General features: G+C 35.2%; 2 protein-coding genes and 4 long non-coding RNA genes across 6 annotated transcripts; 5 read left to right on the plus strand and 1 right to left on the minus strand.

Annotated features, from left to right (window-relative positions):
* Positions 1-470: 470 nt before the first annotated feature.
* On the minus strand, positions 471-1,230 carry LOC124448510. The gene is made up of 3 exons (XR_006949084.1): positions 1,220-1,230; positions 1,025-1,120; positions 471-573 (listed from the first exon to the last, which is right to left on the minus strand). It is a non-coding gene; the product is annotated as an uncharacterized LOC124448510 (long non-coding RNA).
* Positions 1,231-13,069: 11,839 nt separating this feature from the next.
* LOC124448546 lies at positions 13,070-13,757 on the plus strand. The gene is made up of 4 exons (XR_006949130.1): positions 13,070-13,211; positions 13,311-13,343; positions 13,410-13,475; positions 13,703-13,757. It is a non-coding gene; the product is annotated as an uncharacterized LOC124448546 (long non-coding RNA).
* A 9,065-nt stretch (positions 13,758-22,822) lies between these two features.
* Positions 22,823-31,644, plus strand: LOC124448980. The gene is made up of 3 exons (XM_046999924.1): positions 22,823-22,931; positions 30,422-30,938; positions 31,484-31,644. Exons 2-3 carry the CDS (start codon positions 30,422-30,424, stop codon positions 31,642-31,644), a joined length of 678 nt encoding a protein of 225 aa, XP_046855880.1. The 5' UTR covers positions 22,823-22,931.
* A 6,384-nt stretch (positions 31,645-38,028) lies between these two features.
* LOC124448494 (2-5A-dependent ribonuclease-like) lies at positions 38,029-39,214 on the plus strand. Its single transcript, XM_046999512.1, has 2 exons — positions 38,029-38,524; positions 38,651-39,214. Exons 1-2 carry the CDS (start codon positions 38,034-38,036, stop codon positions 38,727-38,729), a joined length of 570 nt encoding a protein of 189 aa, XP_046855468.1. The 5' UTR covers positions 38,029-38,033; the 3' UTR covers positions 38,730-39,214.
* Positions 39,215-50,787: 11,573 nt separating this feature from the next.
* On the plus strand, positions 50,788-51,490 carry LOC124448530. The gene is made up of 2 exons (XR_006949113.1): positions 50,788-51,176; positions 51,410-51,490. It is a non-coding gene; the product is annotated as an uncharacterized LOC124448530 (long non-coding RNA).
* A 4,897-nt stretch (positions 51,491-56,387) lies between these two features.
* On the plus strand, positions 56,388-56,920 carry LOC124448511. Its single transcript, XR_006949085.1, has 2 exons — positions 56,388-56,431; positions 56,626-56,920. It is a non-coding gene; the product is annotated as an uncharacterized LOC124448511 (long non-coding RNA).
* The last annotated feature ends 322 nt before the right edge of the window (positions 56,921-57,242 follow it).

Here is a 57,242-nt window from a genome sequence, read left to right on the forward strand (position 1 = left end):
ACTACGTATGGGTGGTTAACTTTCCAAAACTTACCAACTTTCTTCTGGACTTTTCTTCATCAAGACTAGAGGATAGGCTCTCAAGTTCTTCAACCGAATCTAAGGGATTAGGTACAACATCTTCCAAAAATTCGTTCTTCTCTACACCTTTCGTAACGCTTAACAGAGCACGCAATATTGACAACGTTTCTTCTTGCTTATCAATTAATATTTCCAGTTTAGTGAGAACTGATCTTTGGAAGCATACAAGATAGATAAGAAAATAAGAGAATAACTTATGTATAATCTACGTAATATCTTAAAAATATAAAACCTTACAACATGCTAACAAGAAAATTCAAATAAAACTCGCATAAAATTACGCATCTGCAAAGCAATCACGTGTTGCAGTTAGTTGTGAAGAAAAAAAACATTTCAAACGACACGAAATGAACGTAAATGAAAACGTAACAACAAGACATACAATAATGAATTGTAAGAAAAGCTTGCCTAAGACACCACTGTTTTGTTGAGAATGTCTTTCTCTTGTTGTGCCAGTTGTAAGAATTCCTTGTGAAGAGACGTTGCTTGTATCTACAGAGAAGACGCGTACTGGGTTTAACATATATCTTTATTGCACGCACGAGCGTCATTTAAATTAAGGCACTACAAGTTTCAAAAGTCAAAAACAGAAAGGTGACTAAAATAAAAACCTCGAGAAAGTTTCAATTAGTAGTTTGATCGCAAAAACTTGGAATTAGATTTGAACGAATGTATTTTGATTAAATCATGGTGAATACAACTGCAATTTTAACTATAACTAACATTTTTTCAACTAATTACAACATTTTAAAGGACCAACACCTACAGCACCTGTAGAACATACATAGGCCCTATAATGCAACGATGGACGTAGAAAAACAGTAAATGTACAATACGAATGTTAAAGTTATTTAAAAAGAATCAATCAAAATTATTTCAACATTTTAGTCGACATATTATATGAAAGTTGCTGATTAGTCAGTTCTGATGACAGAAAACTTACCACTACGCTGAGATGGTGTCCTACTAGTAGATGGGGAAGTTATTGCATGATCCTTTGTGTTTAGGATTTCTGGTGCTAGTTCACCGTCATATAAATCTAGATCAACGTTATATTAGTATGAAAAGAGAAATTTTATACATGCATGTTTCTGTAAAAAATTGTCCTCTTGTACAAGGAATATAATTGCGCTTATACCTTTTCCTGCAAGGGAGATCACCTCAGTGTACACCGGCAAATCTAAAAAGCAAAATCACTCATTAGATTTAAATGCAACGTAGCAATGTGTGAAAAACGGCACTCCTTTGAATAAAATAATGGCCTGTTGCATTGCAACTACAGTACTTACTTCTAGAGTTTGTTGATAAGATTTCATTGACGGCTGAAAGAAATTTTGCCTGTAAACAAAAGAAATTGTATGAATTCTGTAGCTTTCCATCTGTCAACCTCCATTAAACTCCTAGGTTTTCGCACAAATGTAGAGGGGATAAATGGTTTAAGTTTCACCAAATTTTTAAAAACAGCCTCTATATGGGCAAGAGACATTTTAGCAGCGCGATTTCCCTTCATCCAAACCATTATCAATTTACGCATAACACCCAGACACAGTTGATACATGCAGTCAATTGGAAATTGTTTTACCATATCAACAGGCAAGTGACAGAAAGGGCTAACAAAGCGATGATGTTCTTTTTGTACCTGCTTTCTAAAGGAAATATTAGTGTGCAATTCTATATTATTATTTTGAGAGTAAGTCACTCGACCAAGTCAGATACCTTTTTGTGTACACTTGTCACAACCAAAATAACCAGTACAAAGTTTTGTACCTTTAACAAGTGCTCTTGCAGGAGCTCATCACAAAAAATGCCCCTTACTGTAACAGTCAGAACCTTCTCCCCATCTTGGACTCCCCTCTCTAGAACACCCTTCAAATCTTCTATAAACTCATCCTAAAACTCCAAGTCTTTTGGCTTGGAGTCACCACATGTTAGGACAATAGGAAACACTAAAACAGGTTTGATATTCAAAACGGCACACAACACTGGCCATACATTTTTGCAGAACTTTTAAACAAAAGAAGCCCATCAACATTTAAAGAGATTTTAAGATGATTAATGTTCTAATGCATCTTAAAGCTCTATTAGCAGCAATCCAGTATTTTTTGTATTGCACCTGGTCACGTTTTATTATGAGATGAACTAAAGTAAATAATAAAATATAACTGTCACTCTATTTATTTTTGATTGATTTAAACATATCCTAATGTTACAACCCATTCCCCCTAAGTGCTGGTGATCACAACATTTAGCAAAATGTTTTAATAAAAAAATGATAATTCTCATTCACAAGTTATGGTAATTTATATGTCTCCTCAACCATTTGTAACTTATTCTCTTCTTTACATGCATGTATCATACCTAACTTATACATAACCCTAAAATTTTAAGTATAACATTATAGTTTACTTGCTAACAACAGCAAATGGAAAATGTTCTAAGCAACTAAATAAAAATGATTTAACTGACATTGCAAGCTTACTAAAGAAATAGGCGAAGTTAATAAACCAATCTAAGAGATAAAAAAGTGGGTTGTAAACTACATATTGTCTTGAATGCAATAATTGGACAAACGATACTTACTAGTATTATAAAGCAACCATGCATTGTTATGAATAAAAATTCAATTACCTCTTCGTAAAATTATATCACTGTTTAAAAACTGCTGTAATTTGCAATACAAACTACAACTATTTTAAGGTTTAAGGCTACGTGATTCTTAATCAAAAACATTTTGTAAATCACATAATCACATAACCATTGAGTTCTATAATAACTGGAGGGGAAACGTCAACCAAATTACTATAAATTATCAGCGCGCGGCCGCGTGGTCAAAAACATGGCGGATTTTGGTTGTCAAAGTCAGCGGAAAGACGTGGGCTCATAAAATGAAATTTTTTTCGCCCACCCGGATTTGACAACCACAATTGCGATTATATAAAATATCAATGCCAAGCACAAAAACTTTAGAAATTTTATCTTTAAAACATGCTGCAAACTTGTTTGGTATACGGATGCTGAAGTAATGTCAGAAAAGGAAACAATTCATGACACCGGTAAGCAACGTAAGATTGTTTACTATTTAAAGTGTTCAGTGTTATGTTTTAAGTCAATACTTGAAGTGTGATGGTATATATTTTGTAAATGTTTTTACTCCTAAGTTATAATTTAAGTTATGTTTATTCAGTCTTATTTGTTCTTTACTTAATCGCTTGCTAGACGAGGCAAAGCAACCAATTCTTATCGAGATATTCGTATCTTAAAACGCCTTGTTTCAACTGAGTTTACCTCCTAGAAATGGAGGATTTTTTCATGATATTTTTCTGAAAATATGAAGCAAATATTAAGAACAGAGCTGTATTGAAATCAAATGCAGTGCAGGATTAATTAATTAACTCTTTGGTACATGTCGTACAATAAAAAATACCTGTCTTAAACAGCTAGCCTGAACAATTTGACAGATTATGGACAATCATGATGATGGTGTGTAAAAGTTTGCTTTATGCTAACAGTTTTAAATGCCATCTGGTGTTTCTGTAAATGAATTGCTTGTTATACAGTGTAGTAAACTGGTTAGTACATCAAAATCAAGATAAAAACTACTTTGTTCAATAATGGGCCAAATTTTGCTCCTACCTTGAAATTTTTGCTCAAGAAAAGCTTATAATGACATGCGTGAAACATTAAATATAGTATTGCATCATCTGACAAAATCCATACGTTTTTCAATTCCAGGTGATTAAAAATTCACATAAAATGTGTTGGTTGCAATGAAGTTGAATGAGGAAGAAGCAAAAATTGATGGCAAAGAACTTTTTATGTCTTATGAAGAATTACGATATTATTTAAAAGAATAAGAATAGCAATCCAGTAAAAGAAGCCACATCTGTCTTCAACATGAGACTTTTCCAATTATGTATAGTTTCTTTGTACGAAATACCATTTTAGAAAACTTGATTTTTTAGTCATTCACTGATATTTTTACCAAAAGACAAAAAGAAAAATTCAAAGGCATAATGTAAAATTCAAAAGTTTATCAAGTTGTTTGAACCTAGAAAAAATAAGTATAGGTACTAGTAATTTGTAAGGACACAAGAGAAAAGTAGTGCAAAAAGGTTAGCATTTTTGAGAATTAATGTTCTTCTTGACATACATTACACAAGGGCCATAATATTATAAATAATTACTGTACAATAACAATTATACAACATGCTAAATATCTTCACCTACATTATAATTATTTAAACAAGTTTGCCTTCATGCAGCAATAAGAAAAGTGTTATGTCAGAGAAACCAATGCACTTTAATTTAAGAAATCGTATTTTCAATGGGAAATTAATGTAGTTCTGTTCAGTAATAGATCCATGGTTGTCAATGACAATCCAGTTTCTAATATCTTGGCTTAAAACAGAACCAGCAACATGATTATAGAATTTCTGAATTTCGTTCTTTTGCTCTTCTAGTTCAAGATATTTTCTTCATAAGGTCTCAGTAGATTTATCAGAATATCATAATACCTTATAAGACACCCAGAATCAATCCTGCCAAAAAAAACTCAAACAAGTTACATACCTACTTATAATATATTTCCAGTGGACTTAAGTCGTAGGGGTAAGCTAACTTTTTCTAACTCCTTTTTGGACGTTTTAACTAAGATTTACCCATCTATTCAAGAAAGACAGTTGCACCAAGCTGTTAACAAACAGTCAAAAACACAAGCAATGCGCATGGGATTATGCATTAAGCTTAACAACACATTGACAGTGTAAAGAATGCCGTTTGATATTTATTTCTAATATAGCTAAAGCATTACTTGGCAAAATATACGTTATTTTACAGTAGATTTACCTCATTTAAATGTGTGTGTCTATTTCACAAAAACCTGAAGCATTTTCAATATTTTATGCTTACGGTATCGTGGTTGTTTTCGCTGGTTGTCATTAATATGAGCAGGAATAAAGATCCGGATTCAGGAGGGAGCGAATGTTAAAAATTTTTCTCAAAGTGGAAGTTTTGACAACCCATTGAACTAAATATAACTGGAAGGCTACCTTCTGATATATCGGTAACACACGAAATGAAGCCAAAATTTTGCGTGATCTGACCTCCAGACACGCGTTTCTGGTAGTCAAATCACGCGAGTTCGGCCTCGCGATGCGTGATTGGAAGGAGTGAGTAAAGAGTCTGAACGAATAAACTACATGTTTTGGCCAAGCTTTAGAAAGGAAAATTACTGAATTTATTTAGTTTTGCTGCGTTTTCTTTTGATATTAATACAGGAAATTTAAGTTTCTTGCCGACCAAATAATTTTTTTACCCAGAAGGCTTACCGATGGCAAAGGATTGTGCTCGGATATTGGCGAAAACTTTCAAATGTAAAAATCCCAATGGGTAAGTGTTTATTCATTGTATTCATAAAGTGTTTACACATTAAATTTATTCATTGTTAAACAAGATTAGCTTATTGAGTCGGTGCCTGTCGCTTGTTTTGCCTTTATTTACGATCTCCCTCGTATATTTTTTTACCGTAGTTGAAAAGACGCAGTGTGAAATATTTGTCTGCGATATGCTTTGTCAGTTGAGTGCTGTGATCGTCTTCGATAACAGCCTCGTTAACACCATCTTCGTGATCTCTGAATAGAGGAAAGGTCGATTCCAGATTAAAATGTTGGCAAACTGCAATAATCATACTGTTCTTCAACTTTGCCCTGTTACTAATATGCTGATTGTCGTTGCCTGTCACCGTTGCTTTGAAAACGTGTTCGCAGAACTCTATACAACGATACACCGCTGTGGATGGAATCTGTAAACCACCGTTGTTCACGAAGTTGACGAAAGCTGACGCTTTTCCAGCTTCATGATATTTTGTGGCAGTATAATCATGGTCATCTACGGATAACGATTTTGGTAAAGGACAAAGGCATCGTTTGCATTCTGGGCAAGATAAATTGTTGACTAACTTCGAAACTATGTATCCTGCAATATAAAATATAACGTTCGAAATAAATTCGCTGTTGCCTTCTTGGAGATGTTGCACCATTGCATTAATTTTATTGTCAGTGTCTTGGGCAGCAGTTTCTTGTGACTGATTATGTAATGTGGGTGAATGTTTTCTTGTACGAAAAAGTGGTATCAGGTTGTTGCAGCCAGTAAAGTCCAAACAGTTTGCATTTTTTGATGCAGTAATGGCATTTCTCATCAACATTTTCGAAGGGCATACTTCATTTGGAGACTGTTGGGGTTGTTGTTCCATCCACCTCTTGAGCGAATGCAGGAAAACAGGAGTTCAATATGGTCCTGTGAATATTTGTAGGTTAAGAGATACTTGAATGGATTGATGGATGAAGAGAGCATCTGTGTTGCCATTGAAATAGTGGATTTGATGCAGGTAACAAACCCAATTACAAATGTTTTGCGCTGAGATGTACAAATTGGTTGAGAGGAAGCTGTGTTGGTTTTTTAATGATAGTAAATATTCTGCTGATGATGATAACACTTCTTGCCATGTTTCCTGACTTGAAAGCCGAAGAGGTGCCTTAAAACCCTTACCCAGTGGATTCCGGGAATTAAGGATGTCAAAAAAGTCGGTCGATAATGCGAATAAATGTCACTGTCCCATTACTGCCAGAGAAATTTGGTTGTTTAGCGGATTTGTCTAAAAACTCAATAGCATTTGCCACAGAGGAGCTCAATGTTTGTGCAGCAAGTCGCACATTCATTTTGTGTTTGTGAAAGTTAAGGTGATTACTCGTAAGTTTGTTTGTTAGGTTTAATCCTTCTTCCATTTGTAGGTTTTGAAGTTGTTCTATGTAACTCCACTTTATAATGTTTTCCTTGCCATCCTTAAAAGAACCAAGTTGGGCCAGTGCATTGCGTGCAAGCTTTAACATATGGCAAGGGTCAAGAATTACAAACACATCTTCGCCAGTAGTTGGATGGGTAAATGAAGACCGCATTTCATCATATGTACCGTTAAAGTTGCAACCAAGACTTTCAAATGTATGAAGATTTACAGCAGTACCATCAGCTGTTACAGACCATACCTTTAAACCTGCCTTTGATGCCTTTTCAAGACATTGTATTACCAATGATGCTTGGTCTTTACCATTGATTTTGTCAACCAAAAAGTACCCAACGGGGCATTTCCAATGACTTCTGGTGCCAACTAATAAAAATACTAGTGCCTCAGAAGCCAATTTCTCTGTTTTATGATTAGGGAGTGTATCTCCAAGATTAACAAACCCTGAATACTGGTCATCTTCTGGATTCCATATTGTTTGTTTTCGTATTGACATTGCATCAATAACCAAACAGCAGTCTCTGGAATTTGGGGAAGCAGCAACTTCATTTGATAGTGATTGGAATGCATCTTTAATGAAACCAGGGTCACATTTCATGGACGCAGACCATTTTTTCATCAAAGATGGATTGGGTAGTGGAACAATGGATCGAACATATTTATAAGCTTTTGGAGAATAAAAATATAAAGTAAGTGCAAATTCTTTGATTTCATCAGAGTATCTTCTGCCTGAACGAGGACATTTTAAATTATCTCTAATATTGTATAAAAATCCCAACTGAGTATCATTGAAAGTGGACAAAAGACTTTCTGCCTCTTTTGAATTGATCACCAACTTATCTTTTAAAATCTTGACAACTTCACCCATGGTTTCAACCTTTTGTTTTGTGCGTCTCAGTTGTTGTTGCAAGTTTCGAATTTTTTGTTGAAGCTTATTTTTAAACAAATCTCTTTTTTCTTCTGTAGATGTTTTGGAGATTTTTTTGGGTGGAGAAGTTTCATCAACGGAATCAGAGGTAGCTGCAAAAGGTCTTTTATTTGAAAGCTCGAGTCTATTCAGCAGTGCGTTTGAGTGGGTTGTAGAAGTTGAAACATTTTGAACATGCAAGCTATTGGACATGGATGGTATGGCATACTTTTTTAGTCGGCATTTGCCATTTTGTGAGGGGGGGACAATGTAGTCAGTTAGTTGAAAATGGTCACTGCATATACGATGTGCACTTTTTGCTGTCCATGGTACTTCAAGATGGTTTACTTGTTGAACAAAATGCTCCCATAATTTTATGGCTGCCTTGTTTTTCATGGGAAATCTGTAATACATATAAATATTCATGATCTAGTATTTTAAATATTATACTTCCAGTAATTTCACTACAAATCCTTGTCCAGTTAAATAAAGTTGTAAGCCCTGTACTAACAATATGATACCAGTTATATCTACTTTACACTTTTACTGTGAAAAAGTATTATTTTATTGCAATTGTGACCAGCGAAACAAATAAATACTGTATATGACTAAACTGTCAAAATATAGAATTTATATATGTTAGTATTTAACTGAATTTTATTAAAATTTCATTTTTGTAGTTGAAGCATGTTTAATCTTTCCAAATTGCAGTTTTGTTTGATGTCATTTTTTCAACTTATGTATTGGAATTTTACCTGTGAAAAGCAACAGTTTCTGCACCTATGTGGTGAGAAATAGCCCTGTTCCTGCACCCAATTATCACACATGTAAGTGGCATGTTTACTGAACAATCCTGAATACTTATCTTTGTCCTAAAGACGACAATTATGCAGTGAAAAATAACTTTTGTTTGCAAAATCAAGGAAATATACGCTCTAACGTTAAAAAAAGGACTGGGGTGAGAAGAAGCTATACTTGTTTTTCTTCGTAAATATTACTTTAAAACATAATTTTGCTAACGTTCTGTTATGTTAATGTCATTATTGGTTTAACGTTTTTTAAGAAATTTTTAAAACAATACCATGCAAATTTGCAAGATGTCAAAATCGCATTTGTCGAGGCTTGTTAAGTTTGTTTTTTCAAAAGGCACGATTGCTTGATTGATCTATTACCGTAATCAAACTTACTATAAATGACCTGGAAAATTTACATTTTTTGCAATTTACTTCCAGTTTTTTTTCATAGTTTTTGCAAAATCCGCTGTCAAAATGACTAAAACACTGACATATTTTGTTTTGGTCGTGTTTATCACAAGCGTGGAAAGACTGGGAACGATACTGTCGACTTAGGCTTCAAATTTCCGGGCGAAGGTAGCCTTCCAGTTATATTTAGTTCAATGCATTGAGCTCTATAAGACCTGGAGGGTCAAAGGGGCCTGGGCCTCGTGGTCAAAAACATGGCGGATTTTGGTGGTCAAAGTCAGCGGAGAGACGCGGGCTCATGAAATGAAAACTTTTTCGCCCCTCCGGATTTGACCACCACAATTGCGTGTTTATAGACATAACAATAAATATCAAAACATTTGTTGCGAAGTCTTATTTGAATACTTGTATTGCAAAAAATGCCGCAATCTTGTGTTGTACATGGATGCAAAAATAGTGCAAGAAAAACAAACTTTTCATGGCACCGGTATGCAATATAATATTGTTCATTATTTCTCAAAACAAAGCACTTCGTTTTTGTAATTTTGTCGTTTGATGGCGTGATACCATTTCGTTTGTAGTTTTTAATTTTTAAAGCATAATCTTTAATTTAAATTGTATTTATCTCAAACTTTCTGCTCATTATAGCTTTCCAGATGTAGCAAAACACCCACATCTTTTGGAGATGTGGGTGTTAGCATTAAGCAAAACTCTCGAACTATGAATGAGTTTGCCCCAAAGAAATGGAGTCGGATTTGTTCAGAACATTTTTCTGACCATATGAAGGAAACAGTCGGGAATAGAGTTGTGTTAAAACTGAATGCGGTGCCAACTATATTCAAAAATGCTGTGGTATGTATCATACAATAGAAGTATCTAAATTTAAAATGTGTCCTTAAAGCTTTGTTTTTGCACAATTTGACAGAATATAGACTACAGTGATGAAGGGCTAAAGGTTTACTAGATGCTGCTAGTTATATAGAAACACAACTCAATATTCCTGTGAATGAAGTATGTATTGGAAAATCTATTGTAAGTGAGGGGTTGAATTTGAAAAAAGCCTTGTGCCCATGCCAGATTTAGTCATGGATGATAATCAAATAAATTTGACCCAGGATGACTGTACTATTGAAGAACATGATAATCAGGTGATCAATTTCAACTGTTTATTGCATGATCATACATACAGTTGTCAATCTCCTTATAGACTGAAGCGTCAGTTAGAGGAGGTCATTGAGAAAGCTGAGTCACTTAAGAAAAAACTTAAGAACAGCAGGATGCAAAATGGTAGACTGAGAATGAAAGTCAATGATATGTCTTCTGTTGTTTCTAGTTTAACAGAGGAAGGTTTTGTTAATGTTGATCAGGCTGAAATTCTTAACAATACCCTTTCAGGAGTGTCAAGGGATATATTTAATAGGTTAACACATGAAGATAAAACATGTGTTTCCTACCCTCCTGAGCTAAGATCATTTGCTCTTACATTGAAATTTTATTCCAGAAAAGCTTATGACTATGTACGTGAAAAGTTTAATTTAGCATTGCCTCATCCAAGAACAATCCGCACTTGGTATAATCCAATTGATGGTGATCCAGGATTCACTCGAGATGCATTTGTTGCACTGAAATTTAAGGCTGAAGAAGCTAAAAAGAAAGGAGAATACCTTCTATGTGCCTTAATGTTGGATGAAATGGCAATTCGCAAACATGTTGAGTTTGATGGAGACAAAGTCTTTGGCTTTGTTGACATGGGAACTGGCATAAATGATGATGACTCACTGCCTGAAGCAACAGAAGCCTTAGTATATATGGCTGTTGCTCTTGATTCGTCGTGGAAAGTTCCTGTTGGTTACTTTCTAACTGATGGCATTTCTGGACAGATGAAAGCAGACCTGTCTAGAGAATGTATTGCCAGACTACATGATGTTGGTGTTAGAGTCACCAGCTTAACTGCTGATGGTCCATCTTCTCATCAAACAATGATGAAGATTCTTGGAGCAAAACTCTCTCCAGATAATTTTCAAGCATACTTTTTGCATCCATGTGATTCACGTTTAAAAATTTATACTTTTTTAGATGTATGTCACATGATCAAATTGGTGAGAGGTGCATTGACCCAATTGGGAGAATTGAAGGATGCAAACAATAACCTGATAAGGTGGGATTATTTGATTAAACTAGTTGAGCTGCAGGAGTCAGAGGGTTTGCGCTTAGCAAACAAGCTTCGCTCCTGTCATATTCATTGGCATTCACAAAAAATGAAAGTCAATCTAGCTGTGCAAGCACTCAGTTCTAGTGTAGCTGATGCATTAGAATATTGTGAAGGTATGTTAAAACTTCAACAGTTTAAAGGATGCGGTGCAACTGTGCACTTTATTCGTATATTTGATCGCTTGTTTGATGTTCTTAACTCTAGAAATCCCATAGCTAAGAACTACAAGGCACCAATTAGAATGTGCAATTATACGTACATAAAGGATTTTTTAAATCAAGCTGTAGATTACATAAGAGAATTGAAGACTGCTGATGGCAAGTCAATTCTCTTGCATAAGAAAAAAACTGGATTTCTCGGATTCCTCATGTGCATTGATGCCGTTAAGGAATTAGCAGAGGAACTCGTTGTTTCGGAGAAACCAGTTCTCAGGTATTTGTTGACGTACAAAATGAGTCAAGATCACTTAGAGCTTTTCTTTTCAGCTGTACGAGCGGCGGGTGGATGGAATAACAATCCAACACCACGTCAGTTTAAAGCTGCATACAAGCAACTATTGATGAGACATAACATCAAAGGAGGACATGGAAACTGTATTGCTCAAGATAGCACTGAAATCTTGACAAAAGTAAATGATCGTTGCGAGACAAATGAAATATCGGCAGATATTTCTGATGTGACAACGGCAAGACGATATGATATGAAGTTGCGACAACCAATTGAAGAAGAGCATGACTATTGTGACGTGCCCAACTTCATTGCTTTGTCTGAGTATAAGGAAGCAGCTATTTCTTACATTGCTGGCTATGTTGTTAAAATGGTTGCAAGAAAGATCACTTGCCAAGATTGTATTGCTGCTTTGCATACATCGACAAACAGGGCTCCAGAGCTCTTTGTGTCTTGGAAGACTCATGGTGGCCTAAAAATACCAACAGATGATCTTCTAAAAGTGTGTCATGAGACCGAGAAATGCGTTATGCGAATGATTAATTCTTGCAACGGAAGTTTGCCACATTGTTCGCATATCACAGGTGCAATCTCCAACACTGTTTTAACTGAATGTGTGGAGAGAAACGTTTTTAGTTCATTGAACCAGCATGTACATGATTCTGTTGTTACAGAAGATCATATCTTAAAGTTGATTAAATGTTGTAGTGACGCTTTCGTGAAGATACGAATGCATCATCTGTGTAAGACAGAGAACCATAAAATTCAAGGAAATAAAATCAGAAAAAAACTGAACAAACTAGTATTGTTCAAACATCAGTAGAATTTAAAACAATTACTCGTGTGAACGTATTAGTTATGTTCACGTGAATGTTACATGGGTGTTACTGGGCACATTTGTGCTTTCTAGGTCCCATGGCTTTACTTACGTACGTGTTACATGGGTGTTACTGGGCACATTTGTGCTTTCTAGGTCCCATGGCTTTACGCACGTACGTGTTATATGGGTGTTACTGGGCACATTTGTGCTTTCTAGGTCCCATATGTCTGTTACAAGACATAATAATTCCATATGTCTTTCGGACACGAAGCGTCTTAGCAAATAGAATGCAAAAGTAACTGCGATAATGCATCTTTAAAGTTATTTATCGTTACCAAGTAAGTTAATCCATGTTCTCTAATATTCAAAAGGTTATTTTGCTAAAAATTAATTTGAGTTTTATTTTTTATGCTGGCATGTGTTTCTGCATTCTCGAGATATACACGCGTGCAGACCACGCACTTTAAATTACTCTTGGTCTAGGAGGCGGGAAAATTTAAATAGTCGTTTTTTGAAATTTGACAAGTCTTTGTTTTGGTAAGTCGATTTTTTTACTATTGCCTTTTTTATCCTTGTCATTCTCGCTTTTACAATGCTTTTCTGTAATTCACATATTTAGTCGAAATATATCGGTGCTGTATTATATTTAACACAAAAAGCGCGTTTTTTCGGGCAACTTATTTTTATGTTCAACATCGGTGTTGCTTGTTTTTTAGTCTCGCAAACACAGTTAAAATAAAAGAGAAGTAAGCATTCATGCTACTGTTTTGTTAATAAATCATATGTTCAAATACTAATGTTAAACATAAACTTATACAAAGAAATTACTTAATCTCTTTGTATAGTGGCAGAAGGAAAGAAAAACGAACGTGTAATGGGTATGTTTTGTGAGTTATATTTTTCAGTTTAACTATTTGTTGTTCTTACACTTAATATACTTGCAGAAGTTGATGATGCTACAGACAAACAAAAGAGACCACAAAAAGAAAAAGTCATGTGGTCATCCTATGGTATCTCTACCAATTCTCATACCACTAAAAAAACTTCCAGTAGTGCCAGTACAATCACATTGAAATTGGAAATGAAATATAAATAAACAACAAAGAAATAAGAATGACAACCCTATTCTGTACTGCAAACTGTAAAATACTTATTATATTTTTGAAATGTTAGGTTTTACAGTGAAAACATTCAAATACATTTGAAGTCTGCAATAGATAATATTTTCCAATTGCAGCATATGAAGAAGAGAGCACTACAAGTGGTGGGGACTGGTGGTGGTCCATCCAAAAGTATGACTTTAATCGTTTTCTACAGAATATTTTTAATCCTACTTCATTTATATTATTGTAATACTTTATTATTTTACAGATAGAAGAAACAAATTTAATGGTATGATGTAATATATTGCAATTCATTAAAGACTTTGTTGTAATAACTTATATTTTAATAGACAATACTTTTCAATTGCAGCACATGAAGAGGAAGGCACTACAAGTGTGGTGGGGACTGGTGGTGGTCCATCCCAAAGTATGACTTTAATCTTTTTCTACTGAATATTTTAACCCTAATTGATTTACTGAATATTTACTGAATATATACTGAATATTTTTAACCCTACATCTTCAGAGTCATTTGACTCTGAAGATGACTACCACTAAGGTTGTCGAAACATCAGTCAACAACAACAAAAACAGTCCTTCTCAGGACTATACCAACCTGGACGATCTACATTTACAAACATGTAATGATACTCCCGGGTTCAAACCATTTACTTTATATTGCAATTCATTAAAGACTTTGTTGTAATAACTTATATTTTAATAGACAATATTTTCCAATTGCAGCACATGAAGAGAAAAGCACTACAAGTGTGGTGGGGACTGGTGGTGGTCCATCCCAAAGTATGACATTAATATTTTTCTACTGAATATGTTTAAAATGTTTTTAAATATAAAAATTTTTTATGACCCTACTTGATTAATAATATTTTAACATTGTATTATCTTTGTTACATTACAGATAGAAGAAACAAATTTCATGGTATGGTACATAATATCATTATTTGTTAAAAACTTTGTTGTAAGAATTACAATTTTTTCAATTTCCATAGGCAGATGTCAGAAGTGTGGTCTTTTGGTCACCACATAACTGAGCAGAGCAAGTAGGTTCACATTTTGTAGTATAGACTTTGTTAATATAACAATCTGAAACATTAATATTTTTAGAATGATGTGTCGATATTGCAGGGCATTCAACAAACATGCCCTATTTTAGCCAGAAAATTTTATTTCAAAAAGTGTCAAATGTTTGATAATAGGTAATTGCCCAAATTTTAAATTATGACCAATCAATTTAATCATGAAGGCAGTTAAAGAAAATATTTACCAACATTTGTAGTTAAGGTGAGTATTGCTGTTTTTAAAAATCGTTAAATATTGACATCTTAGATTTTTGCAGGTTTTAATCACCAGCTATATAACCGACAAGATTACATCTCAAAATTTAAAACAACTTTACTGATTTCTATCAAAAATATTCAAAGTTTCTTACCTTGAATTTTATTCGTAATATCAATCTACATGTGCCGTGATACTTCTACGCCATGTTTTCGTAAAAACACATAAATCAGGAGGGAGTGAATATTGAAAAACATTTTCAAAGTGGAAGTTTTGACCACCAAAATCCGCCATTACCGCCATGTTTTTGACCACGCGGCCGCGCGCTAATAATTTATACTAATTTTGTTGACGTTTCCCCTCCAGTTATTATAGAACTCAATGGTTCAATGTGACAACCAAAATCCGCCATTACCGCCAAGTTTTTGACCACGGGGTCCAGGCCCCTTTGCCCCTCCAGTTATTATAGAGCTCAATGCACATAACCCCATGTTAAAAAATATTAATCATCACCGCTTATCATTCAGTCAGTTAATATAATTCCAGATATGCTAAAACGTGATATTTACGTAAGATTTCAGACATAAAACAGAATTTTGAGAATAAAATTCATACGATAATACATCGGGAATTCAAAGATCACAAAAAATTGTAATCATTAAATTTAATAAGTAATTTTTGAATTAAAAACATCAGTCGCGTGAATGATTTGAAATACCCTAGATCCGCCCCTGCATGTTATGACAATAAAACCATACGTACTGATGAATACCATATCCAAATGCTATAGCAAGGTGTAGTGATAATATTATCGTTATAAAATAAACATAGAAATTAAAACTAAGTATAAACTAAGCTTAGTAAATTTATTTGTTCCTACACCAATATACCTGGACTCATAAAGTCACGGCAAAAGTAACATACGACAATCTCTAGATTATAAAGAATGATAAAGTAAAGGTACTTACCACAAATTTAAGCATTGAAACATATTTTAGATCATAACTGCCTCTAAACTTGGAAAGCGAGCTGTACATTATCTTGCCTGGACAATTATTAGGCAAATTCGATTCTTGCACGAGCGATTTTCAAATGAACACGAACGCCGATATTTTACAGGTATCGAGATAACTTTGATGTCAAATTGATTTAAAGAACTTGTGTTATCCATGACAGATATTTCAGATCAGTAAAACGTCGCGAAATGCTTTAAATATTCGAAAATCCTTGTTGGTAAACGTTACCCGCCATACATTTTTATTGTAATTTGAATCTCTAGTGGGTAACCGGAAGTGCATTTTGCACATATATTTAGGCTTCACATTTAGAAACAAAAGCTCAAAATAATTCGCGATTTCGCTGCCAAGCAAGAAACCCGATGTAGTGTTCATCGCAGAAACAAAGCTGACATGATACTTGTAATCTTGAGATATCTGAGTATAACATTGTTTATAAAAACAGAGCTTTTGGACCACATGGAGGTGGTGTATATGTCCATATATAAAAAAATTCTATTCAGTTTACAGTTCTTGACTAATTTAGTTCGACCACGTTTGAGGCTTTTTGGGTTGAAATTTTGCCAATCTACTAGTTATAAACTAATTAGTTAATTCAATTGCAGCAATGGACAATTTTACATTCTTGGTGTGAAGTCGTTTTGAATTGTGCTTTTAATAAACTTAACTTTTGCCATGTTACGGATCAATTCTGGTTACCAGAAACAGCTTGAAATATACCTAAATGATACAACCGAACATCGGACATGATCTTAACAAATCTTTATAGTTTCTACAATAAGAATTCTATCTCAGCTTTCCTTCGTTTAATTTATCAGAATATAATGTAATGTAATCTTATCAAGGCGTGAGATTTACTTTTCCCAAAATTTAAGCCAACGAGCGCCTATTTTGTCTTATTCAACTTAAACAAGCAAATGAAACAAAAGTTCCACAATCTGATTTGTGAATTTTCATGTATAAGACGAACTCTTAATTATGGAGCTAAGGTTTTTTTTAGCAAACTCCCAAAATACCAAAGAAACGGTAATAAAATTTAAACATGTTTATGAAAACAACAAAAATCCTAAGGCGTATCTTTGCTTTACATAACAATTAACTTTTAAAAAACACTTGAGAAAAACGACAATTTGTTTGAGAGCAAACATGTTTCGACATTATCAGAATGCCATCTTCAGTGCAGAATGATTAGTGATAAGTAATATGATACATGATATGATATGAGTAAATTAATTACAATGAGTATTAAGTATTAATAACTATAACGTAAGTTCTAAAAATAAGTATTAAGAATTTATAACAAAAGTATTATTATAAAGTAAATATAGTGTTGTAGTGGTGAACTTGGATATTTAAATCGGGATTAGTTTTATTAATGTGTAGAGCTTCCTTGATTTTGAGTGAGAAAGTGGATTGATCAGTGTCGATGATTTTAAAACAGGAAGGTGAGAATTTGTTTTTACATGAAGGAGAGGCTTGAAGATGTTTGTAGATAGTGGAGTTTTGTCTGTGTGAGTATGTTCCTTTATCCTGGTAGATAATTGGCGAGAAGTTTCACCAATATAACGGGAATTACATCCCGCACATGAAAATTGATAAACTACCATAGATTTGGAAAGTTCGGGAAGTGGGTCTTTAAACGAAAATAAAGATTTTATTTTGAAAGATGTGAAAATAAGTTTAACGTCAATGTCAGTGCAGTAGCGTTTAATGATTTGTGTGAGTTTGCGTTGTGTGTGTCGTGAGTAATCACCTATGTAAGGTAGTTTGAAATAACGTTTATTGTCAGGTTGTTGTATATCGTTAGTGTTAGTTGTGGAGTTAGATGAGTCAGTGCTTTTCTTGTTGTCCAAATAGTGTTGTATAGTGTTGTTGATGAAATGAAAAGGAAAAGAATTACGTTGGAGAGTGAATATTAGTTTCTTTAAATCACGTTGAAAGCCGATGTCTGTGTTGTTGAGTTTCCGTGCTCTGTCGGTCAGTGTTCGTATCAGTCCAATTTTGTAATTTAATGGTGTGAAACTAAAAAGTTAGTCAGTAGTCCTGTATATGTTGGTTTGTGGTACGTAGAGGTCATACAGTTTTCATGTGATTTAGTTAGTAAGATGTCAAGAAAGGGTAACTGATTGTCTTGTTCGGTTTCGTATGTAAAGTTTATGCTTTGATGTTGTTTGTTGATGTATTCGTAAAGAGTAATGCTTCGTCTTTGTTATGAAAAATACAAAAATGTCGTCAACGTATCTGCGGTAAAATAAAGGTTTGTTGTTGCTGTAGTTATTTAACCAGTTTCGTTCGTGAAAACCCATGAAAATGTTGGCTAGAATGGGTGCCAAGGGTGAGCCCATACTTACCCCGTCAATTTGGTCGTAGTACTTACCGTTAAATAAAAATGAGTCTCGGCCGTAGTGATGTTAAACAATAGTTTTAGTTCTGTTCTGCTCATTTTGAATGTAGGGTTGTTGGTAAAAATTAAATCAATAGCAATGTCTATGGTTTCGGTCAGTGGTATGTTGGTAAAAGGCTTTCAACGTCAAAAGAAATAAAGAATTTGTCATGTGGAGCGTTAGTGTTAAAAGATAAAAAATCATCGATAAAACTAAAAGAATCTTTAGCAGAATGGTCATTAGGTATTAGAGGTTGGAGTAAAGAGCTGAGGTATTTGGCTAATTTGTAGTTATACGAATTGATTGAAGAATTTATAGGTCTGATAGGAGGTATGTCATTGATATTGTTTAATTTATGAAGTTTAGGTAAACCATATAATCGAGCTGGCTGTGAACCTCTAGGGTACATTTCTTGAAATGATTTTTCGTCTATAGAGTTTTTTTTCTTTAAGTTACGTAGCAGTCGTTGTAACTTTGCTTCACGGGAAATTGTAGGATCATGATCGAGTGGTTTGAACTTAGATAAATTGTTAATTATAGTGAGGCAAGAGTTAATGTATACCTGACGATCCATAATGACTACACCATTGCCTTTGTCAGGTTTAAGAACAATGATTTTGTCATTATTACGAATGTTCCTTAGAATTTTATGTTTCTTCAGGTCTTTAGGAGTTGGATGGTAGGAAGTTACGTACGTGTGTGCCAAGTGACCAAGTTCCGTTTTAGTATTGAATAGTCCTCCTGTTTGATAAGTTTATTTCTTAATGAATAGTGGATTCGTTCGAATGTTGCGAGAATGTCGGAGGAGTGGATTTTTGGAGGTTTGATGCTGAAGTTGAGACCGTTTTTTAAAGCGTTAAGTTCATCTTCACTTAGCTTTACAGATGATAGGTTGGTGACAGTGTCTTTATGAGTGAATGGTATAGCCTTGTTTTTGGTCAAATTATTTAGTTTCTTACGGTGTGTCGAAAATATTTTGTTTAGTTGTTTGTCGACATTCTTTTTGAGGGCTTTATTCAAGATATGCCAGTCAATTGGGTTAAGAAAGCTTTTGATTTCTTCTGTTTTGTTCGTCAGGTCCCTATCCAGTGTCCGTAGTTCTTTAGATCTCTTCGTTATCGCAGTTCGTAGTAAACGCTTTCAAATGTGGTATGCATCTCGATTGTCAACATTAGGCAGTGGAAAACACAGGAACTTTGGAAAAACTCCAAGTGAATTGCAATCTTTAAGGAAGGCGACATCAAGTTCAGCCTTGCGTTTCTTAGTTGTAAGCTTTTCATAATTTCGAAAATCCGACAAGGAAACCTTTCCATGATAATTTTGTGCTAAGTCGTAGATAATATTACCATAATTTCTAATTAGCAGCAATTTTAAAAAACACTTGAGAAAAACGACGATTTTTTTGAGAGCAAACATGTTTCGACATTATCAGAATGCCATCTTCAGTGCAGAATGATTAGTGTTAAGTAATATGATACATAATATGATATGAGTAAATTAATTACAATGAGTATTAAGTATTAATAACTATAACGTAAGTTCTAAAAATAAGTATTAAGAATTTATAACAAAAGTATTATTATAAAGTAAATATAGTGTTGTAGTGGTGAACTTGGATATTTAAATCGGGATTAGTTTTATTAATGTGTAGAGCTTCCTTGATTTTGAGTGAGAAAGTGGATTGATCAGTGTCGATGATTTTAAAACAGGAAGGTGAGAATTTGTTTTACATGAAGGAGAGGCTTGAAGATGTTTGTAGATAGTGGAGTTTTGTCTGTGTGAGTATGTTCCTTTATCCTGGTAGATAATTGGCGAGAAGTTTCACCAATATAACGGGAATTACATCCCGCACATGAAAATTGATAAACTACCATAGATTTGGAAAGTTCGGGAAGTGGGTCTTTAAACGAAAATAAAGATTTTATTTTGAAAGATGTGAAAATAAGTTTAACGTCAATGTCAGTGCAGTAGCGTTTAATGATTTGTGTGAGTTTGCGTTGTGTGTGTCGTGAGTAATCACCTATGTAAGGTAGTTTGAAATAACGTTTATTGTCAGGTTGTTGTATATCGTTAGTGTTAGTTGTGGAGTTAGATGAGTCAGTGCTTTTCTTGTTGTCCAAATAGTGTTGTATAGTGTTGTTGATGAAATGAAAAGGAAAAGAATTACGTTGGAGAGTGAATATTAGTTTCTTTAAATCACGTTGAAAGCCGATGTCTGTGTTGTTGAGTTTCCGTGCTCTGTCGGTCAGTGTTCGTATCAGTCCAATTTTGTAATTTAATGGTGTGAAACTAAAAAAGTTAGTCAGTAGTCCTGTATATGTTGGTTTGTGGTACGTAGAGGTCATACAGTTTTCATGTGATTTAGTTAGTAAGATGTCAAGAAAGGGTAACTGATTGTCTTGTTCGGTTTCGTATGTAAAGTTTATGCTTTGATGTTGTTTGTTGATGTATTCGTAAAAGAGTAATGCTTCGTCTTTGTTATGAAAAATACAAAAAATGTCGTCAACGTATCTGCGGTAAAATAAAGGTTTGTTGTTGCTGTAGTTATTTAACCAGTTTCGTTCGTGAAAACCCATGAAAATGTTGGCTAGAATGGGTGCCAAGGGTGAGCCCATACTTACCCCGTCAATTTGGTCGTAGTACTTACCGTTAAATAAAAATGAGTCTCGGCCGTAGTGATGTTAAACAATAGTTTTAGTTCTGTTCTGCTCATTTTGAATGTAGGGTTGTTGGTAAAATTAAATCAATAGCAATGTCTATGGTTTCGGTCAGTGGTATGTTGGTAAAAGGCTTTCAACGTCAAAAGAAATAAAGAATTTGTCATGTGGAGCGTTAGTGTTAAAAGATAAAAATCATCGATAAAACTAAAAGAATCTTTAGCAGAATGGTCATTAGGTATTAGGGTTGGAGTAAAGAGCTGAGGTATTTGGCTAATTTGTAGTTATACGAATTGATTGAAGAATTTATAGGTCTGATAGGAGGTATGTCATTGATATCGTTTAATTTATGAAGTTTAGGTAAACCATATAATCGAGCTGGCTGTGAACCTCTAGGGTACATTTCTTGAAATGATTTTTCGTCTATAGAGTTTTTTCTTTAAGTTACGTAGCAGTCGTTGTAACTTTGCTTCACGGGAAATTGTAGGATCATGATCGAGTGGTTTGAACTTAGATAAATTGTTAATTATAGTGAGGCAAGAGTTAATGTATACCTGACGATCCATAATGACTACACCATTGCCTTTGTCAGGTTTAAGAACAATGATTTTGTCATTATTACGAATGTTCCTTAGAATTTTATGTTTCTTCAGGTCTTTAGGAGTTGGATGGTAGGAAGTTACGTACGTGTGTGCCAAGTGACCAAGTTCCGTTTTTAGTATTGAATAGTCCTCCTGTTTGATAAGTTTATTTCTTAATGAATAGTGGATTCGTTCGAATGTTGCGAGAATGTCGGAGGAGTGGATTTTTGGAGGTTTGATGCTGAAGTTGAGACCTTACTAACTAAATCACATGAAAACTTTATGACCTCTACGTACCACAAACCAACATATACAGGACTACTGACTAACTTTTTTAGTTTCACACCATTAAATTACAAAATTGGGCTGATACGAACACTGACCGACAGAGCACAGAAACTCAACAACACAGACATCGGCTTTCAACGTGATTTAAAGAAACTAATATTCACTCTCCAACGTAATTCTTTTCCTTTTCATTTCATCAACAACACTATACAACACTATTTGGACAACAAGAAAAGCACTGACTCATCTAACTCCACAACTAACACTAACGATATACAACAACCTGACAATAAACGTTATTTCAAACTACCTTACATAGGTGATTACTCACGACACACACAACGCAAACTCACACAAATCATTAAACGCTACTGCACTGACATTGACGTTAAACTTATTTTCACATCTTTCAAAATAAAATCTTTATTTTCGTTTAAAGACCCACTTCCCGAACTTTCCAAATCTATGGTAGTTTATCAATTTTCATGTGCGGGATGTAATTCCCGTTATATTGGTGAAACTTCTCGCCAATTATCTACCAGGATAAAGGAACATACTCACACAGACAAAACTCCACTATCTACAAACATCTTCAAGCCTCTCCTTCATGTAAAACAAATTCTCACCTTCCTGTTTTAAAATCATCGACACTGATCAATCCACTTTCTCACTCAAAATCAAGGAAGCTCTACACATTAATAAAACTAATCCCGATTTAAATATCCAAGTTCACCACTACAACACTATATTTACTTTATAATAATACTTTTGTTATAAATTCTTAATACTTATTTTAGAACTTACGTTATAGTTATTAATACTTAATACTCATTGTAATTAATTTACTCATATCATATTATGTATCATATTACTTATCACTAATCATTCTGCACTGAAGATGGCATTCTGATAATGTCGAAACATGTTTGCTCTCAAACAAATTGTCGTTTTTCTCAAGTGTTTTTTAAAATTGCTGCTAATTAGAAATTATAATTAACTTTTAATGTTTTAAATTCAGTTGCACAAAATAATTTGCCACGTATCATCTCAACGGACGAAGCCATTTGACGCTTAACTTTTCAGAACGATAAGAAATCTGAAAGATCAATTGTTCAAAGCCTCAATCGTCGACCATTAAAAGGTTTGTAAGAGAAAAGACAAAGAATTATCGTATGTGTAAACGATGTATAAATGAGATCTTGAATAAAAGTTTTTCGTCAAATATAATTAATACACTTTTAATAAATATTAGTCTCAAACTAGTACTATAAAATATACATCATAGATACCCGTAGCAACTTGTGAAAAATTAGCTTACCGAAAAATCACTGTCATCTGAAGGAATGCGTGTTTATTGTGATGTGCTTGCTTGCTAAGGAATTCAAATTGCTTGCTAGCATGCAATTATATTTATCCTTGGGGCCGGACGGTATATTTATAAAATATATGTTATTTCATTATACTTGTGATAGTATGAAATGACATTTATGAATCAGGAAGAAAATTTAGCTTGAAATTGCAAATGGACTCATGCATGTAATCATTGAATAGTTTAGATGTATAAGTCGTTTTAGAAGTAGAAATATTGATCAGGAAGTGGGTTATATTTGTGATTAACTAGTTTGTAAGTCCACATTTTAAATGCGGCTAAAAAATTTGCTAATCTTTTTAACGTTACAATTGTCTTTCGTCAAGCTTTGGTTGCGAAGGTTCATGTATGCAAATTCATCGCATTATAGTTACAATAAATTTAAAAACAGATATGAGTATTTCAACTTATTAATTCTTTTTAACACTCCCACTTTATGGTCATACTTGCAAAATATCTCAAAAACGGTATATTTTAGTAAAATTTATACTTATTTCTATTGATCAATTTGATCCAAATTATATTCAAACTTATCAACAAAAACAATAAAAATCATATAACCATGTCTTTGCTTTACATAACAATCTATTCTTAAGATGTTTTAAATTTCGTGGCACAAAATAATTTTCCACTCATCGACTCGAAAGAAGAATATATGAATCTTAAGTTGTCATAATTTTAAATCTTTCTAAAAGTTCAACTGTTCAAGGCTACACGCCGTTAACCAGTAAAAGGTTTTTAAGACAAAAACAAAGAATTTTCATGCTTGACTGCGACGTATAAATGTGACCGATGGAAGCCTGTAAATTCTGTAATTATAGATAAATCAAACGAAGTTACAATTCCAAACAAGAACAATATGCTTACCAAAAACAAGTCACTGCCGTCTTAAACTAGGAAAGGCTTTTTTTAAAATATATTTAATTATTTATGACTCACCACGAAGTATATTTACTTTGAAATCGCAAATGGACTTTCTGCCTTTCATTAAATTAACCAACAGACTACTGCGATCAGATTAAACCGAGGAATGTATTAACAATGGACTACAAAGCTTAAACCATTCGCCGGAGCGAGACATAATTGATTTTTTATCACTTGCGAGCACGCATTTGAATAATATCTTGACTTTTTGTTACGATTCTTTCTATAGCTTTTTTTATGAAGTTTGTGAAGTGTAAGAGTTTTAATAATTCTTATTTCATGACTATGCTTTTAGATGATTCCTCGCCGATTGCAAATTACTTCTGCTTGATCTTCCGTTTTCCGGTGTACGATCGCACAAATGAGCAATGAAAACATCAAATTGACAAACAACTTAACATATAGCAAGCTTATACAAACTTGAATGTTAATAATCAATAAGCCCTTAGTAACCGAGCTCGAGGTTTTACGGAGAAAGATCGGAGAAAGATTTTTTTATACAGACCGGGCCCGTAGAGCAAGGTTTGTACAAAAAAACAGAGATTACAACAAAGCTATAGAGTTTCACGAGAAAACTCTGATATTCGAAAACAGTTGTTATATCCAAATCATGTTGATGTCGCTGTGTCTTTGAACAATCTTGGTAATGTGTATTTTAATACTGGAAACTATCCCCTTCCCCTCAATTAGCTTTCTATTTTTGCCGTGTTCATGTATGTTCATTGATTTGAAAAATCGGTATGCTTGTAAAAATCTAGCATTCATGTCATAAACGTTTAAAAAAGAAGCCAAATTTGTGGGTGTTCTTCTTCTGTCCACCTTCTTTAGTCACACAATTCCACTATCATTGTAAATACACAAAAATTACAAGACAGCGAAGGCCAAACCCTGGACAACGGCAGAGCCAAAGACGGCCGGCCGGCCCACCCCTCGCGCCCGCGCAGCCGGCAGTCGGGGTCTATTATTTAGAGAGAAATTCTCACATAGAATATATGTCTTGACACATTATCATGAGGCAGGGAAAGAACAAGTGTGCTGGTTATTACCCGGAAAGTTCACCACAATGTGGGCGAAGCTCTATAGGTGAATACTGCGGACTTCATATGAGGCGGTTAATGGAAGGCGGTAGACTTCCACAACCATGCCGTAAGTATGGGGTCGGAACACAGGCAGAAACTATCCTTTGTCAAGCCTGCGGTGCGCATAGGGTGCATCATAAGCTCATTTATGCGGAGAAACAAGCAAGAAAGAGATTTGCTAGAGTACTCCTCGAATTAATTTCGACATTTTGAATTAATTTCTATTTAGAGATTTATCTCACATAGGGTATACCACTAAAACAGTCGAGTTGGATGTTGTTGTTAAGGAAGTTATACAATTATATAAACAAGGTGTGATCAGCGGACATGCGCTGAACGCCTCTCTTAAGGGTCTTAAACCGCCCGCTGATCCGACACCCACGCCAAGAAATGTCACTCCGCCTATTCCCAAACCGCGAAAGCGCAGGCCTATCCAAAAACCACACAAGCGCAAGCCCGCCGAGCCTACCGATGATGAGATGGACGCATACAGCAATGAGCTTCTGGCTTAATTTAAGCCACGACGCCCCACAAGGGCTCCTTTCCCACCACCCACGGAACTTAAGTGGGATGAAACGAAGGCCTTCAGCTATCATCTGAGAGCCTGGAAAATGCAGGTGCCGAAGGGACACCCCTCCGAACGCGATTTGATGGATTTCCCTAAAAAACGCCCAGCCCTACATCAAACGCAAACTCGTCGAGGAGCTGTTAGCTCTACGAGGAGTTAAGTTCTAGTTGGCTGTTGAGGTTGAGCTTCGAAAGGATGAAGCAAATGGTACTGAAGTGCTCCAAGCACAAGTGTTCCGGACAAAGCAGATCACGCTGCTACAGGCTCATGAGATTTCGCAAGCCCTACATGAAGCCTTCCCAACAATCCTGGAGAGATTGGAAAAGTTCACTCGGGAAGGGTCTGGGTAGATAGTGGATCGTGTTAAAACACTCTGGCTTGACATCGCTCACTACCAGCCTTTACGAGGAGGCTCATACCTTCCTCTCCCCACCGCGGTCAAGAATAAGAAGGCAATCGTCAACGTGAAAAAAGTGACGACTGCCTCCGCTGGTCTCTAAGGGCTGCCTTGTTTCCTGCAGCTAAAGACCCTCAACGGCCGAGCAAATATCCCACTGAGGACGGCCTTGATTTTGCGGGAGTGAGCATACCCACATCGCTCTCCCAGCTCGAACGAGTAGAGCGTCAGAGCGACCTTGCTATCAACGTGTATGGTTGGGAAGGCGGCGTCGTTCCTTGCCGTCTGAGAAAAGTAGAGAGAGCTCACAAGACTGTGAATCTCTTCCTCGTCTCGGATTCAAAAAATCCTGAGAAACACCACTACACTTGGATCAAGTACTTCGACTGCCTTCTCAACCAGAGTGTCAGCTGCACTTCTGTGAGCGTTGCCTTCACGGCTTCACCAGACAGGATTTGCTGGAAGAGCATAAACCTGAATGTCGAGGCATCAACCAGGCCACGGTTGCCATCAGAATGCCAACCCCAGGAAAAAACGACAAAATCCGCTTTGAGAACTACCAGAAGCAGCTCAAAGCGCCCTTCATAATCTACGCCGACTTCGAGAGTCTGGTCTGCAAAGTCGAGGGCCCCGCGCTTCAACCTGAAAAGAGCGGCACCCAGCAAACCTCCAGGCACGAGGCATACGGCTACTCGTACATAGTCGTCCGTTACGACGGGGAAACGCAGCCCCCGCTGTTCTACTGAGTACCTGACGCGGCCAAGAATTTCCTCCAAGAAGAAGAGCGTAAGATCAAGACGGTGTTGGCCAACCCCGAGCCTATGCACATGACAGGAAAGGACTGAGGGAGCCAAAAGAAAGCCACAAATTGCCACGTCTGCAAACCGGTTGTCTTTCACAACCTACGGGGCTACGACAGCCATCTCATCATGCAGACTATCGCAGAGACTGAAGGGAAGGCTACCTGCATCCCCAACAACGCCGAGAAGTACACCTCATTCAGCATCAGCCAGCTCCGATTCATCGACAGCGCCCAGTTCATGCTCTCAAGCCTGAATGGCCTGGTGAATGCCAGCGACCCGCAAGACATGCTCATCAAAGTAGACTTCGAGCCGAGCCCCAAGAGGCGTATTCTCCTGCTCAGCAAGGGGATCTACCCCTACGAGTATATGGAGGGCTGGTCCAGATTTGATGAGGAACTCCTCCAGCTAAAGAAGGCTTTCTACAGCAAACTCTCCGATGAAGGCATTACCGATGACGACTATGCCCACGGAAAAAAGGTCTTGGACACCTTCGGTTGTACAAGCCTCGGTGACTACCATGACCTCTACCTTCGAACTGATGTCCTCCTCCTCGCTGAAGTCTTCGAGAACTTCCGAAAGCTGTGCCTCGAGCGATACCAACTAGACCCGGCTCACTATTACACGAGCCCGGGCCTAAGCTGGGACGCTCTCCTCAAGCACACAGGGGTTGAGCTCGAGCTGCTCACTGACATTGACATGCATCTCTTCATCGAGAAGAGCCTGCGCGGCGGCATCAGCACGGCCAGAAGGCGCTTCGACGAGGCCAACAACCCCAAGGTGCCTGACTATGATCCGGGGAAGCCCCAAAATTGGATCCAGTACTACGACGCCAACAACCTGTTTGGCTGGGCAATGTCGCAGCCGCTGCCGACAGGCGCGTTCGAGTGGGTCGCCCAAGAGGAAGTGAAGGCGGCCCTGAACCAGCCTTTAGATGCAGAAGGGCTACATTCTCGAAGTCGATCTGGAGTACCCAGAAGAGCTGCACGACAAGCACCATGCATATCCGTTAGCGCCAGAACGCCTGAAGGTCGACAACGCGTGGATGTCGGATTACCAGCAAAATCTCCTCAAATAGATGTATGGGGGTGCGTCTCACGAGGTCGAAAAGCTGGTCCGTAATCTGCGCGACAAGACCCAATACTTCCTGCACTATCGGAATCTACAGCTCTATCTGCAGCTTGGCATGCGCAGGGCGCTCCGCTTCGACCAGAGCCCAAGGATGGAGCCCTACATCCGGAAAAACACCGAACTCCGGAAGAAGGCAAAGAGTGACTTTGAAGTCAACCTCTACAAGCGGCTGATTAACAGCGTCTTCGGCAAGACGATGGAGAACATCCGAAAGCGTGTTGATGTGATGCTGCTCGGGCCGCGCGAGACCGAGAGACTCCGCAAACTTGTTGTCAAGCCGACAATCAATCAGCATCTCATCTTTGGCGATGCGGGAGACCTCGCAGCCGTTCACATGAATAAAAGCAGTCTGCTGCTCAACTGGCCGGTCTTCGTGGGCATGAGCGTTCTCGACCTCTCGAAGCATCTGATGTACGACTGGAACTACAACCATCTCAAGGCGCAGTAAGGGTGGTCAGCAGAGCTCCTCTACACCGATACCGACAGTCTTGTGCTGGAGATCCAGACTTAGGAAAAACCCTCGGGGCAAATACCCCGCTATCCCTGGGCTTGAATTTCTTAAAAAAGATTGTTATGGCGAGCTTCTGCCTTCACTTAAAAAAATGGGGGCAGAATGTTTTGCTCTTGGGTCAGAGCAATATGGCAAGAGCTTCTTCATGAAACGGCTCCTTGCTCACGTTCGTCCGAAAGGCTGTACGTCATTTCGAACACCTCCGCTGATTAATATATCCAACCTAACACGGTCTTGAAGTATTTTTTCTGTCATGCCTGAATCAATCGAGGATACGAGTATAGAACCAGAGTCCTACGTCATCATCGACGACATCCGCGTCATGAATCTCAAATGCGGAACGCAGAGGGAATGCCTCTATAAGTTCTTTACGATGTATAGCCATTATCTGAAATTGAACGTCTTCTTCCTCTCCCAGAGCTTCGACAACATAAAGGACATGAAGTATAAAACAAACTTTATCTATCTCTTCTGATTCACGGACAAGTCGAATGTGAAGCGGTTTCTTAATACGCTCTTCGGCGGCACGGGCCATAAACCGGTTTGTAGCGGATTTGTTTCGTTTATTTTGCGTGTTGCTGTTTGCATTACGAAGTTTTTTTACATTTGACTGTAAAATTACGCCTTTTGAAACGTGGTCGATTACAGAAAATAACGGACCTGGAAAAATTTTTTCTGTGCCAATCAAATCACGCTATTTATCCGGAAGTCACTATGGTACACAAGTTTTTGCTTTGCATTCTGAAAGTTTCGCTTGGAATTAATCGAGCGATTGAAACGAGTAATTGCTGGCAAAACAACCCTTCGATATTTTCTAAGAAAGCGACGGGTGCAATGAACGGTATTATTCATTATGTCCGACTATCGCTGAGGATTACGACTGACACGCCGATTGACGGACAGAAAAGTAATTTAGCACGTCAGTATTTTTGAGTTAACAGACCTTTTAGGACTTCGTCGAAGGATTGTATGAAAAAGGTTTTATCTATTTCCGTATTTTCCTCCTGGATCGTTTTTTTCTATTATTTTAAATTAATTTTTTGATACTAAAAATATACTGCAATGTATTTATTTCAATAAAAATATAAATAAAAAAAAAATATCCGTGGCGTTGTGACTAAAATTTTTTAGACTGCTAGGAAACCCCCAAATTAAAGTCGACCCCGCGTTGTTTGTTTTTTGCTTGTTTTTTTCACGCTTTATACGACAAAACATTGGCAGTTTTTACTTAAGTAAATGTATTTAGGCCTATATAAAGGTTTAACTTGCAAATGTTAAGGATAATTACCTTATTTTTGTTCAGTAGTTGAGTTTGTTTCATCTGTCATCGATAAGACATTAAATTGTGTGTTTTCACATCAAAATCGTCAACACAACTGCTATGTTAGGGTGATATCCGGACAGAAAAATATTTTGCCAAGGTCTAAAAAAGAGTACGAGGCCGCATGCCGTGGTAAGTTTTGAGACCAAGAAGAATATTTTTCCATCCTGACCCACCTAAACAGTAAATAACATATTAATTTTTTTGCTAAAGGGAACAATCTTATTCGATTGTTTAGACAGATTGAACGATGGTCGTCATGCAATTAAACAGTTAAAATTTTGCTGTTCGTTTTGCTTCTGAAAACTCTAAACATAGTTTGGTCATTACAAAATACGTTTTCACTTAGAATTTAGTTATAGGATTTCGGACTGCGGTCATGCACCGTAAAATTGGAATTTAACTGCAGGAGGATTCCCAAGTGCCGCCAAATATTGTTAAATTCTGCCAGCTGCTGCAGCCAATCAGATTGCAATAAAAAGAAATTTTGCGTAGCTTATAATTTCACGTGCTTGTCAATTTTTTGTACAGATGGAATCAAGAGAAGGAAGAAATGTGTCTTACATTCGTTCAATATTTATTGTGGTTCAAAAGAAACTTGCTCAGTTTTTCATCGAACAATGGAACTCTCATTACAAATCAACTGATGGAGAATGGGATGACACAAACATCAGTGGAAACAAATTTTACAAACATGAAATACGTCAAATGCTTCCTCGAAGAGTAGCAATGAGTTTTCGCGATGGAGATACCAGTAAATGGGACTGTACAACATTATTTTATGCAATACATTTTTCAAATTCAATTGGAAAGTATCTTGATGAAAAAACAAAGAATGCTTTAGATGAACTTCGTCGTGAAAGAAACGAATACGTACATTGGAGGGAAAGCGAATGCTCAGATGATTATTTTGATAAAATAGTCTGTAACATTGAAAATTCATTTAAGCAATTGCGATTTTCTCTCGATGAAATCATTGAAATAAAGGCTCATCGAAGCAGTTTTAAAGATGTCGGAAATTCTTCTGGCGTTGAAAATAAAAAACAAGGTATGCCTTTCAATTCTATTTTATTTCATATATATTGCATAACCTGAGCATATTTGTCTTGTATTGTATCACAATTCAAGTCATTTGATTGGTATTTATGTGTTTTTATGAAGATTTACATTATTTGATAATATGCATGATGTACGTATACAGTGTTGCACTTTCGGACTCCAAACGTTCATTTATTACGTATGTTCAATACTGTATTAATGACTTAAATTTTCCTTTTGCGAACTACAAATGATTTAAATGTACTGTGTACCCGACGGCAGTGATCAGCACAACTTGACAAGTCTTTGTTTATCTCAATAAATACTGCGTAGCAGCAAAGTGGCGCAACTCTTTTTATAAAGTGCTTAAATTGACTACATTTCATAAGTTTCATTCAAGAAAAAGGATTATAATAGACTAAAACCTTTTAAAATAAATCTTGACATAATGTACACCATACAGATCAGACCCTGCATTTTAGAAGTGTTCAGGTTAGACCATCTGTTTTAAAAGTACTCGTGTTTGATTAAATTAATTCCTACTTTCTTTGATAGAGTACCGGAGATTAGTGGGAGTATATGTTTTTATCCAGATAGAAATTATGTTTTTTGCTCCTGGCTTACAACATGTTAAAACAATTAAAAAAACATCACCAAGTCCAAGTTCTAACAAAAGTTTTCTTCAAATACAGTCTTCAATCAACCTTTTACTTTAACAAATGCTATGAGATATATGAATTTTTTTATCACATGACTAAGCAACACTAAATGGTAACATTAGTGGGTGGTTTAATCTATTTTAACCTTGGCAGTAAAATCGTGTCACTTCACAATTTGTACTTGAAGCTCATTATCAGTCAGGTAAAATTAAGATGAGACATGAGGTGATAATGACATCTATCTTTTTAAAAGAACGTTTATTGTATTCTTCTTGTTTAATCATAAAAACTTCTCAACAAACTATCCTTCGGATATACTGTCATACTTCACTTTTGCACCACCATGCATACATTACCTAGCTAATGACATTGAAAATTATACAAAGAACGACCACCATCAAATCGACTTGCTCAATAAACTTCAATAAATAAGAATTCCTGTTCATTGTAAGTAAAATACCTCAAAATCATATGGAAAATGGGCCAATTTGATGATGTGAATTCTGAAGTTCTACAATAAAAAGAAACCTATTTACAATTTTCATTATGACAAATGTAGCATTAAATTGCACATTTATTAAACGATCTTCTAAATTCTAAATTTACAGAAAATTACAAGTTTTTTGAGTTCTTTCCTTGCTAAGTATACCAGAGTATACATCTTCAGTGTGAACATCATTCTAAAGTCTACAAATATCATTTTGTACCTTAGAATTAAATTTTGAATACTTTTTACTTAGAAGTGCATTTTGAAAATTGCATAGAGCATAAAAGTTGCTGCGTCAGTTTTTTCTACTAGAAAATTTTCCAAAATAGATAAGGAAATAACGTTACTAATCGCAAAACATAAAAACAACGACTTTATTCATTGATTTCAGTAAATTACTCCCACTGATCTCAAAATAAATAAGTATAGCTATTTGGACTATGTTAGAAGCGCAAGTGACTCAAAAAATCTCCTTTATGATTCAAACTGATTGTCAACTGGCTTGATGACCTCCATTAAAAAGTGCACGTGAATCAGACCAAGCCACTTACGACTTATGCTACCCGAATGAGCAAGAATAACTTTGCTGCTAAAATATCGCTTACAGAACTCAATGGCTGTATCATGTTTTCTCAGATATCGTAGCACTGACCACTGTATAGAGGATCGAAACTATAACTTATAGTGGGGTGGGGGAGGGGTGTTTAATAACGCTGCTGCTGAAATATCGCTTATAGAACTCAATGGCTATATCATGTTTTCTCAGATATTGTAGCACGGACCTTTATATATAGGGCCGAAACTATATCTTTTAGTGGTTGGGAGAGGAGTGGTTTAATAGCACTACTGCTAAAATATTGCTTACAGAACTCAATGGCTGTATTATATTTTCTCAGATATTGTAGCACGGACCACTGTATAGAGGGCCGAAATTATAACTTATAGTTGGGTAGGAGAGGGGGGGTATTCATATCTTCAATTGTGGTCCACTGTTTTCTTGTGAAAGCTAACGTAGTTTACATTTAACATAATACAAATATAGCTAAACAAATAGACCAATAAATAGAAAGGTAGATGGAAAAATATAAAATTGATCTGAAAATTTGTTGTGAAAGCTTAGAAATATTTTTCTCAATTGCTCTTTTCAACTTTATTTATAAGAGATCTCCAAAGGAGAGTTCTGTTATACAAGAAAATTTTTCAAGTTAGTAAAACGTGATTGTGGTAAGCGAAGTCAATTGAAATGTTCTGAATCACACATACAATACAAAAAAGATTTTACAATATTTGAAGCCGGAAGTTCAATGATTTGCTTGCATCGTTCGTGTTGCTTATTTTGTCTATTATATTATACTTTAGCACTACAACCTTATGATTTCTTTGACATTTTTCTAAAAGAGACAAAAATTTTATCAAAAGACTGAAAGATATGACACGAATTTAAATCGCTTACTCTTTTTGTGGTGTTAAATATATATTGAATTGCATGATTCTTTTTCCACCTGAGTAAAAAAAATTTCATCAAAAAGAAATTTTCTCTCCATAACGAAAACCCTGACACAATAGACACATGACAGACAAATTTTTCTTTCAAATAAATCATCATATGCTTAGTATAAAATAATTGAAAACTGGAAAAACCATGTCAAATTTGGCAAAGGTAAAACAATACCAGCAATGTTGCACGAGAATAAGAAAAACAGGAGGTAGGACTTGAGTTTGCAGAAATAAGATAACGAGGTTCACTTTACCAAGGTGAATAAGAGAAACAGTACGTGTCAGATAATTTAGAGTTAAGCCCGAGACACACTGTCGCTGTCGCTTGGTCGTTACGGTGAAACGACAGAGCGACGAAGCGACACGAAAAATGTTAACAGACACACTGTCGCTAGCGCAACAGGCAAAGCGACCTGATTTTAAGCACGTACCAGTCCCCCTAGAGAGAATATTAGCGGGAAATACGAATTTGGTGACTTTGGAAACTTGGTTCAAGAATTGAGGAATGACGAAGAACAATTCTTTATTTACTTCAGAATGAATCAAATGACCTTTGATTTCCTTTTGAGCTTAGTTGGTCCTTCATTAAGAAGGCAAAATACTCATTTGCGGCAGTCAGTTTCACCAGGAGAAAGGCTAGCCATCACTTTGCGTAGACTGGCAACAGGAGATTCGCCTCAGTCAGTGGCCTTTGCATATCGTCGTGGTTTAAGTACAGTTCGCAGCATAGTATACGATACATGTGAGTTTTGTGGTCTGTACTTATGCCAATGTATTTAAAAGCACCATCGAGTGTATTAGAATGGCAGGGTATTGAGCAAGGGTGAGTTTCTATCTCATTATCATGTTGATTTATTGCACGGAGTGAGTTCCTGAGCTTGAAACAAAGTTTCTTTACTGTTTGTGACCTAGTTTTCAATTGAAATAGGTTCTCTACTGTCTGGAATTTTCCAAATTGTATTGGTGCTTTGGATGGGAAACATATTGCAATTCAGGCTCCTAGAAACTCTGGCTCAGCCTTCTTCAATTACAAAAAGTTTCATTCCATTGTGCTGATGGCAATGTGTGATGCCCATTATCAGTTTGTGTATGTTGATGTTGGAGAATCTGGCCGGTGGAGTGACTCTGGAGTCTTCGAAAATACAACATTTGGATCAGCATTCCTAAATGGTATGCACATGTAATTGATCTTAAAATGCAAAACATACATATTTTGTATATATACATAAAGTGCAATTTTTTAAAGGAAAAGTCCAGTTACCAGACCCCAGACCTCTGATAAATGATGGCAAGAAGATGCCATATTGCATTGTTGGGGATGAGGCTTTTCCATTGAAGACATGGATTATGCGACCATATCCTGGTAAATCTTTGGACTGTGTAGCAAAAAAAGTATTCAATTACAGATTATCAAGAGCTAGAAGGACAATTGAAAATACATTTGGTAAACTCAAATAAAAACATTGTTGTATATATCAATACTTCATAATTTGATTATGTCAATATTTGTAGGCATCATGGTTTCCAAGTGGAGAATCTTGAAAACTGCTATTGTTGCTGAGCCAAACAACGTTGTCAAATTGGTTAAAGCTATATGTGTTCTTCACAACTTTCTGCGAAAGCAATCTGCAGCAAGTTACACCTCCTGGCTCGACAGATATAGTGGATGAAAATGGCCAAATAAATGAAGGAGTTGGAGAGCTGAGATGGAAAAAGCTACTCTTCAACCCATTGCTCAGAGCTCTAGAAACCAAACAAAAGCAGCTCTTAGAGTAAGAGAAGATTTTGCATGTTATTTTATGTCATCTGAAGGAGAGTTATCTTGGCAAGTGGATTATGTCCTTCGTACATCATAATCATAAATAGAATATTTGGAAAAGAGTCGTTTTATTTTGTTAGTTTTTTTTTATTTGAAAATAATGATTGTAACAGAAACACTTAAAAAACATAAAACTAATTTTCTGGAAACTCCAGCTTAAAAAGAACATCCTGAATCTCCTTCTTGGCTTTAGCCCTAGCATATGGAGTAGGTAGCTTCCTAATTTGCTCAGCAACACTCTTTCCGAAAAAGTCATATTCATCTTGACTCTCTGGCTCTTTAACTTGTTTTTTGTGAAGAGTTTCTAGATACCCAATCAACTTTGTTTGATATGGTGACATGTCTTCAGCCTTCCTCTTGCATCGTACAATTTCAGATGTGCAGGACAAATTTGTTGATTGGCTTGATGGACTGTCAGCAAGCACACTCTCAGCTATCTCCTCAGAGTCTTCCTGGATTTGAGAAGACGTAAGTTGGTCTTCCACAGGGATAACAACATTCGAGATTGTCCTATGAATAAAATGAACAATTACTCATAGAAATAGCTTATTTTTTCCTACATTGTTATTAGAAAGTCATAGTGTAATTTCAAAAATTACATACTGGCGTCGTTTTGCGTAATCATCCAGCCAGGTCATAATAGACCAAAACTCCCAGTTTGGTGTTGAGGAACCAGGAGCACCAGATTTGATAGCTGCATCATGCTTCTTTGCATCGCCTATAAGTGTCTCGCAAATTCTTCATTTTACCTTTTAGTTCGTTTGCTTAATAAAGAAAATAAATATTTATTTGACTGGGTCAGACGATACTGACAAAAATATTGTGAGATAAGAAAACATGTTTTGCGAAATGAGTATTTACCTGAAATCAAAACCGATTGCACGCATTTCTTCGGCTATCTTTTGCCAGATATTTCCTTCAATTTTCATCTTTATAGTCTTTTAAAGACATGTCGTAAAGAGCAGGATACGCGCGAAAAGAATTTATAAGTGCTTCTTCTAGTGACGCCATTTTGAAAATTTTGTCCTAGCGACACAGCGATTTCATGTGCTCCAGCGAATTCGCTGGCTGTGTTGAAACGACACAGCGACACGGCTTTGTAACCGCGCAATCCCGTCGCTGCGCGGTAACGACATAGCGACAGCGACAGTGTGTCTCAGCCTTTAAAGCTTAAAATGCGTATAAAACCAAAATTTTGCAGCCTGTTTTATACTTTTATTGAACAGAAATTTTAATATGACAACGGAGTTTCTCTACTAGTTTATGCGTATCTTTTTTCATTATCAAGATATTGAAGCTTTTATTATGTTCGGTTCATCTAACTTGTGACGTAACATTGCATAATGAGAACTAGAATTATTCGGTGCATTTGCTAATACTTTACTTCAACTTTGCAGAATGTCTTTCTTTGTGATGTGTTAATGATATAAAATACTGCCTATTATCATCAACGTAAAGTTGTCAGGAAAATGAAGTGTACTTAAAACATGGCAGCGACTCCTTTTGCATGCAATATGATGTCACAAGTTAGATAAATTGGTAATAGCAAGGACTTCACTTCAGTGTTTTTAGAATAGAAGAGTCATACATAAAAGGTTTTAGAAAGCATTCATTTCAAAAGTTCTAGTCAATGTAAATATAATTTAATTAGGAAAGATTTTGTTTCATTGGCACTTTAATGGTGTTCAAACAAGGTTTGAGGGAATAATAGTTGAGTTTTCGCTGCTGATTGAATATCAATGTTTATATTTGGCATCAAACATAAGATAGTGTATCTAAAAGATGAGTGTCGAGAATGGAAAGAAAAATTGAATGAAGCTATTTTGTTATCTTCTGCTGTAAACAAATTCTTAGACTCTAAAAAATATGTTCTCAAAATTTAAATTTAATATTTTCGAAAAACGTAAGCTTATTTCCTAAAAAAATATATGAAATTACTGCAGAAAGAAGTTTTTGTGATTAATTGTATGGTATAAGCTAACCTCAAATGTTGCCAGATTTGATTTTACAATTAAAGAACTTATGATTTGTCTAATGGTTGTTGATAAGTTTTTTCAAAAATGTACGGTAGCTAATGATATCCTTTCCTGATTGGGAAAGTTTGAGCTTTTTGACGTATTAATTTCGTTTCTTTTACCCTTGAATGTAATATTTTTATCTAGAAGAGTGGAAATACATTGGTGAATCAACGAAACATGAAAAATTGTTTTTAAAATTGATTGAATATGGACGCAATTCCAGTGTTGAGGTTAAATTGGTGGACAATGTACGGGTAATTCTCTCAGAAGAGTTTTGCATTGGCAAAGGAAGTGGTGCAACCCGTGTTTATCTTGGACTGGGTAAGGATGGTTACGGTAAAGCAGTGAAACAAATACGTCGAGATAGCTACATCCAGCTGGCGCTGCACGAAAAGAATATTTTGAATAAATCCAACGCAAGAAAGTCGAAATACGTTGTGAATTATTCTTTCCTAGAGGAAGAGACTGGAACAGAGTATGTATATTTGATAGATCATTGAATTCATTCCATTCATTCCATTCCATTCCATTCCATTCATCAAATCCATTCCATTTTGCATTACATTTCATTCCATTCCATTCCATTCATTCCATTCATTCCATTCCATCCATTCGATTGGACAATATGTTAAATGGAAAACCTGTTGGCTTGGAGGACTTCAAGGATGAAACATTGAAAGACCTTCTATCGTGGATGTTAAACCGAGAACCCAAAGACAGACCATCGGCTACCGTGGCGTTAAAACATCCATTTCTTATGACGGATGACGAGAAATTTGACTTGTTATGTAAAGTTGGAAATCTTCAGCAGATTAAGACAAATGATCCCCACTCAGTTGTTTTTCAACAATTGAATATTGAGTCCTCAGATTGGAAAAGTAAAATAGACAGAGATGTTTATGATTATTTTAGAACGGACGTGGTGACTGGAAAGACTTTTACATATTACTCTTCATGGACAGAATGCTTGAGGCTTATTCGAAATATTAACCAACATTGGAACGATCGACCACGGCCAAAACCTCAACCAGAACCATTTTATAAGATTGGCGATCACAAGGCGTATATTCTCAAAAAATTCCCCAATCTCCCTGCTCGAGTGCATGCTACTGTGAGGTCCAATGAAGAATTGAAAAACAATCCAGATCTCAAGAGCTTTTTAAATTTCACTGAAAAGAAACCACATCAAGAAACAGTTGTGCATGCTACTGTGCATCAAGAAAGAGTGCATGCTACTGTGAGGTCCAATGAAGAATTGAAAAACAATCCAGATCTCAAGAACTTATTCAATTTCGGTGAAAAGAAACCACATCAAGAATAAACAGTTTTTAAACAGTAAAAACAGTTTGTGAAAAGGCAAGTGAAAAGGAAAGATACCGTGTCAAATAGAATTTACTCAGATTGGAAAAGACAAATAAATTTTTTACGTATATGATTATTTTGATTGTTGGCTTTCATTGACAGATTGATTGATTGCGACCGGCACTAAAACCATCCATTTTATAAAGTCGATGATCCTAAGGAGTTCTTTTTGAAATCCCAGTTCGGGTGCGTGCGGCTGTCTGATGTAATGACGAATTGAAAAACAACCCAGAACTTAAGAACTTTTTCAGTTTTTAATGAAAGCGAACCACAATGAAAAGTTTACTGACAGGAAAACAAATAAGAAATCAACGATACGGTAGTTAAAGGTTTTATTTTATAGATGTAAAGTAGCAAAACACTTTTCACGACGTATTTGGATGATGTATAATCACATTTCTGCATCTAGCTTACATTATTGAATGATATAATATCTGATTATTTCAATTTTATTCTCAATTACTTTTGTTGAAGACGTATGATATGTAAAGTCAACTTTTCAATACATTATAAAACTCTAATACGATAGAAAATGGTATTTCTGGAGTTACAATATTACCAAGATCTCGTTTATTAAAGTATTAAAAGGCAGTGATAATTGCCTATGCCAAAAGCACAATTAAATGGACTTAAGCTCTTAATTTAATAAGCATTAATTGTCTGAAGAGACTGAACAAAGGAATTAAAAAAACAAATGAAGCCTTTACAGCAAATAAAGAGTGAATCCGGTATAGCACGCAGCCTAAAAGTCTGGTCTTGAATGTTATGGGCTCTTGGGTGTTGCTTATGCTGTAAAACTAAGGATCGTCTGTTTGAGCAATTCCATAGATAGAATTTAGGAGTGCTTTTTTGTTTTACTATTTCACATTAATTACGTAGCTAATCAATACAAAACAGTTGAATTAAATAACATTTTTAATGAGATCAACAGAATTTCTTGTAATGGGATTCTTTGATATTTTAATTAGATTTAATTTTATTTATTAAATGAATATTGAATATACAGATAAGGTTAACTACCTCTCTCTGTATCACCCGTTTTCTAAAAACTCTCTCACACCCACATTCATTGAATAAAGTTTAACAATAGTCTTATAACTGCTGGAAGACCTTGTATTTACTCCACTGATTGCTTGATTTGAAATATTTCACTAAAATTCTTATATCATAGATTGATGGGTAAAAGAGTTTGCATTGATTAGTAAGATCAAGACTGTTGTGTTGCACACATTGAGGGTTAGAGTTTTTATGAGTTTCTAGAATACTGGTGTATAACTTTCTCGACAACTTCACGAACATATAATGGATGGTCAATTGAAAGAATAACTTAATGCCTAAGGTTTACGGGAGGCCACGGCGTTTCAGAACTTATTTGACATTTGTTTAAACTTTGTCTATTCCTGAGGCAAAATATAACCTGTAAGTAATTGTAAATTTCCGGCTTAAAACATTTTCATTCGTAAAATTTCATAAATACAAAAACTCCAACGTATTTGAATTATGTCATCTATTAAAATAATATTGGGCAATTCTAACACGGAAGTCATTAAAGTTTATATGAGCAATTACCATATTCTCACCAAAGATAGGGCGTGAAAAAACCAATTCAAATGATGTAGTATCAATGAAAAATTTTTGAAATTCATGAAATATTTGGGTCCAAACATGGAGAAAATTAAGAATTTTTGAAATCATCAGTTTTTACGGCAGCAATTCCAACATCACTATTTTATAAAACATTACGACTTTTTTCGTTAACTACAATGAACGCTTGTGTAGCCGTTTGGTAACTGTAACAGTCAAGACAACGCAATCTATGATGTGGGATCGAGGCTTGTCCCTGTCATTGACATTTAAGTTCTACCAGCTTTGTCATATTCTTTTCTTGTACGATATATTTTTGATTATTATAGACATCAACAATTACATTGAAGACCATTACGTCATACTTGTATGATTATGAAGCCTTGCGCACATTTTTCATAGTGTAAGGTTGATTCCATAGAATTTTCTCTAAAAAGAATATATGATTGCGCTGTCTAATTTGAAGAAGAATAGAGATATTTATCAAAACGTTTGCTTCATGGCATGGTTTCCCACGTTGGCTTACAAACAAATTGATCAACATCTACACAAAACTTCTCAAACTACCGTGAACACATCATACGATGTCATTTGCATCCATCTACTTTTAGTAGATGATAAAGGTTGTAGAGTTGTTGAAAGTTGCACGCGCAAGATTTATATATTTTATTATCTCACACCCCAGATCATTTGCTAGGTATCTGCACATTAATGTCACATGAAAGCACTTAGTAATAATTGTGTGACAGTTTTAGTTTAAAGTTTTGTACGAATAGCATCATTTAGCTTTTGTTAACTTATTTAACTTTGCAGACAGCATATACTATAATAACAAAGGAACGTAGTAAACTACTAAGTAATAAAGAACAAGCTACAGTTTTCACCAGCCATTTAAACATAACGTTACTAACATTAAAAACAACACGATTTATGCAATTCATAATAGTGCAAGAGATTTTTCATGAATTGACCAAGGCAGACATTATTGTCTTTTAATCTAGAGTCTCCTGCTTTTATTTAAGTATGATTTTAGAAATGTTCTTGTTTTACAGTAAGTTGTAACATATGATAGCTAGATTGCACAACCGTGTTTTACTTTTGCTGCAAGGATTGGTTTGCAATGGTAACAAGTCTTCATCAATTTTCACAAGACTATGAATTATTTAGTACTCGTTTACATAACACACGTCATTCTTTTTTAAATGTCATACGTAGTCGCACAGAAATGTAAGTATAACATCAAACTGAATTGTAAGAGATATTCTCTATATGCATGCACTTAGTAAGTATGTTAGATTTATAACTCATGGAACGGTACATAAACCACCTGCTGAAATTTGATATCCACTAAAGCACCATCTTTCACTGGAGGCACCGAACGTATATCGTAATAACATTTACTTCCAAAATCGAAGGGAAGTGTCAATAAACAAATATGAACATTTTCAGAAAGCAAAATTTAACTAAATTAAATTGAAGCATTGGTATGTACAGTGTACTATTATGTCATAAAAAATTGCTATTCTCTTCTACACATAAACTATACGCCATAAAAATCATCTTCTTTATTTTTAAGACTTCTTTCAAATGGATGATTTTTAAAAAAATTCGTTTTCAGACTGGACTACATATATTTGTCAAAAAATTATAACCGAGGACATACTTATCTTGAACATACGAATAGCCATAAATCCCTTTCCTATTACAATGTACAATTTGAGATGTTTACGTCAAAAATTACTTAAAAACTATAACTATAATATGGGCAATTCTAACACGAGAACAGTGTATTGGGGAATCGAACCCAAAAACTAAATTGTACCGCTCCTAAAAGATGTGTGTGACATTTTGGTAAATCATAGCTATTTGAAATAAATTAAACAGATCATAAATTTATTAAATAATTCAGAAATTTATCTTCCGAAGATTTTCAGACTGTTAAAAGTGGTTCGTGTTCACGTTAACTTTATCGGAAGCACGTACTCTAAACAACTTCTTTTACAAAAGGAATTCTGTCTTTAGTTTTGATGATTGTATATAACATAAAAAAAATCTTTGGTCCCTTGCTAAGGTCAATGATTTTTTTAGACTTTACCGAAATATAAAATCCTTAATGGAAAAACCTAAATGTATAAACCAAGACCGAACACAAAGTCACGAGAATTTGGAGAATACTTAACAGGAAGAAACCACTAGGTATTTTAGGGATTTTAGTGATGTCTGTCGAAAGTGGGCTCGTCCTATAAATTGATCAAGATACCAGTCCCACGTTCGTCATCTGAGCGTAGCAACTACTCGCCGTAGCTGCCTATACTATCAAAACTTTCTACCTGCGCATAACATTGGAATTCCGCCATGAAAAAGAATGCTCCTGAAGGAGGTAACCCATCATGCCCTTAACTTAACCTAGTGCACGTCGCAACTACGAGTGACCTCCAACCGGGGTGGGTTGTACTACCCATGCATTATAGCGGATCCAAAAGTGCCTTAATAGTCACTGTAGAAAACCGTTCATGAAATTGGCCAACTACAAGGACTGCATGCTTTTACCATACTAAAGGAGAGATAATTTTTCTTTACACCAGAACCACCATCTTTCCTTTGTCTTCAATAGGTCTTGCTCGCTAGATCCAGTCTCCTATGGTCTTCTTACAGATGCTATTTGCATCCTCTACGCCAAGGTACAATTTGTACCCATTAACCACAGGGAGAAGTTGTCTTCCTTTGGCCAAACTTCACTTGCATTTCCGATCTAAGCTACACATTGTCCTATCTATCTTTCTGCGAGGCAACGTCCGCGGCAAGCATGCGTAGCTTCTTAAAGCAGTATATTTACAAAGAGACTTCCGAAGTTAAATCGAGTAAACCCGACACAAATGCATGTCAATAAGAGGCTAATAACCGCTGATACAACTTCACGTTTACTAATTAAGACACAAATTTTACTAATGAGCACCGAACACAAATAATTTTTTGAGTTGAACTGAAAAGACTTTTAAAACCTCTTAATGAAGGCTATTTTTGAAATGCAGGGAAAAAACTACTATGAAAATGTGTATTTAATTTTATACCTGCACTGAAAAAATAGCCCTATAGTGGATTATACTGCGCACCAGGATTTGTTGTGGCTTTTGCCCTTTCTGTAGAAAGACATGGCCTGTTAGCAGGCTAAACTACGTACAAAGCATAATGTAAACTCACGGTTTTCGAGAAATTCGTTGCCAAGTTTAAGGAAAGGACGATGAATCTTTCTTTCCTTTATTACCATGAAGTGAACGGATGCTGAGCACGCGAAATCATTCAGAATCCAAAAACATTTTTTGACGTTGACGGTACATCCATCGTATCCAACTTTCTTGCTACCTGACAAACATCCCCGGTTTCGTGTCGACGATGGCAAGCACAGAAGCAAGATTGGCCATTTCTTGCAACAGTGCATGTCATCTACGGCATGAAAGCGGATACATCGACAGATGGACTTTTGATCGAAAACTAGGACTTTTGGTTTTGTTTTGCATGCTGAAAAAATTCCATGTTTTTATTAGGAAAATTTTCTAATTAATTAATGTAGAAATTTGGCTGGTCGATTTTGGCGTGGTTTTAATCATCTGCAAAGGAAGAAAAACTATTGATGGTGACTTTGAGGATTTGCGGGGTTTTTTGCTGTTGTAAATAGTTTAAGATAATTAGTCGTACCATGATATTATTATTATTTCGTCGTATATAGTTCACATGTCTTTAGGACTGGCGGATTGACCAGTTGGAATCGTATCTTAGTTGGATATAATACCCATAATAGAAACGTTTTGAACTGCCATAGTCCAATAGTCCAATAACCTTGGTCATATTCCAATAGGACAGGGACTTGTTTATGGACATAAAAGTTGAGCTGATGGAAGCATTGCTTAAGAGCAACATGTTCTATTTGCGATTATAGTTTGTGATGTAGACGGATTGATGGACAAAAGATGTCTCGTGTTTTCTAACGTCATTAAAGTATATACTGTCCCATCCTTGATCATTGTTCTGAGGACTTATTGCCCATTCTTGTTAATTGCTCAGAAGACTTTATTCAACTATATTATTTATTCTTGATAAGAATTTCTATACAATAAGATAATAGAAGATACTGTCAGCTTACAATATACTGCCAGCAAAATTAATGACAAAAATTAATAACGTAAAAAATACTTACTTTGAGAAATGGAGAATACCAATGAAGTATTGTATTCCATTCTTTTTACTTCAATGCTAGCATGTAAGTCATTGCAATTCTAATGTACAATCTTGTGCCTATACAAATTATGGTTTTTGCAGTCTTTTAGAGGAGTTTTATCTCATTTTCTTTTGACTTTAATGCATTCAGCGCATATAAAGTTCAACATTTGAAAATGTCAATGAAATAATCACTAATAAGTTGATTATGTATTAAACTTCATTCTGTAAAAATAAGCATGAACGGCAAAACTTTTTTCCGTTTACTAAGACTAATTAAGGATTGGAAATTTAATCTTTTTTTTCTCTTTCTGTATATTTATGCCTCATTTCACATCATTCGTTCACTTTGGTGACTTTAATTTTTAATCTTTTGTCAACGCTTTGTTTTATTTGACACCTGCTTAGCTGAGCGTTTCAATTTAAACTAAAGCTGTTTTTTGTAGGATTTCATCTTTCTCACGCATGAGTTTGGGGACGTAAGATTAAAGATGGGGGTGCATGCAGGTGGGGATAAAACATTCGTATTCGGCAAGATCGAATGCCTAAACTATGTTTATAATACTATACTAAATTTTCACTTGTAACATAGCATAAATATATTGTCTAATTTATCATATAGCTAGTTCCTGTAATTAGTATAGTGTAGAACACAACTTTTTAACCTGTGTTTTTACCATTTTTAGCCTGCTACAGCTACCACAACCCTCGAAAAATACTCTCCCATTTACAAACACCTACAAAACACGAAATGAAAATTCCAACACTCACTTTGTGTTTGACAATCTTAGACGATGAAAATACCCTTAGCACAAGTTAGCTATCTACACAATAAACGCAAACACAACTAGACCTGAACAAATTGTAAATAATTTACTCCTTTTACGGTTATAATGCATGCAGGAGGGTATAAAGATTACAATTGGAAACAACATGCAACAAAGGGTTGCATCAAAGCAAATTTATGGGTAAAACTGTCATTATTTTATTATGATACATGCTAAAGACATGGGCTTAGAGAGTTTGATAATCAAAAGGTGGGTATGATTTTCACATATTCATGTCATATAATTCGTTAAAAACAATGAATTTCAAAAGAATTAAAGACAACAAATCATGCATATATGAATATGAACCGCCCAATATACAATTTTCCCAACTTTTGCTTTTCTGTAAAATATCCTTAACATATGATTTCTAAGAACAATCAAAAATTACAATTTCTAAGAATAATAAAAATTAGAATTTCGAAGAGCAATCAAAATTACTATTTAATGATTACATTATACACAAAAGCATACTTGTATAAGATAATTGTCCAAAGAAAACTATTTTGTTAAAAATCATTATGTGAGAGCCATTGCTGTCTCCATCATTTGAATAATGATGATTTATACGTTGTATTTACAGTTACACTCAATCTCAGGTGAGGTCAATTATCATTTAGTTCAGCAATCACTTATTTGTTCTATGTTAACAGAACGTTTCCCAATCATTGCTTCCGCTGGCGATATCTGCAAAATTCAAAAAACGTTAATGAGACTTGTTGAAGAATCAAGGTCATTTCAACTATATAAATGTAGTTTCGTTCAGTAGAGGACGGTTACAACAGTTACAGCAGTTATATCTCTATTTTAAAATACTTTGCAGTTAACCCTATTTGAGCTATTTTGGTTAATTCTTATTTTATATTCTGTGTTATCTTTACGATTATCTAGGTGTAGGAACGTATCTTTTTCATTACGGCTTATGATTGATTCCAAGTACAATGGAGTACAATACGCAATAGAAATAATAAAGATCGAGTAGTTTATTGTTATCGCCAGTACACAATCAGAGAATACACTCATGTTATATTATATAGTTACCACATTATTGAGGGGCTGCAAGTACAATACTTCAAAACACAACAAATATTATTTTCAGTGATATCTGCAGGGAATTTGTTAGCTGGAATTCAAATGATAAACGCCAATAGCACACATGTGTCAAGCTTACGTACGTTACGTATTGTAAATTATTAATCGATTATAGAAAGTTCTTCACCTTTCTAAATTTCGCCCATTTCATTTGTTTCCTCGTGGTATTCATCAGTTACTCTCATAACTGCCTCCCCCCAAAGATTACCATTAAGAGTAAATGTGCGACCAGTGGCTTTCTTGTATCGGAAGATATGAGATGTATACGGTTTCGACCAGGTATTTGTAAAACGGTCGTACTTCATAACGTCGCCCCAAAATGGACGCATAACTTCAAATCTCACTTCGACATTTGTTGCGCTTATTCACTCTCTCCATCACCACTTACTTCTTCCGTGACTTTTCTTTCGTTTAAATAATAGGTTACAATCATCTTTGAGATCCACGGACCTTTGGAGTAATATTGAATGGTTTTCTGGTCAACTGCTTTTGGCTTATATCGTCGAGAATTGAGTGTTGTTGGGTTTTGACGCAAAATTTTTATTATTTGAGCAGGTTGTATTTCTTTGAGGGCAATAAATTTCGTCAGTTGATAAAAAACCCATTTCTTTTGTTTCTCCATACTCATTACTGACTCCCATAACTGCCTCCCAACGAAGATTACCACTAAGAGTAAATGTGCGATTTTTTGCTTTTTGGTATCGGAAGATGTGAGGTGTATATGGTTTTAACCAGGTCTTGTTAAAACGGTCGTACGTCATGACATCACCCCAAAGTGGACGCATAACTTTAAATCTCACTTCGACATTTGTAGCGCTTGCAGAAATATTCACTTTCTCTCCATTACCACTTACTTCTTCTGTGACTTTACTTTCGTTTAAATAATAAGTTACGATCATCTTTGAGATCCATGATCCTTCGGAGTAATATTGAATAGTTTTTTTGGTCAATTGTTCTTGGCTTGTTTCATCGGCAATTGAGCGTCGCTGTGTTTTTGACGCAAAATTATCATTATTTGTGCAGGTTGAATTACTTTGATTGAAATCGATTTCTACTGTTGATGAAAAATTTCTCTCTGTTTGAGAGCTATGTGTCAGGGGTTTTGCAAATGCTCCATACTTCACGTTTGAACTGTTGTCACTTAGTAAAAAATCATTTGCTCCTACCTGTAACTCATCAATTGAAGTTTCTTCAAACACTTTATTGTATGATTGGTTTGTTCTTTCTCTTCGCTGATTGTTTTCCTTTTCCTTTAATTCCTTACGCGCAAATTCATTCTCATTTGTTACATCATCATTCTCACCGTTTCCTTGAGTTAGATAAAACTCGTGCATTAGTTCCTGTAACCCGTCAACATCCTCTCCACCAAATGAATTTTCTTCGTTTTCCAGTAGATGCAATAACTCCTGGTCTTGATTCTCATTCTCACTTACAAGTGTTGTCAGATCTAGCTTTTAGCCGAACTATCTACGAGCTCGTAAGCAGCGTCGTAAGATTTTCAATTGCAACTCTCGACGCCAAAATAGCAGCTCTTTTACCAACAAGGCGCAATAGTTTAACTGTATTTTGTCCAGTCGTACGTAAAAAAGCTTGCTCTATTAAGTCACCTTCAATCGTTGGTGCGGCCGCAGATGAACCACTATCAACTAAAGGTTTAGTAACTGCACCTGCTGCTATACCAGCCGTCGCTCCTATCAATCCTCCCAATAGGGCGTGAATTATGACCTTCTTTAGAGCAATGTTTTCTTTGTCAACTAATTTCCTTGAGAGAATAGAGCTCAAAGACATTATTACTCCACCAATACCACCATTAGCTGCTCCCATTCCAATAAATTTACCAATCGAAACCGCACTTGACGATAATGCTGCGTTTCCAATGCCTACTATTCCTGCTGTGATGCCAGCGGACGCACCTCCAACGAAGACACCTGCAGCTCCACCTATCAACGCTTTTTTGATCCATTTCTCAGAATCCATTCCATCAATAACAGATCGTTCTTTTAGGCATTCACCTGAAGATTGTAAGCCGGCGCCGAATAACGCTCCACCAGCTATTGATCCTAATGTTACAAAAACTGGTGCACCGAGACCAGCCGTTAAAACAGAACAGGTGATCCCGCCGACAGCTAATAAAGAAGAGAATACAAGAAAACCAAGTCGCTTCCAAAAAGCTTTATGTTGCTTTACACTCCCGCATTCAGATAAAAATTGCTTTCCACCGTTTTAGAAAACCATCCTTGTTGATAGTCAAAGTGGTTGTGATATTGAGCTCGATATTCATCATTTAACAAAATTTCCTTTGCGTGAATTATCTTTTCTGCTATTTCCTTATTGCCATTAGGCTTGTCGGGATGCCATATAAGCATCATTTTAAGAAATCCTGTTTTGACCGCTTTTTTTAAGTCATTTACATTCATTTTACGAACTTCTTTCATGTTTAATCCTAGTTGTTCATACAAGTCTCCAGAGGGCAATTCGTTTTCTCGATTTATGTGGCGACCGATTGTTTGCCTGCCATTTTCGTTTACAGTATTTCGTTGACAAGTTAATGATTCATTTATAGTTATCACTTCAATATCGTTGCAATTCTTGGGTCCAAGAAGCTTCTTTTCATTTCTATTGTCTATATGCAAAAATTTCAAACTTGAATGATTCCTGATGATGATAGCGATGATTCTCTGTTGGTTGGAGGGTTTTTGAAGAAGTCGGAAACTTGCAAAAAGGAGACCAACCTTTGTAATAGTTTACAGTGATTTTAACATTGGAATGGTTTTCAACGACTAAGCATCTATATTGATCATCCGCCATTGAGTTTTGTTTTTTAAGCTCTTGATTATCCAATTTTCTTTAGGAGACACTGTCGTCTTAATGTTCAAAGTTCTGCTTAATAGGTCATCACATTAGTTCCTGAGAAAAATATCATTGTAAAACTGAAGTATTAACATTTTTTAATTGCAGACTTGGAGATTGCGGATGATTGCCTCTTCCGAACCTCCAGATGTGCTTTGGTATAAATGTTACTGAGGAGTAGTCTGCCGAAATGCATCGTGTCGTTTAATTTAGAACTATTGGCTTCGTGCTCTTTATTAAAAACAGTTCTTTTAAGAACTTGTGATTTTATTTTTACCATTCACTATGGTATTTGCTATCTTTAGAACTATTTTCAGATTTGTCACCACGACAAAGTCCCTATGTTATTATTTAAGAAAGCGCTATAATGGTGGCCAGGTTCGTGACCTTAATAAATTGGCGAGACTTAGAGGAAAGGTTCGCTCGGTGGTAGCAGCAATCCAGAATTTTACGATAACTGACCGCGCGCTCCTCGCTCTTATGGCTAAACACGTCAGCAAAAGTGCTTTTTTATTTTATTTTGTTTTGTTTGTTTTTTGAAAAAGAAATCTTCAAATAACTTTTGGTTATTATACTTATCTGTAAATGTGCTGATTCGCAAGTGATCTCATTAATTTTTTCTGTATATATCTAAGTCAAAAGAACTCATGGGAGAACTGCATTTGAACTATGTCTACAAATCATAAATGCATGAAGCAAGTTTAAAATTGAGTTGTAATTTCAACATAATTTTCATGTTTCATAGTCCCATATTTTCATCGTGTTGATTTTTTAGTAATATTTCAAAATATTGTCATAAATCCTTCAAGATTATTTGGAATGTATAAAAACACAAGCTTTATAGTTACGTCATTCACCGTCAAGATTGTGAAACTCTGTGAAATATAAGTACTAACAGTCTCTTTGGAGGTTTCTAGCAACAATGAAAAACACTCAATACTTGGATGAATACTTTTTTACGATCAAGACTATCATATTCAATTATCCTTATATGGCATTCCTACAGCTCAATGAAATTTGAACCAATCAAAAAATCCAGTTTATTAAAATTTCATTTTAAAATGAGTAATGTAATAGTCCGTGATCTGTGACCGATTTTCTTTCATTCCCGTTGGACACCTCAAGGAAGGTCGTGAAAAATTCAAGACAGAACGACTTTTACATGCTTAACGCAGTTTTACTTCTTGTCATCTCCAAAAAGCTGCAGTTTTATTGCTATATTACATTAAAGTTTTAAAATTTGTAGCTCATTACAATTTCGGAATCCGCCATTTTCCCCAAGGAAATTTCATGTTATTTATATTTTGTGTGCTAGTGCCAGACCTAATAGAGAGCTATTCCGCACGATAATACTGGCAACATAAATAAATTATCTGAAAGAAATACATATTTCACTCGTGCATTAGGTTGGATTTTAGCAATTGTTGAGAAGATGATATTTTAAAAGTTATAATCGTATTGTGCAAGACAAGGCGCGCTTTTTTTAAAGGTCTGTCTCGAATTCGTCGTCAATGTCATCATCTAAAAACTCCTCTTCCTCAACATCATTGTCGTCATCAATATCTACATTCGTGCATGCAGTACACGACCATACATCTGTGTACTTCACTCCGGCTTTGTTACATGAACAACGTTGGGAGTTACAGCCACGTTGCAGCCAGTCTTACAACCACAATGAACGTTATCAAGTAGGGAATTCGGCGCTAGGGGAATGGTCATCCATACGATTTCAGACTTGCAGTTTCCCGTCACTCGTTTGCCACCCATTTTCATCCGGAGGAGTAATATCCATTTGTGGTTGTAAACAGAAAGGCCAAAGCGCGGCTTGGTACAAAAATGTAAGTTCCATAAACTTCCATTGCTAATCAAGAGTTAGTGTAAATATTGCTAAAGTCATTCTTATTGCATTCTGTATACAACTGAGAGGTATTTTGCAAAAAGAAGTTAAAAATCTCAAAACAGCAAGCTAAAACTCAACATTATATGATTCTTAGAACAAACTTAGCTACTATTTGTTTACAATATGTCAGAAGTGGTAAACTTTTGTATTTTTCAACAATCTCTTTCATAGGTTGTGATGATTGTTAATCTTCAGTTAAGGCTTTATGCTCAAGATCATGTTTTACAGTTCAAGAAAGAATATTTTTCAGTGAGCCATTTCAGAAGCAAGAAAGCTGGGGTTTTTTGCTTGGGTTGAAACTTGTTTTATTGTAAATTTGATTAGCGAGGACTTTCATAGATAAAAGTTGTCTTTGTCATACCATGAAAAGGAGAGTGAAAGACTTCTGGCACATTGATTGAAAAAGTGATCCTGTATATATATTTCTCAAGAAATGCAGTTATGATTCTGATCTATACATACTAATTTACTAATTTACTGTGTCCTTTGATAAAAGTTTATAATGTTGATTTAAAATAAAGAATATCTGAATTATTTTTAAAGTCATTCTTTATATACTCAATGCATGGAAACAGCAACTAAAGATGGTTTTGGGACATTGGTATGTAATGGAGACAAGATCCTCTGTTAGAAGTGAGCAAGCACTTTAATGCTTAGTGTAGGTTCTACAAAATCAAAAAAATGTTGTCCTTCTATATTTAAAAAGAGAAATTTCAGAATTCTACTCTTCCAAAGTAAAGAATGGACTTCACTTATCCTATGTGGAGTGACCTTGTAGAAAGAGTGGTCAAAACATTGAATCAAAGTAATTCTTGTGTTCAGTGAGTCTAATAGCCTGATAGCAATACTTTTAAAACTTTATTTTTGCTCTTGCATCACTTAAAGCAGGTTAATCACAAAGCTATGTACTTTATGGAATCTGTAACATAGCTGTAAGCTGCTAAATGTTTGCTCTAGAATTTTTACATTTATCTTAGGCCTATGCATAATGATGTGCCTCTTTAAAAGCTTATTAACAAAAAATTCTTTAGTGGTAATGATCAATTTCTTACCAAGCTTTAGTGATTAAGGAAAAATTTATGGAAAGATGCGTTGCTATCCTTCGAAAAGTGAAGTTGCGCACTATTTAACCATGAGTTCTTAAAACTGACAAGATTTAGGTCTGAAACAGGCTTCTCCTATGTTGATACATAAGTGCAAAGGTGACAGTTTAGGTTTGCTTCCAAAATTTTCGACAGAATTCTTCATTTAAAACTTACATTTTACTTGGACTTTATTAAGAGTCGCGCCTTTTTGCCACCTTTCAAGATGGCATCCGTAAATAAATTTGCCTCACTATGACAACGGCAGTTAGATACAAACATTGAGCTCTATAAGACCTGGAGGGGCAAAGGGGCCTGGGCCTCGTGGTCAAAAACATGGCGGTAATGGCGGATTTTGGTGGTCAAAACTTCCACTTTAAAAAATTTTTTCAATATTCACTCCCTCCTGATTTCTAATACTGTTTGTATGAACGAAAACAAGTGAGAAAAAAAACATTTACGATACCGACAGCATCATGTGAAAATAATGCTTCGGCATTGCGTGAAAAACACTGTACAGACACACATCAAAATAAAGAAGATCGACGGTAGAGAAACGCATATTGTGGATGTAACATTTAAGTTATTTTATGACATTTTAGCCTTTTCAAAGTGAAAATCAAACGGCATTCTTTACTAGACCTGTCAATCTCGTCAAACTTATACATTATTTCATGCTTTTGTGTGTTTGACTGTTTGTCAACAGTTTGTTGCACCTATTTTTCTTGCTTCAAATGGATAAATCTGTGTAAAAATGCTCCTAAGGAAGCGAGAAAATGTTTGCTTCAGTCCTACGACATAAGTCAACTGAAAGTTTACCATGGATAAGTATCATAAGTGTATTGTCATTACCTGATAAATCTACTGAAAACTCATAAAGAAAGTATGTTGAACTAGAAGAGCTACAAATAAGAAAAAAATTCAAAACACCATGACACTGTTGCTTGGTAATTTGTATTTTGTAAACAGCTTGGCAGAATCTTGGATCTATTACTGAACAGAACTACATTAATTTTCCATTGAAATTAAAAACTTGGAAACTAAAGTGCATTGGTTTGTCTGACAAAAACACTGTCTATTGCTGCATGAAGGCAAAATAGTTATTTGACAGTGTAGGTGAAGAAATTTATCAAGTTCTATAGATATTATTGTGCATTACTTACAGTTTTTTGGAATTGTGTAATATATGTCATGAACAAGATATAATTCTCCAAAAATGCTAACCCCTTCGAGCACTACTACTCTTCTGTTTTGCTTAAACAACTTACAGCTACCAATACTAATTATTTATATGTACAAACTAACATTTGGGGATTAAATGATAAACAACTTGTTAAATCTTTGTATTTTACATCAAGCCTTTGAATTAGTTCCTTTTATCCCTTGGTAAAAAAATATTAATTAAAAACTTACAAGTCAAGTTTCTTGAAAATAGTATTTTGTACAAAGAAACTAAATAATTGGAAAGGTCACATGTTGAAGACAGACTTTGCTTCTTTGACTAGGTTGCTTGATCATGAGCAAATTTAAATTTGTTTACAATTTGTTTAAAGAATTCTTTTTATTGATTTCTACTAATTCTTCATAAGACACAAAGAATTTCTTTGCCATCTATTTTTTCTTCTTCTACATTCAACTTCATTGTAACCAATGCATCCGATGTGAATTTGTGGATCACCTGGAATCATACCAAGTATGGATTTGATGAGATGAGACAATAATATGTTTAATTTTTCGTGCATATTAATGATATAATCATAAGCTACTGTTGAACAAAAATTTCAAGGTAGAAACAAATCTTAGCACATTATTCAACACACTACTTTTATCTTGGTTTTGAAGTAGTAACCTGTTTACTATAACAATAAATACTTCATTTACAGAAACGCTAAGTAGTACTTTAATACTGTTTGCATAAATCCAACTTTCCAATCACATTATAATTGTCTACACTATACAGTCAGTCAAATTGAGCAAGCAAACAGTTTAATAGTTATTTTTATTATACAACATATACCATAGTTCTCATTAATTTTGCATGGCACTGCATTCAATTTCAACACAACTTTGTTGTAAACCTTCCCTTCATCTTTTCAAAAAAAAACATGAACAAATTATGCCTCATTTTTGGGAGGTAAACTCAATTCAAATCAGGAGAGTTTAGCTTGATGCCTTGATCATGATACAAGATGGATGCAAAACTCGATAAAAATTGACAGCTTCGACACGTCTGGCGAGCGATTAAGTGAAGAACAAACAAGACTGGACCAAAATAACTTTAAATTAAAACTTAGTAGTAGAGACACTCTTCAAGTATCGTGTTAAAAACAAAATAGTAAAACTAATACTGTGCTACTTACCGCAGTCAAGAAATGTTCCCTTTTCTGTCGCTATTTCAGCATCCGCAAACCACAAAAGTTGGCAGTTTAATAAATAAAGTTTTAAATAGTTTAGGAAAATAAATAGTTTTGATATTTTCTATACTCGCAATCGTGGTGGTCAAATCAGGGTGGGCGACAAAAATTTTATTTCATGAGCCTACGTCTCTCCGCTGACTTTGACCACCAAAATCCGCCATGTTTTTGACCACGCGGCCGCGCGCTAATAATTTATACAAATTTTGTTGACGTTTCCCCTCCAGTTATTTTTTTCACACTTGTTGTGTCACGTGTTACCCTCGTTTAATAAAGTTTAATCAATCAATCAATTAATCAGTTATTATAGAACTCAATGGATACAAACAGTTCCGCACAAAAAAAAATGGCCACATTCAAAACTGAAGGAGCGAGGAATTTTGAAATTCAACCGCAAAATACTAAAAACTGCAGCTTTTTAGAAGTGACAATAAAAAGAATATCAAACAGCAAGTGACTTTCTATCTATTTTGAAAATTTTGCGACCTTCCTTGAGGTGTCCAACGAAACTCATTTTTAAAGCATATTTTTGAGGCACAGATCACGAACTATAAGGTCAAATAGTTGGAGCGCTACTGAATAACACAAATATAGCATAATGCTATTTTCTGTGTTTCTTAATAACATTGCGACTATTTAACTTTATGTTTATCGTCATATTGGCAAGCGGAATGCTTATGAAAATCTACGTTAACATCAGTATAAGATTCATTTTTTTTCAGTATGAAGCGGGATTCTTTCACTGAAGGGCAATCATGTATTGCCTAACATTAACATCGGTATATGTTACTGTATATTTAATATTGAATTCGAAACAAAAATGAACAAGAATATTCAGTTGATTAATCTCTGATAAACCTTTCACCTTTACTTGTCACAAGGTCGGGACTTAAAGCGCAAAGCTCTCTACATTTTAGTTGACTCTTCTCGTTCACAAGGAAGAGGAGTAGAAGGTTAAAACAGGTAGTTTTAACCTTCTACTCCTCAGTTATTATAGAATAAGGTAGTTATTGTAAAATGGATAATGTTGTTGATGTGAAAATGAAACTGTCGAGAACTATAATAAAAATGAACGATAGTTTTCAAATACAAAGACAAACAAATATATTTTTGTCTTCGAAGTTTTCTTCTCAAGATGTGATTTCAAAATCCAAAAAACTATCTAATAAAACCGATGACAATTTAGCTAGTTTGGTCATAGACAGGTTTTTATTCTCAAAAAGGATTTCTTTTACTAGGAATCAATGTAATATGTCTACAATCAACGAACACGTCATCCAAACTCACCGTTTTTTATTGAAGACGATTGTCAACGATAAGTATTGTTCGTGTTTTTATTCACGCTATGCTTCTTGTACAGGAAAGATGCTCGTTGTTGTTGTTGACAGTTCTTAGACTTCAGACAAACATTCCACGAAGGTAAACTTCAAACCAACTATCAGGTCTGTATGTGATAATTTGAACTGCGCACAGAATAGATACATACAGAAGCGCCACTCAGCGAAAAATCTGTCCCCTACTTGTACCCAGTTCTCAAGTGCGCATCTTTTGCGTCCGCCATTACTCCAGCCAGATAAACTGGCCAGAATGTATATAGATTAATATTATGAAGAGTTGTTTTTCGAAAATTTGACGAATTTAATATCACTTATGGACAAAATTTTTAATACCATCGGATAGGATACCAAGCATATGAGGTGAGAAACAGTTTTGTTGTAAAATACGTTCGTCAAATATAATTTTACGGGTTTTATAGTTTCTTGCCTTGAATTGTATGCGAGATCCATGTTTAGAACGTCTCTTATATTGAATGGCAGTTGCCCTAAGAATTTATAATTTAGGACAAAAGTAATAAATATATTTAGTGTGATTCCATTTCTGTATTTTCTAGTAAAGAGTTTCCTATTAGAATGGTCAACGGATTTGATAGAAGCGATAAAACGACCTACTGTGCGTAAAGAACGTTCTTCAGATGAAGACGTTATTAGTATAAAATTTGGACTAAACTAATTTATATTTGATTCTTGAATCGGGGCTTTTTATTTGCAATGTAGCTTGTCTGCATAATTGTAATTGAAAGTTTTTATTTGTAATTGTATATTGAGTTCCTGTGGCTATCATGTCTGTCAAATTTGTATTAACTTACAAATAAAGATGTTTTTTGTTGTCTTATTTTTAATAAACAATATATGAAATTACAATTTTTTAAAGAATGAAGTTATTGATAAATTTTTACAATTAAATTAACAACTTTACCATTATGTCAAACATATTGTCAAGCTCCTACAGCTTACCTCTTTGGTTAAACTTCACTTGTGAGTTGTGACCAACAATTGTATGTGAAAAATGATTAGAATTATGTTTGATTCACTGCATTGATCAACCAGCAGAGAGAAATTATTGCAACAAAGGGCTCGAAAATTTAATTTTTGCTAAAATCCATAAACTTCATTCAGTAAATTAAAATTTTTATTGTAAGTAATCATGTCACAAACAGAACTTATTCTG

The sequence above is a fragment of the Xenia sp. Carnegie-2017 genome, unplaced genomic scaffold, assembly GCF_021976095.1.
Source record: "Xenia sp. Carnegie-2017 unplaced genomic scaffold, XeniaSp_v1 HiC_scaffold_23, whole genome shotgun sequence".
In the NCBI taxonomy this organism is placed as follows: Eukaryota; Metazoa; Cnidaria; class Anthozoa; order Malacalcyonacea; family Xeniidae; genus Xenia; species Xenia sp. Carnegie-2017.

What these genes read in the sequence shown, in the direction of transcription:
- LOC124448980 (XM_046999924.1), top strand. Translation starts at nt 30,422, where the DNA reads ATGGAATCAAGAGAAGGAAGAAATGTGTCTTACATTCGTTCAATATTT. An exon ending in CGTTGAAAATAAAAAACAAG is followed by an intron (nt 30,939 to 31,483) that starts GTATGCCTTTCA and finishes TTTCTTTGATAG; the next exon opens with AGTACCGGAGATTAGTGGGA.
- LOC124448494 (XM_046999512.1), top strand. Translation starts at nt 38,034, where the DNA reads ATGTTAAATGGAAAACCTGTTGGCTTGGAGGACTTCAAGGATGAAACA. An exon ending in CGAGTGCATGCTACTGTGAG is followed by an intron (nt 38,525 to 38,650) that starts GTCCAATGAAGA and finishes TGCTACTGTGAG; the next exon opens with GTCCAATGAAGAATTGAAAA.